This window comes from Phascolarctos cinereus, unplaced genomic scaffold (assembly GCF_003287225.1).
Source record: "Phascolarctos cinereus isolate Bilbo 61053 unplaced genomic scaffold, phaCin_HiC Scaffold_1;HRSCAF=81, whole genome shotgun sequence".
In the NCBI taxonomy this organism is placed as follows: Eukaryota; Metazoa; Chordata; class Mammalia; order Diprotodontia; family Phascolarctidae; genus Phascolarctos; species Phascolarctos cinereus.
Window position 1 is genome coordinate 101627738 of NW_027555514.1, and position 72089 is coordinate 101699826.

General features: G+C 39.3%; 2 protein-coding genes and 2 long non-coding RNA genes across 6 annotated transcripts; 3 read left to right on the forward strand and 1 right to left on the reverse strand.

The window, feature by feature from the left end:
* The first annotated feature begins 7836 nt into the window (after positions 1-7836).
* LOC110216119 (uncharacterized) lies at positions 7837-12747 on the forward strand. Of its 3 annotated transcripts, none has more exons than XR_013482929.1 (4): positions 7837-8304; positions 8935-9094; positions 9564-9809; positions 12354-12747. It is a non-coding gene; the product is annotated as an uncharacterized LOC110216119 (long non-coding RNA). The 3 variants fall into 3 exon arrangements; XR_002326700.2 differs by having other exon boundaries at positions 7838-8304; positions 8965-9094; XR_002326701.2 differs by having other exon boundaries at positions 7838-8304; positions 8965-9094; positions 12357-12747.
* A 3638-nt stretch (positions 12748-16385) lies between these two features.
* On the reverse strand, positions 16386-32970 carry LOC110216268 (uncharacterized). Its single transcript, XR_002326719.2, has 3 exons — positions 32847-32970; positions 31403-31530; positions 16386-16938 (listed from the first exon to the last, which is right to left on the reverse strand). It is a non-coding gene; the product is annotated as an uncharacterized LOC110216268 (long non-coding RNA).
* On the forward strand, positions 18249-27538 carry LOC144456764 (putative inactive serine protease 37). The gene is given in 7 exon segments (XM_078152294.1): positions 18249-18297; positions 23693-23834; positions 24461-24684; positions 25322-25392; positions 26098-26240; positions 27384-27431; positions 27433-27538. Coding segments are annotated over 7 exon segments (783 nt in total).
* Positions 32971-33056: 86 nt separating the features above from the next.
* LOC110216267 (serine protease 37) lies at positions 33057-39313 on the forward strand. Its single transcript, XM_020998082.2, has 5 exons — positions 33057-33373; positions 34277-34418; positions 34990-35243; positions 37773-37909; positions 39082-39313. The coding sequence occupies exons 1-5, from the start codon at positions 33340-33342 to the stop codon at positions 39220-39222; spliced, it is 708 nt and encodes a 235-aa protein (XP_020853741.1). The 5' UTR covers positions 33057-33339; the 3' UTR covers positions 39223-39313.
* The last annotated feature ends 32776 nt before the right edge of the window (positions 39314-72089 follow it).

A 72089-nucleotide genomic window follows, 5' to 3' on the forward strand; every position in this document is an offset into this window, starting at 1 on the left:
GAAGGACTTAAGAAGAAAAATGCTATCCACCTTCAGAGAAAGGACTGATATATGTAAATATGTATTGTATGGTTCCACATACATTTCTATATCAATTGTCTTTTTCTAATGCAAGGTGGGGAGGGAGGGAGAAACCTGGGACTTAAAATGTAACAAAAAATACATAAAAATGTAAAAACAAAATAAAATTAATAATTCAATAAAAAGATATTCTTCCCTACTGGCTTTCCAACTCCAATCTATCTTACACACTACTTCCCAATGTGTGGGGCTGGTGGCGTCATCCCACTGCTCAAAAACTTTCAACACTGTCTACTAATCTTCCAAATAATTACCTTAGCTTGATATTTAAGAGATTTCATAATCTGGCTACAACTGTACTATTTCGTTTCTATCTCATACTCTTCCCTCACTTGCTCGGTGCTCTAGTCAAATCAGATATTTGCCATCCTTGAATGTGGACTGTATTTTCTTGCTTCTATACCTTGGATTCACTATTCTGTAATCTGCTATCCTTTTCTCTCTCTTCTCTACCTATTGAAACCCTCCTACCTATTCTTTAAGATTTAGATCAAGTGGCTCAGTGAAATCTTCCCAAGCACCCCACTCCACCCCATGCAGGAAGCAACCTCCCTCTCCCACAATCAGCACTTTGTCTGGACTTCCTTGAACTTAGTTCCCTTTCTTCCTGTATCACAAATGCTTGCGCGTAAGTCTCTTCCCCTTTTTTTAGATTGCAAACTCTTTGAGGGCAGGGTCTGACTCTTATCATGTCTCTAATCCTAGCCCAAAATATTGAAGAGTCACAAGGTTTCAGAAATTAACCTTCCTACCAGATTCCCTTATCTGAAAAGATTCCTGAGTCTTTTCAGTTCTGCGGAGTGTAGGGAAATTCCAGACAGATTTTTTTTTTAATTTTCCTCCGGAATTCCTAGAGAAGAATGGCCCTGAGATATTCTCACTCACAGTAAGTAGCAATGAGCAGCTGTCACTACCCACTGTGGATGAATAAGAGTCCCAGTGCAAGGTTGGAAGCTGGATCTCAGGTAGACTAGGTAAGGTAACTCCATCTCACCCGTGTCATCATGGAACATTGGTAGGGCAACTAGAGAGCCAGAAAGAGACAGAGTGTTCAGGAGATGGAATACAACTGATTAAATCTATGATGGTAATGGAGGTTGAAGAGTAACATGTACTATCACATCCAGAAACAATTAAATTCTTTCTTCTTGCTTTAATCTTTCCTATTTCTATTACTGTCAGAGGTAGCATGAGCAAACTCTTTGTCTTTTCAATCGTTGTCTGAGTGTTCAGAGCTCTTTTGCATAGATTTAGAGCTAGGAGCAACCTGAGAGGTCATTTAACACAATGCCTTCATTTTACAAACAAGGAAATCAAGACCCAGAAATGTCTTTCCCCTTACTGCTTTATTCCCCAATAGAATCATCATCACACTCTCAGGCTAGTTATCTTAAGTTTAATAAAAACAACTTTACTGCAGGCATGAGGATACAGAGGTATGAGGACAGGCAATGAAGTGCATATGAATAGATAACATATATAATTTATATATATATATATTTATGTAAATACTCATAATAAATTTTATATTTATATTATATATATATATATATATATATATATATATATATATATATATATATATATATATATATATATATATATATATATAAAATTTAGGAGATGAGACAGTAGAGTGAAGTGGGGAGAACAATGGCCTGGGAGTGAAGAGATATTGGGTTCTAGTCTGTGCAATGGAATCTGTGCAAATAGCATCTTACTGTGCTGTCCTGGGCAAGTCTTTTTCCCTCTCAGTTTTCTCATGTATAATAATAAAATGAAGAGGTTGAACTAGTGGAAACTTAGAGTCCATGATAGCTCCAAATCACATATAAATGACCACTGGAGATTCCTTCCAACCCAAGGACTGTACTGTCCATCTATTCAAAATGATGGGACTCTATAAATAAAAATAATTTGATTTCATTTCTGGATTCCTCCACCCAAAGTATTCCTGACCTATATTTTCTCCATGACTCAAGACCCCCATTTCTCCTCTTTGTTATTTTGTTATGATTTTACTGTTGGGGCTAGGTTCAACTCCTGCTAAGCCCCACCAGCTAAATGGAAGAAAGCAACAGCTCTTGCCTGGTCATCAGATCCTATTTCTCACCAAGACTGAGTTATATGTTCTTGGCTAAATAATCCTGCTTATTAGAGAAGTGGGACCTTCTTGATCCAGGGCTTTTACCACATTCACTCATCTTTTGCGTTGATTGCTCTCCTACTTCTCATCCATCTGTCTCTTCAGGTCATGTTAACTCTTTTGAAAGAGCTAGCATCATACAGCCCCTGCTTTTCCATTACTAATCATTCCTTAACATTAAACAATAATAGTCTTTAACATATATATATATATATATATATATATATATATATGCATACATACACATATACCTACAAATATATAGTCATTTAATATAGCTTATACTCCAAATAATCCTCAAATCAATACATCTTGCCCATATCTCTTCCCTCAAGCCGGCAATTATGTTCTCTTTCTATCTTTTCTTCTTTTCACTGTGTATGCTGAGAACATTGTCAAATTCCAATTGGAATTGGACTTTTCGTAGACTTATAGAATAGACCTCTGAGGTCATCAAGTCCAACCCTCACCCAAATAAATTCTTTTGATGTCCATAGTAGAATTCCTGGAGATGCTTTTCTGAATATTTCTTCTCTTCTCTAAGTCTCTCCCTCCTTCACTGTCTTTCTTTGAGGTCAGGGGAAAATCTTTGGGATCTGACTATACTGAAGCTTATTTTATACACAGAAACTGTGAAATTGCAAATTGATACTCCCCTTTATTTTGTACCATTTTAAGGCTTAGTTGATTTATTATGTATTAGTGATCAACCCACCTTGTTTTGGTTGGCCCCTTCTTTATATAAGTTTGAGACCCTTAATCCTATACCTTTAGTTGCCTATTATGAAATTTGAAAATTGATATTCCAAAATTATTGGTTGAGAATTACATCTAATCAATGTATCTAATCAGAACCAATATTTGTGAATCAAATTCAGACTTGATTGTATAGGCCCTACTAGTAAAATTTGGAAGAGTTTAACTTCCCTATTCCAATGGGCTAAAGTCCAACCACAAAAATTCTAATCTGTGAGCTTTTGCTGACATGGAGAGGTGAGTCAATCTTGTAAATAAGATGTTTCCCTACCCTGAGACTTTCCAGAGGATGTTAGTAATAGGTTGGTGATCCACCTGGAGAGGAATTGATATAAGCAGCTACCAACCAATTGAAATACATCTGCATAGTCAATCCTATAAAAGAGTTGTAAATCCTATAAAAGAGCTGCTTTGCTTGTCAATTTTATCCTTGACTACTAAGGGGTCTTGGATCCAATTTATTAACATTTGCTGGCCATGCTAATAAATTTACCATGCTTAAAACCTTGTGCCTCAGTTTCTCATTGTCACAGATTTTTTATCATGACAAAGATGCTTGGTTATTGCTTGTACCACATTTATTCTTTTTTCTATTAAACTTGCCAATACTCCTTCTGCTCTACCCACACCCATAAGATGCCCATGGTCACTCACCAGCCACTGACAGGAGATTGAAGAAGAGAATATACATCATGATGATATTGATATCCTTCCCCAGTGAGACTGGGGAATTGAGTTCTCACACTGGCTTGGTCCCCTACATGGAGGTTCTGGGAAACAGGAAAGGAGAAGGATCTGTTGGATTCCTAAGAGATTTTAGAACTAGATCTTTTAGGCTCAGGCTCTGGTTCCAGAAGGGACATTTATCAGTGCCTCTTCCAGGGTCATCAGAGGAGAGGAAACCTAAGATGTAAGAGTCTACTTGACCTTTCTGCCTTGCAGGGCTAAAGATCTCCCCAGCCTGGAAGAAGCCTACCCTGATGAAGAAATGGACTCCAGAATTCAGTTTTCCTTTCTTTTTCCAGGGAAAGAGACTCCCCCAGATGAGGGTAGGTGGGTTTCCCTGAGTCCCTAGAAAGATAGTATCTCTATGACCTCCTCTGCGGTCTTTGGTCTTCTCCACAATCAGTTACCCTCCCTCTCTGTTTCATCCTAACCCACCATGTACACACCCACCATGTTCTTTATGTGAAACAGACCCTCCCAAATATGTGAAATTCACCCTGCCTGCCTGTGTGACATTGAACTCTCCTTTCTGTGTGCAACATTAAGACAGTGACCCCTCACCTCTTTGTGTGACACCAAGATACTGAGACCTCCCCACTGAGTGACCATGCATGTCCAAGAGCACCAGTCATGAGGAAGGTGAAGTTGCTCTCCTTTACAACTAGAGGGCAGAAGTAGGAGTAATGTGTGGAAGTCACAAAGATGCAATTGTATGCTCAATGTAATTTTTAAAAAACTTGTTAACAATTAGAGCTATCCAAAAATGCATTGGGCTTCCTGGGCAGGTTCCCCCTCCCTCAAGTCAAAGAAAAGCTGGATGACCCCTCACCAGGTATTTTGCAGAGAACATTCCCATATAGCACGGATGGGACCAGATGTTCTTACAACTCAGATTCTAGGATTCTTCCCTAGAACTGTTTTCCAAGGCGCACATTTTCAATAAGAATCTGTTATATGTGATAAGTCATGAATTTCTTTAGGTTCAAAGTCCATCATGATGACCAATCTAGGGCATTCCATCAAGGGCCCAAAGATTGAAGAAAAAGGAACAGGACCAATACATATAAAATACTTATAGCAGCTTTGCTTGTTTGTTTATTTTATTGTGGCAAAGAAATGGAAACTAAAGGGATTCCCAATCAGTTGATGAAGAGCTAAAAAAATTATGGTGTGTGAATGTAATGGAATATTATTATTTCTCTGTAAGTAATAATAAAGGAAGTGATTTCAGACAAACTAATTCAAAGATTTGAATGAACTCCTACAAAGTGAAGTGTACAGAACCAAGAAAAGAATTTAGAAAATAACAATTACTGTTTAAAAAAACACAGCAACTAAGGAAGACTTAAAAACTCTACTCAATTCTATGACAAAGCAGGATTCTAGAGTACCAATGATGAACATGCTACCTACCTTCTGACAGGGAGGTGACAAACTCAAGGTGTACAATGAGACATGTTTTTGAACATGGCCAATATGGGAATTTGTTTTGATTGACTATGCACATACTTGATACAAGGATTTGGTTTTTCTTTCACTGGGATTTGGAGTGGGGTTTTAGAAAGGGGAAAGGGGCTAGTAATAAGGAAAAGAAATTAAGGAAAGAGAGTCAGCTAAGCATTTTTAAACATAGAATAGAAGGTATATCAATAGCATGTTGAATTTACTTGTGGCCCTAAGCAATCTTTTTCTATGCTGCTTTGTGTGTAGAAATGATCATCTTATTTGGTGTTAAGTTCAGGATTTTTAAAATAATAAAAAATAAATTTATCCTCCCCCCCAAAAAAAACCTAAGGTATTGCAATAAGTGTACTTTCTAGTTCACCGAGTCTGTTGACTCTATGATTCTATGTTTCAAAGCTTCATTGTGAAGCCTCAGGAGTGTCTGACTCAAAGCCATAATTATTTCCTCAATATATTTATTTTCTAAAGTAGCAATATTTCTTTTATTTTTTCCATCTATTGCTTTTATCTGCTACCCCACTAATCAGCTCTGCTTTATCTATTTTCATGTAGAAGCATAATAAATAATCTTTTTAATTCAACTAGAAATTAAAAGATAAAAATTGGAGCTGTCAATAAGGTTTGTGTCCTGTTCATGTAGATTATATGTATGGCCATAAAGGTCTGGCCTCAGACACTTAGTAGCTGTGTGACCTTGGGCAAGTCACTTAACCCTGTTTGCCTCAGTTTCTTCATCTGTAAAATGAGCTGGAGAAGGAACTGGCAAAACACTCCTGTATCCTTGTCAAGAAAACCCCAAATGGGGTCACCAACAGTGGGACACAACTAAAACAACCAAACAACAAAGTCTCCCAAGAAATATTGCTAGGGAAAATAATTTTTAGGTTTCAGCCACTGTCCTGATTAATATTCCTTATCAAAAGAGTGCCTTAAGCTATATCTGAAGGCTTGACTCCCTTCCTGCCAAATACCAGTTCCACAAAAACCATCAACATAATGAATTGCACACAATCCCATTTATCTGAGCAGATGGCAAACAGAAATCAGAGAAGCTACACAGGTTAGAATATACCAGACAACATATAGAGCGTATGAGCTCCTCCCACTGGTAGCAAGATATTTCAGTTCAACTGACAGAGTTCTAATGCAAAGAGGAAATTACCAAAGTCTACTAGTGGGGCAAACTGAAAATAAGGAAATGCTCAAGGGAGTAAGTGCTCTACATACTGGCTTCTTCCAGAGTGTTTAAAATTTTTTTTAAATTCTTTCCAATTACACATAAAAACAATTTTTAACATTCATTTTTTAAAATTTTGAGTTGTAAATTGTCTCCTTCGTTCCCTCCCCTTCCCCTCAACGAGAAGGCAAGCAATTTGATATAGGTAGAGTATTTCTCTCCCTCCAAGGGCCTTCTGCTGAAGAAATCCTGGAACTTCAGGTAACCACATGTATCCTTTCTCAAACTCTGCATCTGGCAGAAGGAAACTCTCCTCTCTAAGCTTTCAACTCCACCCTTCAAATAGGCAGCAGAGCTTCAAGTAATCATTCCCTCCACTGAAGAAGGAAATCTTTTGCAAATAAATGTCTGGGCTTCAGCCTTGGATTGCAAAAACTGAGCCAAAAAGATATAATGACCTCAAAGATTAATACATAGGATCAAATCCAGTCCATTGAAGCTCAAAACCTTTGTGGGACCACGGACCAAAGTTTACATTTAAATATCTGTACCTATCAAAGAATGCTAAAATAAAAGGTATAGCCTTTTTAAATGTTTTGCTGGTCTATGTAAACTATAATACATATAGCATCCACCTGATTCCAATAATCTTGAAAGGAAACGAAGTTAATCTGCTATTACCTAATTTTGACAAAACATCCTGGCTCTTTGGAATATAGAAGGGAATTAGCAATTATTAAGCATCTACTATCCTCTGTCAGGAAAGTGCTAAGTGCTAAGGGTATATTCACAACAACCTTGGGAGAAAGATAATGTTATGATCCCCACTTTACAGTTGAGGAAACTGAGGCAGGCAGAGGTTAAGCGACTTGCTCAGAGTCACAACTAGAAAGTGTATGAGGCTGGATTTGAACTCAGGTCTTCCTGACTCCAGACCCAGTGTCCAATCTACTGGGCCACCTCACTTCCTCTAGACGTCACTGTCTCATTTTCTAGATGTTAAATAACACTTTAATAGAATATTCCATAAACAGTGTGATTATGTCAGCAGAAACAGCAAGGAAAGAGTGGCTTGACATCAATGATGAAGGTTTTTAAAATGGGGATGGCTAGGAGATCAATAAAATAGCTGACCATGAGTTTAAGACTATTCAGCCAACAGCTGAGGAAACAGAATAGGAATTAGACTAAACTTACTGATGCCAAACCAAATTTATAAAAAATAAAAACTGACATGTTTAGAGCCCTTAAAGGATTATTTTAAGCCAGATAACAGCCTTGTGAGGTATTATTATCACCATTTTACTGATAAGCAACTAAAGCTCGGAAAAATTAAGTGACCTGCCCTGTGGTTTAATTTAAGGCCCAGGTCTTTTCCATATTGAATGCATTGACCTATAAGAAGGAAGCATAAATGGCCACGACTTTGCCTAAACACCTTGCCAAAGGAGTGATGAGGTTCTGAGGTCACACAGAGGGGAGGAGTCAGTGTTATCCAGAAGTAAGGGATGTTACTCGGTGGGGAGGGTTGAGACATTAGCGGGAAGAGCAGGGATGAGGGAAGATGGCAACACAGGGAGATCCACGAGCTCTTTTTTGAGGACTTCTATTTTGGGGGGAAGGAGGAAAAAACTTCTCTCTGGCATTCATCTCCCTGATCAGAAAAGTTTTTCCGACCAGAAACATATCTCTCTGTTTCCGCTCCTCTGCCAGCGCTGCTAACATCACAGATAGATGCCCTAATTAGAATCAGCGTCATAAGTCTATAAAGAGTTACAGCAACCCGGGGCTTTTCCAGCCTCATTGTCCACCCATCTCCCTCCTGCTGCTGGAAGTCCCTAAGCACGCAGTTAAGTTCAAGCCTGCTAGCACACTCTTTTGGTCTCATCAGTGGGACACGATCTGGTTCTCACTATGTGGTACCTCCTTTATATCCATCTTCTGACAGTGCCTGGTGAGCGCCTTGCTGGGTTCCCGTATGTACCTTTCAGGAGGGATAAGGGTTAATTGGGCAGCTAAACAGCACAGGGGATAGAATGCTGGATTCGTTGGAATCAGGAGTATTTAGTTTGAATCTTGCCTCAGACGCCGAGTTGAACAACCCTGGGCAAATCACATTCTCTCTGAGCCACAATGTCTTCATTTATAAAATGAAAGTAATAATAACACCTCCTTCACAGAACCATTGTGAGGATCAAATGAGTATCTGATACATGCAGAATTTTTGCAAACCTGAAAGTGATATATAAAAATGAGCTCCTTGAGGGCAAGAGCTGTCTTTGTATCCTCAGATGTTTAGTACAGTGCCTGGCACATAGTAGGTGCTTATTAAGTATTTATTGACTGAGCAACTGGATATTATTATTATTATTATTATTTGGGGTAAGGGTAGTAGGTGGAGAGGCTAGGCCAGGGAAAAATAAAGAATTAAGAAATGAATTTCTCTAACTCTAAGGAGAGTGCAAAGAGCTCAGAAAAGGGGCATAATGGTGAGAAGGGTCCAGGAACAGGAGGAAAGTCAAAAGAGTATGGAATATGCTGGGGTTTTGAATGTCTATAACCATTATGAATAATTCTTTTCCAGCTGGGTTCTGAAATGTGTTTCTCCTTCTAGTTGTTCAGCTATCCTATACTGATAATACCACAGTGCCTTTTCCCATCTATCTGAGATCCAACTCCCAGTCCTGTGTGGGGACCCTCATTCACCTACAGTGGATGTTGACTGCTGCTCACTGCTTCTTACCGTGAGTCATTGGAACTCGAGACCAACCAGGTCTTGGGAGACACATACTTTGACTGGGTTCTCTCCAAATCTGAGCAACATCAAAGAGGCTTTCCGGGTTTGCTAAAGAGGAACAAAGAAAAAAATTACGGGTTTGGAGACAGAGGCCATTTCTGAGTTACTGTAACTTCTTAGAGGGTGGTAAAAGTGAAAAGATGGGGGCATGAGTGGATTTGTTTGTGGGATACATCATCGCTAGAAAATTCATTAGAAGGGGTGGGAAAGAAGTGGGACATCTCCCGTAGAGATGTCCCAGGAAGGATAATTTTCTCCTGCGATATTCAGGACTCAGAACTCCCAGAGGATGCAATTGTATAGAGGGGGCAGGGACATTGAGATGGATGCTCAAGAAGGCTCTAAATATAAGGTAATGAATGGAATATTGGGGTACTAGGGGTCAAGGATCCCCCATTACCTGTCTCTTCTTCCAGATACCAGCAAATGATCATAAGCAAGGATATCCAGTCCAGCTAAGAGGAACCTGAGGTGGTACCCTAGGAGAAAGTCAACCCTCACAAAAAAATTCACAGTCATCTCATCTGAACATGACATTGTATTGATCAAACTGGCTTTCTCCATCACGCTCCCAAGCTCTTTCATATATCTACCCCTTGATGGTCACAAGGCAGATGGCCTCTGCACTGCCTCCAGTTGGGACTAGAACATGAGCAAGCCTTGTAAGTCGTGGTGTGGTGGTAATAACATTTATATAGCACTTTACATATATTATCTCATTTCATCCTCACAAGACTCCTATAAGCTAGGTGACTCTTCATGACCCCATTTGGGGTTTTCTTGGCAAAGATACTGGAGTGGTTTGCCATTTCCTTTTCCAGTTCATTTTACAGATAAGGAAACCAAAGCAAACAGAATTAAATGACTTGCCCAGGGTCACACAGCTAGTAAGTATCTGAGGTCAGATTTGAACTCAGGAAGATGAGTCTACATGACTCCAGGCTCAGCACTCTATCTCACTGCATTACCTAAGTACTATTATTAGTTCTAATTTTTCAGATGAAGAAACTAAGGCAAACTAGATTAAGTGACTTGCCCAGGGTCACACAGCTAGTAAGTGTCTGAGGCCAGGTTTGAACTCAAGAAGATGAGTTTTCCTGACACTAGGCCTGGCGCTTTATCCACTGTGCCACCTAGCTGTCCTCTAGGTGATATTATTATCTTCATTTTTCAGATGAGGCAAAAAAGAGGTTGGTTTGCCCAGGGTCACACGACTAATAAGCAGATAAGGTAGGATTTGAACTCAGGTCTTCCTGACTCCAAGTAAGGCACTCCATTACAATATGCCTAATAGGCCAGGCAGTGAATGACAAGGCCACATACCTTGGCCCTGTTTCCCCACCCTATTAGCTCTACCCTTTTCTATCTCAACATATGTGCACATACACACACACACACACACACACACACACCATATGTAGATATATATATATGTATACATATATATATATGTATATATATGTATACATATATATATATATATGTGGGGGGATGTATGTATATATGGAGACAGAGAGAGAGAGAGAGAGAGAGAGGAGAGAGAGAGAGAGAGAGAGAGAGAGAGAGAAAGAGACTCAGTTTGCTTTTCCATGAGGTTATTGTTTCCCCACTCTAGGCTCCCTTCTGTCCTGGTTTTTCTCCCCAAAGTACAGTACTAGAAAAAAAGCTAAGGAGACATAAAGTAGCAAAGAGGAGGAATAGAATAATTGAAGGAGCAAATAAATACGCCTTCTTTTGTGCTCAGAAGACATTCTCCAGAATGTGAAACATTCTCCTGTTCCTCTTGGGCAGTGTCTCTATATCTTCCCCGGGAAGACCATGAAGAATGTATTCTGCATGGGACTGCAGGAAATCCATCATTCCCCTGTCAAATAATTCTCTCCTACCAGATCTCATTTGCAACTCTTCTGTCCCTGACCAGACGTGCAATGCTATTCTCATGTCTAATTCTGCCTCTGTCTCCCCCTCTTCATATGTTTGTCCTGTTGATTCAGCCCCTGACTTCTAACTGTAATCCTAACATTCCTCATCCCCCTCCCCACCCCAAATGCTAAATAAAGAGTTTGGGTATACTAAGTAGGTAGGAGAAAAGAATTATCTATAGATGTGTGAGGCTCAGAGATTCACCCAAATCTCTCTGCTGATTCTGAAATATTCCTGGCCATGGATGGAAAGAAATATAGCAAAAATAAGACAGAAAATTGGTCTGAGCAAAAATTGAAAGAATTACTTACTGTGCAGATTCAATTTAGGTTCGTATCTCAAGATATAATGACATGTACTCAGTATAATCTTAACAAATAATCACATTTGTTTTATAGTGATTAATAATGATTAAGGCAAAACACACACATAAAGATAAGAAAAACATTCAACATAATAAGTAATAATCAAAATAAAGAAAAGGGGGAATAAGAAAAGAAAGGATACACATTCACTGACCAGGCGAGCTCAAATACCTAATAGACTGAGAGACTGGAGAACAGCCAAGAAGTCTGGTCAGGGAGGCCAACAGAGCGACATCCCACTCCAACTCAACAGAGGTCATGCACGCGATCCGCTTCTGAACACAACAGAGATTCAGCGTCCCTATCTCTGACATCAAAGTCTCCAAAAATCCCTTTCCAAATGACCCCTTTTATATCTGTGTAAACCAGAGAAAGACAATCTTGATATTTTGTTTTGTGTATGTATCTTTGGTGAGCTCATGTCCAGGCCCACACACATCTCTAACAAAAGTTAGGCCTTGACCAGAGCCCCAAATACCTGTTTGTTGTGTAAGTCTGCAAGGAGTGATCAGTTCCTTGGACAGTGACACACCTTTCTCAAGAATAATGTTACTTGACATAAATTGCTTTCCCAGGTAACATAGCTTGGTTTGTTACTTAATGTTTCATCTCCATGGTCACCTCCAGCCATGCATGATCACTCCCATCTATCTTTATATCGGGTCATGAGGCAGTTACACTGTTAGGTCATGAGATGGTTACACAGGGGGCTAGGGAGGATCTATCCTCCTCAGTTTCCCTTACAGCAAGGCAGAAAACTAGCCAGGGAAGGAGCTCCCTAGATGCCTGATGCCCTGAGCACCCCTACTGAGGGGGGAGGGAGACAAAGCATGCCTACCATCTGGGGAACAGTTGGAGATGAGTGGAGGGGGTGGCACAGTGGAGCATAAGGAAGTTCTGACTCTGCTCTCTTCTTAGCAGGAAATCTCTGCAGCTGCAGCCATCCTTGGAAGGAAGCTCATTGAGATCCTATCTTGGGTTTGTGGGTATGTCCTGAATGGTGATGTGGGCATCTATACCAAGATTTACTACTGTGCCCCTTGGATCCAAGATGTTATCTATGAAAATTGAAGCCCATTGCCTCTGATCTCTGACCACCAGTCACAAACTGGCTCCCTCACCCTGTGGCATGCTGGACTTCTTCCCAACCCTGTCTTGGACCTCAGAACGGGAACCCAATAGAGACACCTCTGACTACATCTATATATGTGACTCTTCTTTACTTGGCTCTGTTCTTCTCTCTGTACATTCCCTTAAATAAGAGACTCATACCACAGGCCAATGGTTATGGTAGATGCCCTGGCACCTTCACCCTGGGGCAATTAAAAAAAATAAAAACAAATACATAGAAGAAGTTTCTTCTCACTGCCATTTCAAGATGAGGTGTTCCCTCCTATGACTATGACCTCAGGGAAGTAGCCTTCTTTAACTCACAAAATCACAGAATGTCAGGGTGAGAAAGACATCCATATGAGACAGTACCAAGAACACTGGATCTAGAGAATTTTTGTTGTTAAGTGATTCACCGAGAGTCACACAGCTAGTGTCTGAGGCTGGATTTGAACTCATGAAGATGAGTCTTCTTGACTTCAGGCCCAGTGCTTCATCCACTATGCCACCTAGCTGCCTAATCTGGAGTCACAGAACATGAGCTCAGATCTTAACTTTGATGCTTACTACATAAGCGATCTTGGACAAATCACCATAATCTGCCCTAGGTTTTGATTTATTCATCTGTAAAATGGGAGAGTTGGACTATGTACCACTGAGGTCCCTTCCAGTTCTACCTAGCTCTATGACTATGTGACCAGTGAAGAGCAGCCCAGTACTTACTAAAGCAGCCCATGCCATTTGTGGCTAACTGCTTGTTTTTCCTGACAGCAAACCTAAGTCTCTGCAGCTGCCACTGGCTGCTCCTAGTTCTGCCCTTTGGGGTCACACAGAAGTTATTAGATATTGTCTTAGGTTAGTTTATCGAATGCTTACAGACAGCGATAATGTGTGTCCATCCCCAGCCCACCCCTGCCTCCAAGTTTTGTTTTCTCCAAGCCAAACATCTCCAGCTCCTTCAGTTAATCATCATATGACATGAACAGAAGGCATCTTTCTCTTACCTTCATTTAAATAATAATCATAATTTAGCACTTTAAGGTTTGCAAAGAACTTCATAGATATTTTATCTTCATAACAATCTGGGGTGGGGGGGAGGTTAAGTGCAATTGTCCCCATTTTACAAATAAAACACGCAGAAACTAAATGACCTTGCCCCAGGGTGAACTGGGGCATTATATACATATATAAATACACACACATATATATATATACACACATATACATATACATACACATATATACATACTATATATATGCATTTTTTATATGTGTATATATATATATGGGGCGTGTGTGTCTGTGTGCGTGTGTCACAGGGCAGTAAATGTCTGAGGCTTCATTTGAACGCAGACTCCAGACCCAGAGCTCTATCCACTGCACCACCTACCTTATTGGTCTTTTCAGTGTCCTTCCTAAAATGGCATGCTGGAAAGTAAACATATACTCCAGATACGTGGTCTGACCAGGGAAGAGCACAGCTCCTTATGCCTTGATGCTGTAGACCTTGTACAAGCAATCTAAATTTGTGTTAGCTTTCTTGTGAGACATATCTCCCTACACTGAGATCACAGTCCACCTAAGACCCCAGATCTTCTTTAAACAAACTGCCATCTAACTAAGCAAGATCCCCCATCCTGAACTTGTGAAGTTAATTTTTTTAAATTGTGCTCCTGTCCACTCCCTTTATCTACCCTTCTAATAATGGTATACTCTTATTTTACATATGTAAAATAAGGTATATAATAAAGCATACTCTTCCAGAACCATATTTCAGTCATAGGTCTTACCCTACCAAATCTGAGTGATACCTTGGGGGTCAAATTCGTCTCCTTACATTAGGATCTCTAGTTTGCCTTGGTTTTTGCTCCCAGTTCCCATGAATCTCCGGTTCTCTTTAAACACATTCTTCCTGTGTTGTAGCTGCTTTTCTCTACAGTATTGGCTAGGCGAATAGATGTAGACAATTTTCTCCCTATTTAGTGTGAAGCCTTAACAGATTTTCAAGACCCTAAGTCAATATATTGGGAAGTTAGTGGATAGAGTGCTGGGCCTGGAATCAGGAAGACCTATCTTCATGAATTCAAATCTAGTCTCAGACACTTACAGCTGTGTGACCCTGGGCAAGTCACTTAATCCTGTTTTCCTGTTTCCTCATCTGTGAAATGAGCTGGAGAAGAAAATGGTAAACTACTCTAGCATCTTTGCCAAGAAAACCCCATTAGGGTCATGAAGAGTTGAACACAACTGAAACAATTGAACAACAAAGCTGATATATTATTACCATCTCTGGTTAAGTGACATAATTACAATCTATTTTCAGATACTATCCCCTAAATCCCCTAATATGCCTTTCTTATCTGAATCTCCTACCTTTAGCTGGCATCTGAGATTTAAAAAAGAAAAAGAAAAAACTCCACCATCATCCCTAAGGTTTCAGTTTCTTGCCCCTAATCTCTAGCTGTATGTTCTAGGTTTCTTCTCAAGTTATCTTTCACTTCCACATGAATCACCAGCAGTAAGGTGGTGGTTAAGTTCACAGTTCTTGGGAGAAAGTTCTCGTTAAATTCCAGATGCATGTGATGGGACATCTATGGTTAATGGCAGTTTGGGCCAGGCATTCCAAACAGGCAGTAATCATCTGAGTACCAACATTAAGCAAAGAGTAAAATAAGTCTATCAGGATGTATATGTTTATATTTCTATTTATTCACGTGTGTATATTATGCAACCACATATATGTACACATGCACAGACATGCCACATGTATGTGCATGTGTGTACTGTGTGTATTAAATAATGATGATAATAGCTAACACTTACATAGTGCTTACTATGTGTCAGGCAATATGCTAAGCACTTTACAATTGTTATCACCTTTGATCCTTACAACCACCCAGAGAGGTTGGTGTTATTATTATCCCCATCTTACAGATGAGGAAACTGAGGATAAGCGACTTGCCCAGTCATCTAGCCAGTAATGTCTGTGGCTGGATTTGAACTCAGGTCTTCCTGACTCCAGCTCCAGTGTTCTATCCACTACACTACCTGGCCGCACCATCTGTTTTGTTTTTCAGTTGTGTCTGACTTCTCCATGACTCCATGGGGGATTTTCTTGGCAAAGATACTGGAGTGGTTTATCATTTCCTTCTCCAGCTCATTTTACAGAAGAGGAACTAAGGCAAATAGGATTAAGTGACTTGCCCAGGGTCACGCAGCTAGTAGGTGTCTGAGGCCAGATTTCAATTCAAGATATGTTTTCGTAATTCTAAGCCCAGTATTCCACCCACTAGTGCCACCTAGCTGTCCTCTCTATATACAGTCCTGTTATCCACTGACAAATCAATAAATTCTTCATTTCATTCTCTTATTTCAAGACCATATCTTGAATACACACACACTGATAGACTTACTCAGTAAACTGTCCACCCATCTGCACATCATGGTCTGACAAGTGTCTTTCACTCACTTGGTGTTTCCTGTATGGATTATAAACCCTAACTCTTTTGAAAGGTAAGAAGTCTCATGGGTAGCAGGTTCTATCATCCTCTGAGACTTTATGTAATCAGTACAATGTTTTCTACAAACAAGAGCATCTGGACAACTTCATCACCTGTAGGAAGCTTCTCTTCCATTTTGAGTCCAAGCAGGATACGCACATTTATGTATATGCACATACATACATGAATGTATACCTACATCTATTCCTATGCATATGTGTGTATATGTAATGGGCAGACATACAACGCTGCAGATGGAAGACAAGCTTAGCTAGCTCCTAAAGAGAGTAGCTGGATTGCTTTGGAGAAATCGCCCAGCACTTCTTTTTTTTTTTAATTTGTGAACTTGCCTTTGTTTCATAATCCGACCCATCATAATACTTTTGACATGTATTACGGCAAGCCAGTCTTCAACATTAACTGTATTATTAATGCCAAACCTGCAAATCTCTCATTTATATGAAAATTTGGGGAAGGAGTAACATGACGTTAAAGATTTTCATACATTTCTTAAAATCCATCAAACCAGTCTCTCTTTTTTTTTTCATGACATCAGAGGTCTCACAAGTCTCTCAGAATTGACAAGTGGAATTTATAAATCTCATCTTCATCCTTGGTGGTTTTAATTAGCTTTTCTAAATGCTTCAGGCTTTTTGACAGACAGGACAGCCTTCTCCACAAAGGGGATGCCTGCATTTTGATCGGTGTAGAAAGCTGCATCACTGATACTATCAGCTGACACAAAGCGGGGAGGGGGAAGGAAGGGAAACAGCCAGGCACTGAGTGTTCACCCAACCAGCAGCATAGCTGGTCCTCAGATTCTTCCCTTCTTCCTTCTCCGTGTGGATCCTGGATGACAGATGCTTCAGGAGCCAGGCATTCAAGATGTGGTCCTGAAATAAGACAATGAAATGAAGAATTTATTGATTTGTCAGTGGATAACAGGCCTGTGTATAGAGAGGGCAGCTAGGTGGCACAGCAGATAGAACACTGGGCTTAGAATTAGGAAGACTTATCTTGAATTGAAATCTGGCCTCAGACACCTACTAGCTGTGTGACCCTGGGCAAGTCACTTAATCCTATTTGCTTTAGTTCCTCATCTGTAAAATAAGCTGGAGAAGGAAATGATAAACCAGTCTAGTATCTTTGCCAAGAAAATCCCCAATGGAGTCATGGAGAGTCAGACACAACTGAAAAACAAAATAACAGAGGTGCAGCTGGGTAGTGGATAGAACATTGGGCCTGGAGTCAGGAAGACCTGAGTTCAAATCCAGCCACAGACATTGCTAGCTGGATGACTGGGCAAGTCATTTATCCTCAGTTTCCTCATCTGTAAGATGGGGATAATAATAGCACCAACCTCTCTGGGTGGTTGTGAGGATCAAATGAGATAATTGTAAAGTGCTTAGTGTAGTGCCTGGCACATAGTAAATGCTGCATGCAGGGTGCAGCATTATTCCAGTCGTCAGCTGGTTGGGTCCTTGTTCTCTCTGCTGGGCAGATATGTGGCTACCACTCAAAGGTAGAGGCACCTGCAAAATATTTATCTTCCCAGGTGGAGAACATTCTTGGTCCGACCATTCAGGATTCTGCCTTTGAGTTTGAAATCTGCCTTGTTTCCATGACATTGGGCAAATACATTCATTTAAATGAGCCTTGCAAAACTGTGCATTAATCTGATCACCATTGCTCATGGTTTCTTTGTTCAGACATCTCCTCATTTCCTACTCAGCTGCACTCATTGTGGTTTTGAACTTCTTTAACTTCTCCAGCATGTCCCCAGTAAACTCATCATTGGGAAATAACATCAAGATCTGATCTTAAGATCTGATTGGGTTTGTTACATGTTATTATTACCTTTGACCTCTCAGATAGCCCAGTACTTTTAACAATCCCAATCTGTCACCTGAAACAAAATTCTAACACTAGTGATATTGTATAGCTAGGAATCATGGAAAACCACAGTCTCCAAAGAATCAGAATTGGCAGTGACCCAAAGGTCAATGGAAAGGTTCATGATGCTTATAAAATAAGCTATAGTATGTTACCAATGTGGTTTTATATGCAAGAAAAAGCAAAAATGAGATCATCCAGAAGAAATATGAATGAAAAAAGGGAAGTTCATAATACAGAGTAAGGAATAATAGCCTGGGTGCTACATTAGTACTCATGTGATATTAAAAGTCTCTTTGGAGGACTTAGCATGTTTCATGCTAACTCCTTCAACCTGTCCTTGTATGGCATGATCTTTGGTAAGTTCATCCTCCTAACTTCCTTCTTTTGGACACACTCCAGCTTGTCAACAGCATTGTGATGCCCAGAACTGAACACAGTACTGATGCTGTGGTCTGACAAGGATAATTTCACTCATTCTGTTCATTTGCTCTCTCAATGTCATACTAGGCTTGAAAACTGCTCCACCCTGCTGGGGTCTGCAGTGGTCATGAGACTGGACACATCTCAGGATGCTTCCCATTATATCCATGAGGATATAAAGTGAGCATCCAGAACACACTAGACCTTTCATACTGTTTATGTCACATTGACAAATAACCGTTTCAGTATCTTCAGCATTGAGTCACCATCTACCACTTCTTTTCTTTTGAAGGAGGTCTTTTCTTGTTCCTTTATATACTAATATCTTTCCCTCTCAGATTGGCTTCCATTTCCTATGCATATATCTTGTGCCTAACAGTTTCTTATAATAACATATCTTGTATATACCTTACAATTTAGATATTGTGTCTCCCATTGGAACAGATATCCCTTCAGGGCATTTTACCTTTCTGGGCATTCTCAGCACTTAGCACAGCATGACATATAGTAAGAGTTTATTTAATAAACACAAGTTGACTGACTTCCTTATCTGCTATAGGGGTTTCTTTTCTGGGTTCATTAAGTTCAAAGATCAGAATGACCACAACAATGAAAAAGGAAAGCTACAGACATAAAAAACTTAGATTAATTTAACAAATAATCTTGACTTCAAAGGACTAAAGATGAAATATAGTAGTGTAGACTACAGTTGTGAAAAGCTATATACATCATCTTAATATTATTCTGCTGGGTTTTTTTTCTTTTTTCTTTAATATTTTATTTTCCCCCTAATTACATGTAAAAACAATTTTAACATTCTTTTTTCAAATTTTGAGTTCCAGATTCTCTGTTTCTCTCCCCTTCTCCCCACATTGAGAAGGCAAGCAATTTGACATAGGTTATACATGTGTAATCAGGCAAAACACATTTCCATGTAAGTCATGCTAAGAAAGAAAACAGACTAAAAAAAACCCAATAAAAATAAAGAAAAAGTATCTTTGATCTGCATGGCTCCACCAGTTCTTTCCCTAGAGATGGACAGCACCTTTCATCATAAGTCCTTCAGAATTATCTTGGATTTTTGCATTGCTGAGAATAGCTAAGCAATTCACAGTAGATCATCATACAATGCTGCTGTTACTCTGTACAATATTCTCCTGGTTCTGCTCATTTCACTTTGTATTGGTTCATCTAAGTCTTTCCAGGTTTTTCTGAGAGCATCCTGCTAGTCATTTCTTATAGCACATGGTATTCCATCACAATCATATAGCACAACTTGTTCAGCCATTCCCCAATCAATGAATATCCCCTCAATTTCCAATTCTTTGCTACCACTAAAAGAGCTGCTATAAATATTTTTGTACATATAAGTCTTTTTTCCTTTTTTAAAAAAAAATATTTTTAGGATATAGATCTAGTATTGCTTGGTCAAAGGGTATATGCATGGTTTTACAGCCCTTTGGGTAAGGTTCCAAATTGCTCTCCAGAATGGTTGAATCAGTATACAACTTCACCAACAGTGCATTAGTGTTTTAATTTTCCCATATTCCCTCCAATATTTGTCATTTTCCTTTTCTGTCGTATTAACCAATTTGATTGGTGTGTGGTAGTGGCTCAGAGTTGTTTTAATTTGCATTTCTCCAATCAATAGTGATTTGGAACATTTTTTCATGTGACTATAGATAGCATTGATTCTTTTTCTAGAAACTACCTGTTCATATTCTTTGACCATTTATCTATTGAGGAATGGCTTTTATTTCTATAAATTTGACTCTGTTTTCTATATATTTGAAAAATGAGGTCCTTATCAGGGAAAGTTATTGTAAATTTTTTTCCCACAGTAGTGATTTCCAATTTTGTATTTCCCTCCATACTATTTTCCCTGTTCATCCTACTCTCTCTCTTTCCTTTCACCCTGTTCATTCTCAAAAGTGTTTTGCTTCTGACTTTTACCTCTCCCAATCTGCCTTCCTTTCTATCAGCCCCCTTTCCCCTTCTCTTATCCCTTTCTCCTCCTACTTTCCTGTATGGTAAGATAGATTTCTATACCCAGCTAAGCATGTATGTTATTTCCTTTTTGAGCCAATTCCAATGAGAGTAAAGTTCATACACTTCCCTCTCTCCTTTCCCCATCTTCTCTTCCACTGTAAAATCCCTTTCAGGCTTCTTTCATGTCAGATAATTTACCCTATTCTGCCTCTCCCTTTCCCCTTTTCCCAGTGCATTCTTCTTTCTCACACCTTAATTTCTTTTTTTTAGATAATCATCTCATCATATTGAATTCACACCTGTGCTTTTCTGTCTATGTATAATACTTCTAACTGCCCTAATAACAAGAAAGCTTTTAGGAGTTACAAGTATCATTTTCTTATGTAGGAACATAAACAGTTTAACCTTATTGAATCCCTTACGATTTCTCTTTCCTGTTTTTCTTTTTATATTTCTCTTGAGTCTTGTATTTGACAGTCAAATTTTGGGGCAGCTAGGTGGTGCAGTGGATAGAGCATCGGCCCTGGAGTTAGGAGGACCTGAGTTCAAATCCAGCCTCAGACACATAACACTAGCTGTGTGATTCTGGGCAAGTCATTTAACCCCAATTGCCTCACAAAAACAGAGAGAGAGAGAGAGACAAAGAGAGAGAGAGAGAGAAAGAGAGATGCAGAGAGAGTGAGGAGTAGAATAGCTAGGAAAAGGTGAGATAGTCAGAAAAGGATTATAGGAAAATTCCACTGGCTCCATGGAATTCATTCACTTGTTATAGGAATTCATTCTATCTGCTATAGGAATTCTTATGCCTCGAATCCATTTTTAAAGAAACAGAGAGGAACAGCTTGAATGATATGGGGGAAGATGAAATGACCAGGAGCCTAAAGATCTGGGTTCTAATGATGACTCTGCCATAAATTAGCTATTGCTCTTAGACAAGTCTCCTTCTTTCTGGGCCTTAGTTTCCTTATCTGTAACATAATGCAGTTAGAGTATATGATTTCTAAGGTTCCTTCTACTTCTAAATCTGTGGTCCTCAACTTCCTTCATAAAACCAAAGGTTAGATTACATAGCTTCCAAGGTTCCTTGTAGACCTAATAACATCTATGAGAAGAAATAATTAGATATATTTCAAGAAATAAATTACGAACAATCTCATAATAAAACATCTGCTATATTTTCTGGCCATGGAACCAAACTTTTGCCAAAATTTTGACAAAATAAGTCATTTTAGAATTGGAACTTAAACATCTGGACCCAATAGAATGATTGTAATCTAACAACATGTAGTCACTCCCAGTCTATGCCAGATTATGTGCACACTTCACACAGGTATGTGTGATGAATAAAGTAAAGTAAGACTAAGAATTAGATCTTCTATGCTCATAAATCTGACACATTAGCTGTAACTAGAAAGACCTATCATGGCTAGACAATAGCAACAATCTCTGAAGGCACTGACTAGAGCAGCTGGCACAATGTTGTTGTGGAAATAGTATCACATATTAATCTAAAAGAAAATAGAACCTTTAAATACTTTACAACATTTTGATGGGTGTTTTATAAGAGCTTTTATCAGGTATAGCCTGTACATTTTACTTCTTCTGGCTAATGTTTCGCATTTTAAAAAGACCATTTAAAATCTGCTTCTCTCCCAAAAAGAAATAAACAAATCATGGAAAACAGCAGAGACATGAAAAGCAATGCAATAATGTATTATTGGAAGTTCCTATGTAAAAAAACCATAAAATCATATAACTTTGGAGCTATATATCAGACTTTGAGATCCTATAGCTCAGACCTTAAATTTTACAGCTGAAAAAAATTGAGATCCAGCAAATCTAATCATTTTGTTGAAAATCATACTTTTTAGAAGGACTGGGGAAAGAGCCAAGATCTCCTGATTCCCAAATCCACGGCTATTCCAGCCACATTTACACTGCCTCTGACATACGCCATCTTCTTATTGTCACCCTACCACAACAAATCCTCTGTTGTCAAATGTGCATTTTACTTTTAGTGTCCAAAGTCACTATCTGACTTGACTTGGATGTATCCCAATTCCCACATGTACCCTAGCTGAATTGTTAAGAGATGCATTTCCTGCATGTCGCTATCAGACACGCCATTAGGAAACATAACTGTCTCATTGCTGAGGACAACAAGGTTAATGATGTGTATGGTGCAGTTATGTTAACAGGGATGGGAGGGTCCAGTGTCATAAAGGGGGAGGGTCCAATGTATGATACAAATAATCCGTATGGTTAGGAGGAAGGGTAGTGGGGAGAGAAGAGGGACCACAGTTCCCTAGGGGCAAGGTGTAGACAAATTGCCTCTGGAACAGTCTACTCTGAGCCCTGGATATACAGCTCAGGCTCTTATTCCACTAAAAAGTTCTTCCCAATACCACCCAACTTCTTTGACCCACTACCACTGAAAGGGACATGGAGAGACTAGGATCCATGCTCTCCTGAACTCCCCAGTCTCATCTGTAGGGCAGAATCTTAACACGACCATGAAGTTCATTCTTCCCTTTGCTCTCCTTGTGGGTCAGTGTCTTGAGTGTCTAAAGGTTCCCATCTTGTCAAAAACTATTTGGGTTTAGAGGAGCAAGGGTATATATAGTAAAAGGTGGAGAAGTACAAAGAGAGTATAGAGACAGTTATGAGCAGAGATGGGTATCTACCATTTTCTTCCCCCTACATTCTCCTTTTTGCTCTCTTTTCAGGTAAGTATCTGTGGGTTCCCACCTTTATCACGAAATATCTGGGTTAGGAGGAGTAGAAGTGTACATGGTAAGATATGGAAGAGGTATAAGGAGAATCTGAGATAGTTACGGGTCATGATGGATGCCTCCCACCTTTTTGTTAACTTCCACACAAACCACTATCCATGTCCTTTTGAAGCTTATTCCTATCCTGGAAAAAATGCTTCTCCCCAACGTTCAGGTTATTAACATGGAACCCATTATTATCTGCAGAAATCCTATTCTTATTCACAGCAAAATGAAACTCAAGACCTCTGCTTTTTTTCCAGTCCTAGAAGCCAGTAGTCCGTCTCTCCCAGTTCCCTAGCCCCTACATTTCTGAAAATGTGTGAACACACAAACACACATACATTTTATACACACACACACACACACACACACACACACACATGTGGGGGGGGGATGTAAGGGACTATTTTCTGCTTCTTTTGGATTGATAACCAGTGAAGGGCAACAATAAGGCAGAGAAACCAAGATGACTAGAATGCCAGTAACCAAAATGTATGGGAAAAACTAAGAGTAGAGAATGTGCTTCTTCTGATCCCATAATCTGACTTTCTTTCCCTTCTTTCTCCAGGTACATTTTCCTGTGATCATAATTCAGAAAAGGAGGAAGACTTGGCCCCTTCTCTGGTATATATCAAAAACCACTTCCACCCCTGCATAGCTACTCTCTTGCACCAACAATCTCTGCTGGCTGCTGCTCAGTGCTACTTACCGTGAGTAATGTAGGCCTCCAACCCTCTAACCCCTGCACTTCCATGCCCTAGTCTCCCCACTCCAAATTTCTACAAATAACTAGAAAAGATAGATAGATAGTCAGACTTCCAATCTATACCCTTAATATTCACTAAGACTCATAGATTGTAAATACACATATATATGAATATAGGTATATGTGTGTATATATGTGTGTGTGTGCATAAATTTATATAGGTATGCACACCCATGTATACATATATATAGAGTCATGGGTCACTTGGAAATGTGAGGACATACAATGTAGCTTCCATGCTAAAAGGTGACCACAAAGGGTTTTTATTGTATCATAAGGAAGCAAAAAAGGCTTTTAAAAGTCCTAGTTGAGAGAGAGAGAGAATGAGACACACAGAGAAGGAGAGAAGGAAATTAAGGTATTTTCAGTGAAATTGTGAGGATAAAAAGGAAGAAAAGCCCCCAGGGTGGACTGAACAAAAGGAGAAATTTAGGTTTGTTGGGTCTGGTTTTTTGGCATTGAACATTAAAGATATGCTGATAATTTTTAAAAGAAGAGAATATTATCAAGCTTTAAAAAATCATTTTCCCTCATGCTCATTCTGTATATATTACCCCCTCATTCCCACAGAAGCCTCAAAGTGATGGTGGAAAATTTCTCAAAGAAACTTAAGGACAGAACAGAGCAAATAATTTATTCCATCCAGATCATTCACTACTGGAATTTAACTACAGATTCTTCCAAGCACCTTAACAAGGCATCCTTGACCTGGACCTCTAAAAGTATCAGTGTCATCCCTGGAGTCACCAAGTGTCCTGTCTCTGGCTTGGATTGGAGCACACAGAATAGTGGTAGTAAGTAGTGTGGTCCATCTGGCAGCAGACTAGTGGTCATTTAGAGAGGGGAGAAGCCTGGATATAGGTGAAGAAATGGGTGAAAAACTCATCACTATAGGCTTTTCTTGTAGTTATTTTATGCCTCTTGATAAGACTCCAACCTGGGTCTCTCCTCTCTTTCAAAGTCCATTTTCTCTTCTTCTTCTTCTTCTTCTTCTTCTTCTTCTTCTTCTTCTTCTTCTTCTTCTTCTTCTTCTTCTTCTTCTTCTTCTTCTTCTTCTTCTTCTTCTCCTCCTCGAAATTGTGGTTAAGTGACTTGCCCAGGGTCACACAGCTAGTTAAGTATCTGAGGCTGGATTTGAAATCAGGTTCTCCTGACTCCAAGGCCATTTTCTCTATAAAAGTACTGAATGTTCTTTTCCAAGAAAGGGCCTCTTAAAAAACAACCACAATGGTAATATTCATATTTCCTTACAAAATAATCCATAGCGAATAGAGTAAACTTTCCTGCTAAAGAGGAGAGGAAGACAAAAATATACGTTGCATTGTGTGTACATAGTGAAGAGAGTGTCCTGGTCTCTCCAGATTCTAGTAAGCCTAGCACATTGGTTTTGTGAGACACCCAGTGGACATTCCATAAACTGTCCATGGGCAGATTACTTTCATTTTTTGTGTAATGGGATGGAACCCCAGGGAAAAGGACATGTGAAGAGGAACCAATTGTCAGTGAGCTTTATGTATCCACCTTGCTTTCAAGTTCACAGCAGGCTGAGTGTGTCTCCTCTCAGCTTCCTTAGGGCCCTGAAGAAGTAAGCTCCTTTTCTACCTGGGCCCCCTTTCTTGGAAGAAACTTGGAACTATCTTCCTTGGGAAAACATGATCCATTAAACTCGGCAGGGATTACCTCAGAAATGAAATGTGCTGTCTGGATCCTTCTGCCTGAATTATTGAGCTACTTAATATTCAGTCCCTCATAATCCTTATATGTCTCAGAGTGGTAGTACTTAAGGGACTCCTGGGCTTTCAGCATTAAATATAAATATTTTCCATTAGATTTTTTAAAATAAGTTGTTCTGTCTCCCAAGTCTACCTCCTTTCAAAACCCCATCAACTCAAGTAACAAAATTAATGTTGACATTATTAGATCACTTCACTTTCTTGTTCAAAATACTGGCAAAATATAGCTTTCAAATATGACTCTTGAGGGGGAAGAGAAGTGATGATTGCAAAGTGATTTAAAATATATAAAGTAAGAAAAGATCTTTTCTCACATTGCCACAATACATTCTCTTTTCTATATGTCTAAACACAAAAAGGGTGACCAAGGTAGAAATAATCATAGCAATTTAGGGGGGAAGGGAGAAAGGGGGTAAGGAGGCACTGGGTGCTGCAGGGTACTAGTTGGAAAAATCTTTCTTTTCTGCAGGAAAGCAGTTTGACCTTAAGAAAAAATTTAAGACTTCTCCAATCACAGAGAAAGAGTGTCAGAAAAAAGAACTTGGGAAAGTCTGCAGCAAAAACAAGCAATATGTGAAATTCTTAAAATCATTCAAGAGACTTTGTGTGGAAACTTGGTAACTATCTCACATTCTATCGTCTTCTCAACTTGAAATATTTGTATATGTTTATAATACAAAACTAGAGGAGAGTCTTATTATTTTAGACTCCACTAACTTCAAATTTGTTGTTGCTATTGTTTGTCCTTCATTCTTGAAGAGGACCATGACATCCAGGAGGTGATGCCATATGAAGATTCAAACCTTTGTACTCTATTTGTACTGTATAAAAGAGCTTAACTAGCTTCTCTCCTCCATTCCTCTTATTATGTGACTTGGAAGAGGACTATAGTTCTGTAATGTGGTTTTCATTCTATCATTGTGTTAAGTTTTGCATTGTCCGTTTGTTTTATAGGATCCACCTATGACATAAATGGTATATGACTATTGACGAAGGGGATGAGGTATTATTATTAATTCTCTAAAGACTGTACTGGGTTATTGGAGATGGGGGAGATAGGGAAGGTAAAATGAGATTCAGAGTTTGAGACAGTGAAATCTCTGGCTTTTTCTAAATTTTGGGGGAGATGATGGTGTTTGGAAGTCAATTAAAGTGAATTAAAGGGCTGGTGTGAGTTGAGTTATGAACAGTCTCCTACTTCAAAATAAAGATTCCATTAAGCCTTCTTTTCTAGGATACCATAAAATATGTGTGCATCATAAAATGTATGATACCCTTATGGTCTAGAGTATCATAAAATCAAAGTTACCATGTGTAGCTAATTAAATTAAAATTTAATTTTAGGCATTTTTCTCCTTAGGAATGAATGAGAAAATTGTCCCTGAGAAGATCCTCAAGCCCAGAACCCATGACAGAGCTCAGATTCATACTCTTATAAGCTCCCTAGAGTATCATAAATTCATAGTTTCATATTTTTAAACAAAACTTCAGACATTTTCTTGTTTAAAGAAACTGTTCTCATGAAGTTTCTCAAGCCCAGAGACCAAAATGCTAGTTAATATTAGAGCTCAGATTTAAACTCAAGTCTTCTCCCGATTTTTTCGGTATAGTATTTTTCTATTACATCATGCTACCTCTGGCGGGGTGGGGAGGTAAGAAGAGATGGATTTTGGGAGGCTTTTTCCATTCTTGGAGATGGAGAATCCTCTCACATAGAAGAACTTACTCTGATCACTGGTTTTTTTTCCCTCTTTCTTTAGGAAGTGGTATTGGCTGCTCTCATCTGCAGTGACAAGATTTAGGAAAGGGTAGGCATTTCCTGGGAGATAATATCAGTCTCTATACTGATATTTTCCAGTATACCCTCTGCATCCAGAAAATTGTCTACAAGATGAGTCGTTTCTATTCCCTCTGACTTACACTGTTGTCAGAAAAAAAAGTCACGGGTTATATATTAAAAGTAATATCACATTGAAGAATAGCTGCAGGACCTCATTTTTATTCTCCCTTCATTTCATAAAGGATTCAAACATACCTTTAAGGAGGATTCTCACATAAGCTTACACATTGAATTCTCCCACACACTGAATGAAGTGTTTAATGGGTTGCTTTCCACAGGCATTTAGGGGAAAGGAACATATTGATATTGATGTGAGATCGCATTTGACTCTCAAAGATTTTGTATTGCATTAAAAATATTATTATTGGAGTGAGAGGCATTAATGTGTTACATACATATTGAGATGGCAAGATAGCTGTTCTTGGAGTGAAGAAAATCTGGAAAGTCCTGAACCAAGCCTAATTGTTTGAATCCTTCAGGTTACTTAACAGCATACCCCAGGCAACTCTCTAAGGCTATGGTGTTGGAGCTGAATGCAAACTGCCTGGATATTAGTAGAGGCAGTTTACTAATAGGAGCTTTCTACAATAAACAATTCACAAGGAGAAGGAGGAGGAAAAAGAAGAAGGAAGAAAAAAAGTACTACTAGTAGTAATAGTAGTAGTAGTAGTAGTAGTAGCAGCAGCAGTAGTAGCAGTAGTAGTAGTAGTAGTAGTAGTAGTAGTAGTAGTAGTAGTAGTAGTAGTATTGAAGAAATATTATTGGGAGGCACTGGTATCAGACTGTGAGAATAAGGAAGAAGGGAAAATTGTGAAATAAGATTCAAAGGAGACAATAAACACAGCCAAATTCTAGAATCTGAATTCCAGCCATAAATGTGGAATTAAGTAGAACACAAACAGTGCTGAATAGATGCTCAGATAAGATGCTCTATACAACTCTTTGATACAAATTAGGATTGAGGGAGGGGAGTTCTATCTCAAGACCCTCAGCTGTGGGGGCAGCTAGGTTGTGCAGTGGATAGAGCATTGACCCTTGAGTCAGGAGGACCTGAGTTCAAATCCGGTCTCAGACCAGACACATAATACTCACTAGCTGTGTGATCCTGGGCAAATCACTTAACCCGAATTGCCTTGCAAAAAAAAAAAAAAGACCCTCAGCTGTTTACAAGATTGTCTTCAGTCCCTTATAAGATGAATGACAAATGCCACTTTATATTTATATATGTATTTCCTTACATCAATACTGTCAAACAATAACAAATTGTAAAAGTCATTCTGTTCGTGTATGTGGACCACTTTGCAGAAAAAAAATTTGTTTCAAGGCCATCTCACTGCATCTTGTGCAATGTCAGTTGTCAGTAGGATGAGACAGCTGGAGTATTACTGTAGTAACCTTTCCATTGATCTGTCTCCCTGCACCCGATATCACTTTCCCCTCTCCATACATTCCCCACATACAGTTCCCTAAAACACAGGTTTGATCATGTTTCATCTCGCAGAGAAGTCTCTATGACTTCTGTCTGAAAAAAAGGAAAAAAAAGCTTCAGTGGATGTCTGATCCTCTTAGCCTCTAGAATAAAATAATAAAGACTGTTGCACATTTGAAGCCATTTACAATTAGGATCCAAACTGCCTTTTCATCCTTCTATTATTCCCTCTATACCAAAACCATTCCCTGGCACATAGTGACATTCCACATTTTGTCTCTGTGTCTTTGCACAATGTCCAAAGATGCATGGAAAATTCTTGCTCCTCACCTTCACCTGTTGGAGGAAACTCCTAGGTTCCATCTTGTATTTACTTATATATGTATGTTGCTTCTTCCAAGTACAATATAAGTTCCAATAGAGTATGGAGATAGTTATCATTTTTGTCTCTGTCCAGTGTCTAGAGCCTGGCACAATAGTGGGTAATAGTAGGTGCTTTAAATTGAATTAATGTAAATAGTTTTCTTTCCTGCAGACTAGCAGAGGCAAGCAAAAGACTATAAAGGATGCCTTAGGAGTCCAAATAGCACTAGTATATTATTTCTTTCTTAGTTCGTCAAATAAATAATTTGATAAAAAGCATGCCACCCAAAATGCAATGGAGAGAGAAGCCTTGATAGGCATGAATAAGCTACAAAAACATTACCAACCAAGAACTGAGCAAGAGAGGCAGCATAAAGGATGTCAGAAAATATGATGGTAAAGCAAACGCTGGAGCAAATCAGATAACCAACAGCCAGCCCGCATGGTACACTGTTATCCTACACGACATTAAAGAAACCTTTGTATCCCCTGAGCTTAAAAGGCACAGTGCCTGATGCAGAGCACACACTTAATTCAATTCAATTCCATAAACATTAAGATCCAACTATGTGCAAGAGGCAGTGCTAAGCACTGAGGATATAAATAAGAAAACAGTCCTGTCCTCAAGGGCCTTACAATCTAATGGAGGACAAAAACACACAGAAATAGATGTCTATGTGAGGAGCACCAGAAAATATCCAATGCGGAAGTATGTTATTCTGTGGAGTTGAGACCAAACTGAATTGCTGAAGGAAAAAGTTACCATTAATTAATTAATAATATTTAACAAATGCATCTTTTTGTTGCTAAGAAAGGTCCTCAGAATGTTGACATAAGACAAACCCCCTTAAGGAGGATTGAGAGCAAGAGAGTGGATAAAAGTCACATAGAGGCATATGACGTGAATGAGGAAGCAATTTGCATAATTGGAAGGGAATACCCTCATGTGGAAATGTCAAAGTCAATAAAGTCTTGAAATCGTACAAAAAAAAAATCTTACTACAACCTTTTTTATTTCTTTCTCCCTTTATTTTACAATGAAATTCATTACTTATTTTCATTGAATGAGTCCTGTAGAAAACAAAACAAAACAAAGAACCACCCATTTGGCTGCAGCCTCTGGTCCATATTCATTCATATCTCATATTCAGTGAAAACTTCTTGTTGAAATTAACTATGCAATTAATATGCTTTAAAATATGTGTAATTAAGGAATATGAAAGATCAATTGGGATCATTAAAGGATTTTTATATGAGTTACGTGAAAGAATTAAATGTGTAGCCTTAATTTCTCTATAAGGATAAAATTTTACCAGCTGACTCTTCCTCTAAAGTTGTAAATAGACTGTCAATTATCCACTTGGTTCTGCTTCTTTGCATAGTTTCCTGCACTTTTCACATCACCTCCAAATTTTTTACTGTGGTCTCTATCAGTAAAAAATGTTTGGGAACACACTATTAGCATAGCATATTTATTAATATAAGAAGGGAGTTCAACTAAGAATATCTCTCCCATTTCTCACTGAGCTGCATTACTTTGGGACTTCTCTGACTTCTCCAGCCTGCACTGGGTACCTTGTGTTGTCTTCCCCCATTACATTGTAAATTCCTTGAGATCAGGCACTATCTTTCTATTTTCATATTTATATTGCCATTGCTTAGCACTGTGCCTGGCACATAATAGGTCCTTAATAGATGTTTATTGCCTGACTGACTGAAGTAGAAAGAATTGACCTGTCATCTCCTGAAAGAAACTCCAAAATGAAAACTCCCAGGAACATCATACCAACAGCTAAAGTTTCCATGTCAAAGAAAAAATAACACAAGCAGCCAGAAAGAAAGAAGTACTAAGTAAGGATCACATGTGATTTAAGCCACCATTATAAAGGAGCAGAGAACTTTGAATGAGACATGCCTTAAGGCAAAGGATATGGGCTTACAACCTAGAATGACTTACCCAGCAAAACTTAATATAATACCACAAGGTGAAAATAGATCTTTAATAAAATAGAGGACTTCCAAGCATTCCTAATGAAAAGATCCTAGCTACAGAGAAATTTTGAAACTCAAACACAAGAGTGGAGAAACATAAAAAGGTAAATATAAATGAATAGTGATAAAGGACTAAACAATGATAAACCACTTACATTCAAATATGGGGAGATGATACACGTGTCCCCTGTGAACACTATCATTATTAGGATTCATAAGAGGGTGTCCAATTAGACAAGGTCTGGGAGTGGTTCTGTTATGTCTTGATGATCTTAGGAAAAAACTAGAAAGAGAATGGGAGCAAGAATATATTGGGGTAGGGGGGAAGGTTAGGGGAAATTATCTCATAATTTTAACAACAACAACGGCTAAACAAGAGGTTAAATGTTATGTCCAGAGTCACACAGCTAGAAAGTATCTGAGGTAGGATTTGAACTCAGGTGTTTTTTACCCCAGATTCAGCACTCTATTCACTATTACCACCTAGCTGCTTGGATCTTCAAGCATTTATTAAATAGGGGGAAATTCTTTTTTTGGGGGAGAGGGGTGTATGTATTGAACTAGATAATCCTTTCCACCTTTGAGATTTTGTGATTCAATTCAATTTGACTCAATTGAATGACGATGTTTAAAGAATCTATGATGAACAATACAAAGTGCTAGTGCTAGTGATATAAAGATGAAAATGACACAATTTTAGCCCTCAAATGGCTTAAAATACGATGGAAAAGGCAAATGAATAGAGGCAGTTTGGACAACAAACCAAGAAAAAATATGGACTAAACAATGATAAACCTTTTACATTCAAATGGGGAGATGATCCATGTGGGGAGGCTGGAAAGGCATGAAGCCAAGAAGCTAGGCAACAATCCACTGATTTTTCTCTAGAGAGCTGGGTGATGAGGTAAGACTTCTGTGTGAAATCCTAGCCTTTTAAAGGAGTGCCTCAAGGCTTTTGAAACAGCCCCACCCTTGCCTTAAATGGGCCCAGCTTCCCAAGAGAGCTAGTCATTACTGAGAGCTGTATCTTCACCTTCCTTATAATACTCTGAGTCAAATGTGTGAGACAATGCTATATCCTCTACACAGACAGGAAGCTCTGATGGGGGCCTGCAGATGCTGTCTTTTCCAAGTCCTCAGGTCATAGATCTGGCGAGTCTCAGTCTAGAGATCACTGGACAGTGATGAGTACCTCCCAAGATACTGAAAGAATTGTAACTGTGATCCTAGGAATCACTATTGGAAATCCTTGACAAATCATAGAGAATGAGAGGTACCAAGGGCAACACAAAAATACCTGACAATAGAAATCTCATGGAGGTAAGACATTTCTAGAGGGTGAGAGAAATTACAGAAGCATAACATCTTGGTGTTACAAGAGACTTTGAAATAAAATTATCCAGCCTCTACATTTGTCATATGAGAAAACTGTGGCCCCAGAAAGGCTAAATTTCTGGCCCATAGTGATACAGCTACTTCTTAAACAGGTTGAGATGAGACAAGAACCAAGATGCCTGAAGTATTTGTAGGATTCCCAAGCATAGAATTCTTTCATTCATATTATATTGTCTCTGGTATTACCCTCTGAATGATACCCACCATGACAGAGCCTCTGGTTTGTAAAAATATCCATGAAACCACTTCTAATTAAGCAAATGAATAATTGCTTTGACTTTATCCATTTCACTTCCCACACGTAGCTTTGGGCACTGTTTGAGGTACATTTGGAATGTCTGATCTGTTGCTCAGGACAACAGCAGTGATGTTGATAATGGGTGTGGTGATGAGACAGAGAAGGGAAAGGTGAGTGTCATAAACAGAAAGGTATAAATAACTTTATTACTTCTTAAAAAAGGAAAAGGTGGGGATAACCTGCCTCTGTCATGCTCTGTTTTGAGGAAGAAGGAAATACCTCCAAGCCTTAGAATTCCCAGCTCAGGCTCAGAGTCTGATCCCACTGAATACTCCTTTCCAAGATCATCCACATCTATTCAATACCACTAGGGAACAGGAGTGGAAAGAAAACTGGACTCCATGTTTTCCTATACTCCCCAGCTTCATCACTAGGATAGATAAATATCCTGGCATAATCATGAAGTATATTTTTCTTTTTGTTCTCTTTGCTGGTGAGTGTCCATGGGTTTCTAACCTTTCATTGTTGTTTAAGTTGTTTCAGTAGCATCTGACTCTTTATGACCTCGTTTGGGGGTTTTATTATCAAAGATACTACAGTGGTTTGCCATTTCCTTCTCTGGCTCATTTTACAGATGAAGAAACTGAGGCAGAGTTAAATGATTTGCCCAGGGTCACACAGCTAGTAAGTATCTGAGGCCAGATTTGAACTCAAAGATTCCAAGACTAGTGCTCTACCCACTGTGCCACTTAGCTTCCTTTACGTTACAGGAAAATCTGGGTTGTTTTTGTTTGGGAGGGATTAGAGGTGGGTGATATAAGGAGAGTATGGAGAACAATTATGGGGAGCAGATGTATGCTTCCTACTCTTTGACTCTCCCCCACCTTAGAGAAGTGTCAGCTCATCTTCATGTTCCCAAGCCAAGGATGAGCAAATAGTATAAGAGTTTAGGATCATCGATTCAGAGTTGGAGGGATCTTAGAGGTCTTTGAGTACAATTTTTTTCCCTATCCTACTCAGGTTATTAGAAAGCACAGACCCCATTACTCTTTAGGGGATCCTATTTTAATAACAGTAGACTAAAATTCAGAACATTTGTCCCATCTATAACCATAGAAGCTGAAAAGACTGTATTGAATTCTCTCCCTTCCCCCATCCTAGGTCCTCGCTTTGTGGTAGTGTCTGAGAATAAAGTTTGGTGTGGTAATGGGAATCAACCTCATTCTACCATTTCCATTATCTCCCTTGCTGCTTCTGTTTGATAGGTAGTAGAGTATGGAAGCAACAAAGTAGTGAGACCAGGACTAGTATCAACTGAGGCAACTGAGTGAGTACAAGAATGCTCTGTTTTTCTGATCCTATAACCTGGCTTCCTTCTCCATCTTTCCCCCTCAAGGTGAATTTTTCTTTGGTTATACTGATGAGCAGAATGATGATCCTGCACCCTACCTTGTATATATCAAAAATCAATTTAGCCCCTGTGTAGGTGTTCTGATCCATCAACAGTGGGTCCTGGCAGCTGCTCACTGCTACTTACCGTAAGTGAAAAAGGCTTCCATGCCCAAAATATAACTCCCTCTCAAACTGTATTTTCTGGAATTCTGTAGCTGCAAAACATTTTTTTTAAAGTTATCACATTTGCTTCCCCCAGGAAGAATAGTACCAGAATCAAAAGGAAGGGTTAGCTGTGTCTTATTAAACTTTCTGTAGACATCATAGAAGGAGAGAGAGGAAGGTGGGGAAAGCTTTGAGTTGCTGAGCAAAAAAAAAAAAAAGGTTTAATAAACATAAAGAAGGTTAAGATGGGAGGTAATAAGAATTGAGGAGGTCATGGAACTTTTAAGGTCAAGGCATGGGGACATATAGTCTCTGTGCTAAGAGACAGTGCTGTAGAAGAAATAAGGAAGATTTTTGATTTTTTAAATAAAAGGACTTTCTGGAACTTTAGAAGAATTGTGAGTTTAGAAAAGGAAGACAGCCTAAGCAGGGCCAAGTCAGAGAAGAACTGGCTAAAGCATGTCTTAAAAAAGCCTCAAATAAAGATGTGGTTATGAGTGGATTCATAAATTCATTCTCTCCTTACTCTCACTCTCTCCATCATCACTGCAGAAGCCTCAAAGTGAAGTTGGGAAATTTCAAGAAAAGAGTTAGAGATGGAACAGAGCAGACCATTAATTCTGTCCAAATCATTCGTTACTGGAATTTGAGCACAGATTCTTCTGAGCACAGCCTCATGCTAATCAAGCTATCCAAACCAGCAGTTGTCAACGAAAAGGTCCAGCCCGTTGCCCTGCCCACTAAAAACTTCCCTGCAGGCACAAAGTGTGTTATCTCTGGCTTAGACTGGAGCATAAAAAATAGTGGTGAGTACTCATATGATTGCATAAATTTTCATGAAGAAGACTAGGGAAATGAATGGATGAAAAAACAAATTGTTATGAGTTTACTAAGCTCTGGGCTTAAGAAAAGAAAAGTGATAATGATACTGACATCACTGAGCTCACCTTGTAATGGGGAGAAAACAGATACAAGAATTTTCAGCTTAGAGTTAAATGGAAAGGCCCCAGTGAGAAGGGGATCCTTAATGTGTAGAAGCAAAGTAGATGGTAATGCATTTTTTTAGTTTCATTTCCATTGATAAAAACCATATCTGTTAATCTATTTGAAGAATTTGGTGGTGAGAACTTTCTTTTCTGGGTCTTCAGTAACTCCAGCTGCTCAGGAGGCAGGGGTTCAAGAAGGAGGTTGCTAGGTAGCTTCTTTACAATTGCCTGTTGATGCTGTAGATGATGGTTCTCTGGAGCCAGGCTAGAAGCCAGGCCAGTGGTCTGGAGAGCACTGCTATCGCTTGGGCTCTGGGGTTCAGAGACTTGAGCTGGTAACCACCATCAGGGTCTGAAGGAAGGTGGAGACAGTGATTTGACTCACATGGCACTACTTTGTTTCTCCTCAGGATGGCTTGCTGCTGTTACTTAACTTCACTGAATTTAGACTATCTTTTTAACCAGTATACCCTGGACTTCTACAATTCTCTGTCTTTTCCTTTATGGTTTTGTTTTTAATTCTTTCTCTCTACTTTTGCTCATTCATCCTATGTTATCTTCCCTGTTTAAATCTAAAACTTCTCTCTCAAAATCCATATATTATTTTCTAACAATGCCAGCCCTTGACCCATTACCCCTGAGTACTAGTGTTAGTTCTTCATTACTATTTTGGCTTCATTTGCCTGTGGTGTCCTGCTAGAGGCACATGTTGGTATTTAGGGACATCACTAAGAATGGGGAGGGGAAGGGAAGAAGATGGGGTGACAATCCTTGGGATGGTGAAGGGACAGTCCCCACAGAGAAAAGGAGGAGGAAAACCAAATTAAAAATACATGAAAGCTTAAAATAAAGGACAGATTGGTTGGTGTTAGGGTTTTCTCCCCAGAAACAAAATCCAAGGGTTGAAATAGAAACAGGAAAAAAATTATAGAAGCTGAGAAGAGCGGGTCACCAAATTTCCAACTGCCTCCTTTCACCACCTGAATATCCCACAGACACCTCAAGTCCAATGTGTCCAAAACTCAATCTCATCAACTTTCTTTCCGAACCAGTTCCTCCTCCTAATCCTTCTATTCTGTTCATGGCAATATTTACTCTCCTAGTCACTCATGCTCCAAACCTTGATGTTAGCTTTGATTCCTTCTCGCTCATAGCTCCCTGTCAATCAGTTTTGTCTTATTGATTGGTTTTTTTTTCTGCTTTTAGGCAATTGGGGTTAAGTGACTTGCCCAGGGTCACACAGCTAGTAAGTGTCAAGTATTTGGTCTGAGGCTGGATTTGAACTCAGGTCCACCTGACTTCAGGGCCTGTGTTCTATCCACTGCGCCACCTAGCTGCCCCTCTTTTTTTTTCAATAATCTCCCAAACCTTGCCTCCTTCCCATCTTCAGGGACATAGTCCCAGTTCCGTCCCTCAACTAGTTTGCTTCTTAGCTGGACTTTGGTCATTATTTCTGAATTGGTTTTTGACTAGCCTCTACTCTCTCTCTCTCTCTCTCTCTCTCTCTCTCTCTCTCTCTCTCTGTCTCTCTCTCTCTCTCTCTCTCTCTCTCTCATTCTCTCTTTCTCTTTCTCTCAATCTCTCTCTCCCCTCCTCTCTCCTCCCTCTGTTTCTTAATCTCTCTCTCTCCATTCATTTGTCTCTCCTTTTGCCCCCACAAATCCTTGCCTGCACCACTGCAAAATGAATATGTGATCTCATCTTTACAGTTCAAAAATTGTCATTAGATTTCAAATAGTCAATCAATTAATAAACACGTATTAAGTGCCTACTATATGCCAATGACTGTGCTAAGCACTGAGAATACAAAAAGAGGCAAAAGATAGTTGCTGCCCTCCAGGAGCTCATAATCTAATAGAGGAGACAATATGAAAACAAATATGTACAAATAAGCTAGGATAGGATAAATAGGAAGGGATAGGAAATATAACTTTTGAGGGGTGGTGGGTGATGACTACCAAACATATAGTGGAAACAAGGGCCTGCTATGATCATTTATGTACAAGATCTTTGCTGTTCCATTTGAGTACAGTGTCTTGTACGTGTTAAGAAATCAATCCACAAATGCATTAACTGTCTGCCATGCTACAGGCCTATGCTCGGCATTGGTAATATAAATACAATGAATGAAACAACCCCCTGCTACAAATAGCTTACATTCTAATGGGGGAGGACAAGTATATATAAGAATATATAAAATAAATATAAAGAGAATAAATACAAGTAAAATGCAAATGATGAAAAAGGGGGTAGTTTGAGAGGAGGGAGGGCACTAAAAAAAACAGTTGAAAAGAATCATGTTAAGTTAGTTACTAGCAATAGGACATTTTCTCTGCCTCTTTCTCTCAGGCAAGCACCCTGACCTTCGGCAAACCTTCACGGCCCCTCTGCTATCAGACAAAGAGTGCCAGCAAACAAAACAAGGAAAAGTCAGCAAAAACAGGATATGTGTGAAATTCTTAAAGTCATTCGAGAGAATTTTTATGGTAACTTTTCTATTCTCAATTTATGAAGATCGCCTACCCCTCTAAAGATCTAACCTAGGCTCTTCCCACTGTGCCACATTTTCTCTGTCAAAAGAGACACTGTAGTATTTTGGAAAGAATACTGGCCCTGGAATCTGAGGGGCCTAGGTTCAAAGCTCTCCTTGGCATTTACTACTTGTATAGTCTTAGACAGGACTCCCAACCTTCCAAGGCCTTGTCTCCTCCACCTATACAATGAAGGGGTTCAACTAAATGGTCTCTGAGGTCCCATCCAGTTCTACATCTATGACCCTCTGAGTACACAATAAATAATGGCATTCTTGTCTTTTGACTCTGTGTCTCTGGAACTTTGTGTGAGCGTAGGCAGAAATCTCAGACAGTGAAGACCATTAAGGTGAAGCTACCTTCTCCTATTTTGTGATGAAACAAGCCATGGTTTCCTACTGATAACCATCACCCAAGAAAATAAAAGTCCCAGCCACATCTCTCCCTCCTTTACTTTTGCAATACTGATTTTGGTTGCCCAAACTATATGTCCTGTTTTATAACATCGTCCTGGTGAAACTACATGTCCCATTATCCATTAAATCTGTCCTATTGTTTCATCTAACATTGAATTTTCATGAAGGTAATTAGTTACATTAAGGTAGCATATGACTATATGAGAATGTTGCAGTCCTCTCATCTTTGGATTGAGGACTGATGTTCACTGGTGGGTGATAGGGCAAGTCTCAGGGTAAATAGACCTATAGGATTACATGCTTTTCCTCAAGATATTCCCAGTAGGAAGGTCACTAGGATTGACTAAAAAGCTGGTCTCAGTGTGAGCTTGATACCATCAGCCTCTATAGGGACAGTAAGTCCTGATCCTTGGCCCCTATTGCTTAGGGTTCCACAAAGTCATACAAGTTTCTGATCTTTGAAAGACCTCAGAGATGTCTTTGCAGCTTGGGAAATCTAACCCCTTTACCTGACACTTGGTTTAACTGGTCCTGGGAGAATAAACACTTTAGTAGTGGCAGAGTTAGGAGTCTAACTCATCTCCTCATTTTTATTATAATACTCTATCTACTACACTACATTGCCTCCATGGAAGGTGTGGAAGTTCCATGCCCAATCTTGGTGACTGAGAGAGAAGCTCTAATTCCTTTATCTTTTTTCTTTCTTCTCAGGAAGCTGCACTGGCTGCTGTCATCTGCAAAGACAAGATTCAAGGGATAGAGGTTGGGAATTTCCTAGGAGGTAACATTGGCGTCTACACTAACATCTTCCACTATATCCCTTGGATCCAGAAAATTATATCTACAAGATGAATTTCTTCTGTTTCCCCTTGAGTTATGCTGTTGCAAGGGAAAAGTTAATGTGATATTTCATTTTATTAAAAGGAATATGACAGTCAAGTGTCTGGAAAAAAGTTCTTCTACTGTACTTCTAAATACATCCACCTTAATCTATTGTCTAATTTTGGAATATCTTTTTTTTTTTCAAAAGAATGAAGAATGTAGAGGGGTCCTAGAGGACATGGGGAAGATATATAAAAGGGATAAGGAAAAGGTCCAGAAAGGAAAAATTAGAAGACTATCTCTATTAACTAGCTTGAAGAAGAGACAGCTAATGGATGACTTCCATACCATGTTCAAGTAAAATCAAAGGATTGTATGAAGAGAAGTAGATTTCCTTTTTTGTCTCTGAAGGACTGAAAATAAGAGGAAGATGATTTAAGTTAAAGTAGAAGAGAGGTGGTTGGAAATAAGGGAGAGTTTCTTGACCAGTGTTAATGCTTCATTCTCTTTTTTTTTAGGTTAGATGCAAATGCGTTACCTTCTGGGTTTCCACTTTTTGCTACTGCAAAAACAAAATAAGATAAAATAAAAAACCTACTATAATACTTTGGTACATACAAGACCTTTCCTCTTTGGGGTTTTAGCCTGTAAAGACTTCAGTAGCCTCCCTACCCCCTTAACAACCAAAAACATTTTTCCTCCAGCAAGGTTGTTTGAATATCAACTAACCCACAGTCCAACAATCCAATTCCGTGCAATCCGACATGAATGAGATCCAGGCCTTCACTCTTCTCCCCCCAATAACCAGTCTTATTTGACTCAGATAACAACTCTACAAAAACCCAACAAACTACTGCTTTCTTCCCGTAGGGCCAAGGGATCTGACTTTCTTCTATTGTCCCTCACTGTCCCTTCTCTGTTGTTTCTCCTCAATACAGCTGGCTTGATTTACTTTCTCTCTGCTGACTCTTCCTTATTGTGTGCTCCCTATTTCCTTATACTGTACCTTGGGATTCCAAATCTTACTTTATCTGCATTAAGACAAAGCCTAGTAATAGTATAGATGAGTTAAAGAGTATGCATAGTTCAACAGCTTTTTAGGCATAGCTCCAAATTACTTCCCAGAATTGGCTAGCCCAATTCAGAGTTACACCAGTATCATTTTACTGTTCCTGTTTTCCTATTACCTCTCCAACATTCGTCATTTTCCTCTTTTGTCATCTTTGTCAATCTAATGGGCATGAAGTGTAACCTCAGAATTGCTTTAATTTTCATTTCTCTAATTATTAGTGATTTGAAACATTTTTTTTGTATAGTTGATAGCTTGGATTTCTTCCTTTGAAAACTGCCTGTTCATATCTTTTGAACATTTGTCTGTTTGGAAATGGATCTTAATCTTATAAATTTGGTCTCATATCTTTTATATGAGATTTTATCAGAGAAATTTGGTTAGCTCTAATTTTTAATCAATTTCTGCCTCTGCTGATAATTTTTTTTCTTATCTGTTCGGTCCTAGTCATATCATTAAAAAAAATGGAAAGACATAACCTTTCAGATCTATGGTTTGTGGAAAAACTCACAACTAAAGAAGAAAGATCACAAAAGGTTAAACAAACAATTTTGATTATATAAAACTAAAAAACTTGTCATGAACAAAATCTGCAAAGCTAGACTTAGAAACAAATATATAGGAGTGGCCAGTAAGACAGAGGACTAGATATTTCTCTCTGATCCTCAAAACCTCTCAAGCCTCTCTAAAACATGAATTATGTACCAAAGATGAAGCAACTTCAGCTGCCTCCATGTTTTCAGACATCAAGAATCCAAAAAAAGGTAAAAACTCCATGAACTAATGCTAACTCTCTTTTACTCAGCACTCCTTCCCTTGCTACTCATCACTCTTCCATCAGCAAAACTGCACTAATCAATCCAACATACACAGGCTTACAACAAAACATAACTCTATGTCTTGAAACTCCCTCCCTAACCCTTCGCCGTGCCATGGAGATCCAAACTCCATACTCGAGAAATTTATGGAGACCACAGTAGTGCCACGGCAGTGTTCTGTGCTACAACAGAACTCTACATGCCAATGGATGAAAAGAAGGAATGGTCTAGGCATATGAACTTGTAAACAGAGATTAACTCTACATTCTTACCCCCACATCCTCCCATTAGCTCAGAGAGCCAGACTCTAAATGGGCAGAATTTTGCCCACTATGCAATAACCCCAGTGTGGCCACATTCTGTGCTAATGGGCTAGAGAACTGAGGAACAGAGAAAATAAGGCAGGATATCATATATGGGGGGCCTCTGCTAAGCCAGAAGGAAGTGCTCCCTATCCAGATTGGACCAGTTTTGTCTCCTCAAAAGTAACTAGAGGCAGAAACCTAGGCTTGGCGAACAATGAATTTTCCAGCATGGGACAAGGCTGAAATGCTTTGAGATCCAGCCCACAGAGAAATGACCAACAAAGGAGAAGAAGCAAAAAAGTGAGCAATGGGGAGAAATATAGGGGAAAAACTGAAATTACCACAAATCTTAGGAAAAATAAAACTCAAAGATCTTAAACATAAACAGGAAACAGGGAAACATTAACAACATAATAAAATATGGCCTTCAGATCTGGCAAACAAATTCAGGCATCTATGAATAAATACTACAAAACAAAGGGAAATGACTCAACATCTGCTGAGGAAAGAGCTCTGTGGACTTTGAGGAGAGTGTGGAACCACAATACACTTCCTAAGTGGTTTAAAATAGAAATGAGAATTGTGAAAGCAGAATCTATGGCCTTCCCAGCAGAAACAATTGGTAGAATAGGAAAATTTGAATCTGTGATGATATCTCACTAAAGAAATAAAAGAGAGAACAACTGATTGGGAATGCAAATACATAGAAGTAGAGGCCACAGGCTGGAAGAAGGGAAGCAAAAAGCAATATTATGAGAAACAAATATGTTGTCTCTTGACAAGAGCAAGAGACATTCCTGAATGATACATGGTCTATGAGTATAAAGTTTCCAGAAGAAATGCAAATGATCAATAAACACATAAGAAAAATGCTCCAAATCACTAATAATGAAAAAAAATACAAATTAAAACAACTCTACATTTCACTTCATGCCCAGGCAATTGGTAAAGATGATAAAATGTGAAGAGGATAAATGTTGAAAGAGCTGTGGGGAAAATAGGCACATTAATACTATTAGTGAAAATGTGAATGGATCCAAACTTTGTAGAAAACAATTTCAAACCATATTAGGAAAGTGACTAAAGTGTTCATACCCTTTGGCATGAAGGATACAAATCACTACCAGGCATTTACCCCTAAGGAGGTTAAAGACAGAAGGAAAGTTTCCTTAGATGCCAAAATATTTATAGCGGCAGAGTTAGTGGTAGAATGAAACTGAAAACAGTGGGTGCTCATTGATTGAGAACAAACTGTGGTGTGTTAATGTAGTTATTATGCAGTCATAAGCAATGAAGGTGATGAATTCAGACTTGGGAAGACTTGTATGAACTGATACAGAACAAAGCAAGCTTGAACTAAGTGAATAATCTAAATGAAAATAGTCATAAAAGAAAACAAAAGATATCAGAACTATCAATCCAATGACTAATTCTGAATTCAGAGGACTGTTAAAATATTCCTCCTCAGAATACTGATGCGGAATGAGGGATAAATACTGTCAGATAAGATCAACTTGTTGGTTTGTTTTGCTTAAATGCACTTCTTTGTTTCAAGGGAGACTTCAACTGGTATGATATTGGCAAATAACAGCAATTTTTTAAACCATCAATAAATGTTTTTAAGAAACTAAATTGTTAGCAAAAAAAAAAAGCTATAGAGAAGCATATTCTTTTTAAAGTATCCATTTTGACCAGAGTGGATTTATTCAGGAATTCAAAATGAAAATTATCAATATAATAAATCATAACAAAATAACATGTAACCCATGGTTTGGGGTCAACCAGAGACCTTGCACTCACATGGACCAGGTCTAATCTATCTCACACCACAAAAATTTAATCTCTAACCTAGAGATTCCCATCTTAGTCTTGCTGTGCTATTGATGTGTGTGAGATAAACACCTACTCAGAAAATGATGAACTCACATCCTAGAATGGAGTTGTGAGGTTTTCCTGTCTTAAAGACATAGTCATGTTTAGCCTTAAGTTGCATTCTTTCTCCTTATGTACTGTCACTTCAAGAAAAATTCTTTTTATTTTTAACTGGGCATTCTCCCTATAGAAGCCCTTCTCCAGTGAAAGCTGGTTTTTATTTTCCAACTAAGTTTGCATTTTGCTTCTCTTGTAAAACTGTAGGCCCATCCAGACACACACACATTTAGGTTAAGAAAATAAATGACTTAAGTACTGCAGGAGGACCCCTGCTTTGATAATAATTCACATGAAAAAGACACAGTAGGGGAGAGAGGGTAGGGGAGACCCGAAATTCAAGATGAGTCAAGAATGGAAGACAGCTGTGAGAAAAGCTACCATGGACAGCCTGTAGTGATGGAAGAGGTACCTATGCGGATCATGGAAATGGATGGTAGAGCATCAGGTCTGCAGTGCATAAGTAAGGATGGCTAGACTGCAAGAGTGTGTGGGGGGAGCAATGTGAAGGAAGACTGGAAAGGACAAGGTTATTCTAAAATCTAAATGTCAAACAGTCTGTATTTGACTCTAGAGGCAATTGGGAGCCACTAGGTTTTATTGAGAGGACTTCATCAGAATTGTACTGTAGAAAGATCACCTTGGGGAGAATAATGACAATAGCATTGTAAAGTTTGCAAAATGCCTTATGTTGAATTGCTTATTTAAGCTTTGCAAAAACTTCTGAAGCAAGGCACGACCAGTAATATTACCTCCATTTTATAGAAACTGAGGCTCAGAGGGTAAGGGATTTTCTCATGGTCAAAGGTGGGATTCAGATCTAGGTCTTTCTGATTCCAATCTAATCTAATACTCTTTCCACTATAGCACACTGCATCTCTTGAATACCTCTTACCTATTTGGCAGAAGTGTGTGCATGGGCGGGGAGGAGACTTTGGATAGAGAGATAGGGACTGGACTTGTAATTTCATTGGTACAAGAAACTACTGGATGAGAAAATTCATTTCCACCATTGTAGAACAGCACTTTCTCTGCAATTTACAGTTTTAGAGTTTTAGAAGAGGTCTCAAACACACCACAGAGTAGCCTGCAACGTTCCTGAGCGTGGCCAGAACCAGATTAAAATGGAACTGGGAAATATTTAACAAAATACAGAAACACAATATAACATAGATAGAATTATATTTTAAAACTATGTTAATCTGAAGCTCCCCAGAGATCCTGATGTACAGTGTAGTGGCCCCTGTCTCTTTGAGTTGGACACCACTGGTCTAGAACATAGAGGTTAAGTGACTTGCCCAGGTTCATATTATGAGTAGGTGCCAGAAGTGACATGATGTCAGATCTTTCTGGGCACACAGCCAGCTCTCTCTACCCACTATGCCATGCTGCTTATGAGAATGGAATGAGGCAATAGCTATTACTATGTTTTCAGAAGCATGTAAACTATTATGAGATACAAATTAATCTTTTGTTATTTATAATTCAAAACTGGTATGCACTCATCATAATACAGCTCCAGTGATTTATTACTGCAATAGGACTCAGCTAGTCATAACACAAATAACTTAATGGTACCTAGAAATGTCATCTTCCATATCGCCACCCAGAGAGAAGAGGTCCCTAGTTCTAGAAAAGGTTTGACTTATGTACAAGAGAGCTGGTATGACTTCACTGCAGGCCATTTTCAATATCCCTTAGCAATTCTTTTAGGGGCCATACTAATTTTAACCTAATCTCTTTGTCTAGGGTCACAATGATAAGGATGATAATGGGACTGGTGGTGGAGGAAATGATGGTGGTGATGATGATAACAAGGGATCATTGTCACAAAGAGGAAAGGGGTCAGGGTAAGGTATAAATAACTCTTATAGGAATCAGAGCGGATTAGCAAGCAGGAGGCTAACATGACCCTGTCATCCTGGGAATGGTGGAGGTTTCCTGGCTCTGGAACTCTCTTCTCTGGAGGAGGAAAAAGCTTTGAGTCCTGGAGTCTCCTATTCTAAGCCTCATTTTCCCATTCAGAGCTCCCTGTCCAACTCCATCCACCGCTTCCATCAGTATCAGTGAGGGGAAAAAGACTAAGCCAAGACTTTGCTGCTTCCTTCCCTCTCTCCCTCCCTAGCATCAGCAGTTAGACAGGATCCTGACGTGGCTATGAAGTTTATCCTTCTCTTTGTTCTCTTTATCGGTGAGCGATCCATTGGTAATTCTATCTATGATTCAGGAAAAATAAGACTGCTCTCTTTGGCATTGACTGGGGCATGGGACGGTGAGGGGGGCAGTTTGGGGCAAGAGGAGTCTAACAATATAGTGCCACTTGGCAGCAAATGCTGGATTTGGGATCAAAGAACCTGGATTCAAAAACTGCTTCCTCCCTCCCAAATTCCGGAGATTGCCTGCAGGGATAGAGTCTGGCACAGAAGAGAAGGGAGATGGGAAATCATTCCATTCCACTACCCCATTTCTTTCCCTTACTTTTTTTTTTGGCTAGGCAATGGGGTTAAGTGACTTGCCCAGGGTCACATAGCTAGTAAGTGTTATGTGTTGAGGTCAGATTTGAACTCAGGTCCTCCTGAATCCAGAGCCAGTGATCAATCCACTGCACCACCTAGCTGCCCCTTCCCTTACTTCTTAGACTGAAGGCTCCAGTGACACAGACTGGGACAAGGTAAGAGGAATCACAGAGTTGCAGAACATCAGAGCCTATCTAGCCTAGCCCATACCTGAACAGAAATTTCTTTTAGGACAAGTCATACATCTAGCCTCCATTTGAAGACCTCTTATGATGGAAACATTTCCACAATTTCAGTGGAAGTTTTCCTAGGGTATATTTTATTTTTGTTGCTATAAACTGCTGCCTTCTCTCTTCTTTCCCCAGGTGCATTTTCTTCTAATAACAAAGTTGAACAGAAAGAAGATCCTGCCCCCTACCTAGTATACTTCAGGTCCCATATGAACCCCTGTGTGGGAGCTCTCATTCATCAACAATGGGTGTTGGCAGCCACTCACTGCCATTCATCGTAAGTGACAATTATTCAGATCCTTAATAATGAGGCAGCTAATAAAACTGTACACACCCTTTGATCCAGCAATATGACTTCTAGGTATGTATCCCAAAGAGACAAAAAAAAAAAGAGAGTCTGTTCATACAAAATATTTATAGCAGCTCTTTTGTGGAACCTAAGAACTGGAAATCAAGGGAATGCCTGAACAAGCTGTGGTATATGACTATAATGGAATAATATTGCTCTATAAAAAGTGACAAGCAGGATGCTTTCAGAAAAACCTGGAAAGACTTACATGAACCGATGCAAAGTAAAATGAACGGAACCAGGAGAACATTGTACAAAGTAAGTGCAATATTGCATGATGAAGAATAGTTAATGACTTGGCTATTCTCAGCAATACAATGATCCAAGACAATCCCAAAGGACTTATGGTGAAAAATGTTATCCACCTCCAGAGAAAGAATTAGTATTGTCTGAATACAGACTGAAGCATACTATTTTTCACTTTCTCCCTTCCTTTATTCCTTCCTTTTTTCTTTCTTTCCTTCTTTTCCTTTCCCTTCCTTTCCTTTCCTTTCCTTCTTTTTTGTTCAAGTTTCTTTGAACAAAATAACTAATATGAAAATGTTTCTCACGTTTGCACATGTATAATCTCTATCAGATTGCTTTACCATCTCAGGAAACAGAGAAGGAAGGGGGAGAGGGATAGAATTTGGAACTCAAAAGTTTAAAAAAATTAATGTTAAAAATTGTTTTTACACATAATTGGGGAGAAAATAGAATATTTTTTTAAAAAGGGGAATGGTCAATGATATTTTGTAACAGGTTGCATCTTTGTAGTCATGTAATTTAAAAGTTTTAGTCATAAAACTTTATAGTCATGTAATTTAAAAGTTATACAGTTACACAGAAAGTTATAGAGAATACAAAATTCTCAGAGTGATTATCATTTATTGATTATTTTGAAGTGTTTTATTTAGTAAAGCCAAAGCACTGTCTTAAAGGTTAAAAAAATAATAAGGTAACTAGATGATATAATAAAATAAAACATTAGATATTGTTTCAGGAAGAACTGAGTTCAAATCCAGCCTCAATACTTGCTAGCTGTGTGATCCCAGAAGCTTGTTAGCTGTGTGACCTGGGCAAGTCATTGCCTCAGTTTTTGCTGTCTGTGAAGCAGAGATAACATAATAGCACCTACCTCCAAAAATTGCTGTGAGGATCAAATGAGAGACTATTTTTAAAGGGCTTTGAAAACCTTAAAGCACTATATAAATGTTAGCTATTAATAATCACCCCTAAACCCCTTTGGTCTCCACTTCCATGCCCAGACATAATGCTGCCTCAGTCACCAACCTACTTTTTTTTTCCCCTAGGGTTTTATAGCTGAAACAGATATTTTGAGGTTATCGTATTTCTACCCTCTGGGTAGGAATTTCTACCCTCTGGCCCAATTAGATTAACTATTCTCTCTCACACCACCCCAGAGGAGCCTCTTTGGGTACACATGTGTGTCTACACATACTCACACACATTGTTCTGTGTGTATGTGGTAGATGGAGAACAATGGAATTAAGGAAGCTTTAAAATGTGTTGATGGGAGAATAGAATGACCTTGTGATTCTTCCTCCTAGCGCCCTCACCTGCCACCCCTAATTCCTTGCAGAAACCTCATACTGGTGCTAGGGAATTCCAAGGTTGGGACGAAGGATAGAACTGAGCAGATCTTTAAGCCAACGGAAGTTATTCGCTATTGGAACAAAAGCGATGAATATCAAGAACATGACATCATGCTGCTCAAGCTGCCCAGGCCTGTAACCCTCAACCACAAGGTCCAGCCATAGCCCTGCCCACTCGAAACTTCTCCGCCGGTACCGAGTGCATCGTCTCCGGCTTGGACTGGAGCATGGACAATCTCAGTGAGTGCCTGGGCATTTAACACAACACAGAGAAATGCAAACAAAACACTTCAAAGGAAAGTCACCGAGAGCGCCAATCCCACCTAGAGCCAACACTGCTCTGCCTCAAAGAGATTTCCCACAGTTCCCTTGCTGTCCTGAATTCTTTCATGGGCTGCAACTGTAATATGATGGGGTCGTCCTGAACATCAGGACTTTTGTGTGCAGACGTGTCTTTATGCAGCCAGAAAGTCTCTTTATATACTTCTTACGGATAGTCTCAGCGTAGGGAAGGCACTGATGTCCTCTTTGGAAACTTTGGCAGCAGGTGCTGCCTCCTTGTCCCCATAGATCTACTTAGTCTTGGGCCTTTCTGATCATGGTAATACGATGATATAAATTTATATTTTCTACACAGAAAGAGAACATTTTAAAAGAATTATGGTAAATTAAAGGGGAGAGGAAAGTTGGTCCAAAGAGTAGCAACAAAACTGAAGATGTCTTTTTCCTTTATTCCCTTCAGGTAACCACCCGGACCTGCGGCAGAACATAAAAGCACCCCTGATCTCTGAAAAGCAGTGCAAGAAAACCAGGCAAGGGAGAATCATCAAGCGTGGAATATGTGTCGAGTTTTTGAAGTCATTCCACAGACTCTTTGTGGTAATTTTCGCTTTTCCTTTCAACTTAAATTTTATCTGTTTCTGCCACATAAATATATGGGAGGGAAGGAAGGAAGGAAGGAAGGAAGGAAGGAAGGAAGGAAGGAAGGAAGGAAGGAAGGAAGGGAGGAGGGAGGGAGGGAGGGAGGGAGAGAGAGAGAGAGAGAGAGAGAGAGAGAGAGAGAGAGAGAGAGAAAGAGAGAGAGAGAGAGAAAGAAAGAAAGAAAGAAAGAAAGAAAGAAAGAAAGAAAGAAAGAAAGAAAGAAAGAAAGAAAGAAAGAAAGAAAGAAAGAAAGAAAGGAAACATTTATTAAGCACTTACTATGTGTCCTGGCACTGTGCTATGCACTTTACAAATATTATCTCAACCATCCTGGGAAGTGGTTGTTATTATTATCACCATTTTCTAATTGGGGAAACTGTGGCAGACAGAGAACTTAAGTAACTTGCCCAAAGAAATAGTTAATAAGTATCCGAGGTTGAATTTGAACTCAGGTCTTCCAAACTCTAGGCCAGCACTCTTATCCCTATGTTACCTAGGCATTTTATTAACCAGTTCCCATAATTTTCAGTTTTGTGAGAATGTAGCCCTGGAAGGTCTGAAATTTAAAACCATACACCTTCTGTGAAGAAAGGATTTGCTAAGCAAATTAGCTGTGTGAAAACCAATTGCTAAGGAAATTTTTAACCTATTTAAGAGAGCAGCAATTGTGCACCAAGCAGCACTCATTTGTATATCATCAATAAATGTACTTCTTACAAGCTATTTTTGTCCATTAAAAATGCACCTTATAAAAAGAATCTCTGGTAAAAGAAAAAAAAGCTTCTTATCCATTTCTTTTCATATCAGCATGTAGTATGAAACAATAAATAATCTTTACTATATCATGCAGAGTTTTCACTAACTGAGCTGACACTGTCTTCTCTCCCATCTAGCCTAAATTAATAAGGTCTGACTGACTATATTTCAATAAGTTTTCCCTTCTGAATCTATGAATTGCTATCTGGCAAAAAAAAAAAGGGAAGTCACTATGCTAAACACATTAAAAAAACAGTTTTCCCACAACACATTACCTTGTGTGATCTCCCAGAAGTCTGGGCCTTAATTTCCTTATCTATAAAGTGAAGGAGTTAGACGCTAAATGCTCTCAATTCTCTTCTAATTCTAAATGTAGGAACCTAATGAACTGAGGATGTTTTAGCCTAGGAAAGGGAAGACTCAGTTGTCTGGGCAAATGATAGTTGTGTTACAGTATTGGAATAGCAAGCATGTGGAAGACAGATGAGAATTGTCCTATACAGCCCCTCAAAGGCACGATTAGGAACTATGGGTGGGAGTTGGAGAGAGGCAAGTTTAGGCTTAATATAAGAAAATATTTCCTAACAGTTATAGCTGTCATACGTTTGGAATGAGCTGCCTCTGGAAGTAGGTTGAAAATGAAAGATCTTCAAGAAAAAGCCAAGATAATCACATGTTGGAAAATGTCATAGGAGGGATTGTTAGTCTGGTACAGGTTGGAAGAGGTAGCTTCTCAGGTCTCTTCCAACTTCAGCTATCAGTGTGTGCCCAAGATGCTGTCTTCCATTGAACATCTTGGAACCAACTCTCAATTAAATTGCATGCTCAAATTCAGACTTGACATCATTTAGACTTGTAACAATAACAGCAGCAGTGGCAACAAAAATAACATTAATTGCATTTATATACTGTTCTAAGGTTTGCAAAGTTCTTTACAAATATTTTCTCATTTTAAACTTATAACAACCCTGGGAGGTAGGTATGATTATTATCATCACCCTTAGTCCACAAATAAGGAAAGTGAGTCAGACAGTGGTTTAAGTGATTTGCCCAGGGGAATGGAGCTAGTAAGCACTGAGGCTGAATTTTGAACTTGACTCCAAGTTCATCACATAGCTTAGCTGCCTATCATCCCCAAATTGGCATCGTAGATCCATTAAATGGCATTGGGTTATAAACTTCTGTAAATGTTTCCATCACAGCCTTACCTTGCCCCAGATTTTAGGTACAAAAAACAATAGAATCCCTACAGGTCACCATGACAAAACAGTAAAATACATCACAGGCTTTCTTGAGTATACTGCTTCCACAATGCCTGCAATTCTTTTTCATTAAGGACCTCAATCTTCCCTTCGTGAAGGTATTAGAGGTTTGGGGAAGAAGGTTTCCAAGGAGCACTGCAATTAGAGACAATCAAAAGTTCAGTGTGGTATGAGAGGCGCTTCATCCCTCCTTGTTGAACACATGTGTCCTTAAATGTTCTATTGGCACAGTCAATCTGCTGTGATACCAGCACGGAAGGATAATTACATAAACGGCGGCCATCTTTGCCACTCTCGTGGCATTTAGCATCTCTCCCCTTCTCTATTTATTCATACAACTATCAGCCTAGTTCAGGCCCTCATGACCTCTCACAAAATCTCAACAATTGATAATCCCTGCCTCGAGTCTTTCCCTAATACCCTCCACTCAGCTGCCAAAGTGATTTCCCTCACGAATCACAGGCCTGACATGTTACTCCCTCTGCTCAGTAAATTTCAGCGGCTCCCTTCACAACCTGGTCCCAACCTACCTTTCCAGCCTCATTCTGTATCATTCTTCTCCATGTATACTACTACTTTGATCTCATCAAACTTCCTTCTTATATTTCCTCACATAGCACTTGATCTCCTTTTCCCACACTCTTTTCTGCTGGTTTTCCCTCATGCCTGGAATGATGTCCTTCCTTTATCTCTTAGAAACTTTGGTTTCCTTCAGAGCTCAGCTCAAGTGTCAGATTGTACATAAAGTCTTTCCTGATGCCCACAGCTATACTTAATGCTTCCTCCCTCCCTCCCAATTATAGACTTGTGTCTTGTGTGTGTGTGTGTGTGTGTGTGTGTGTGTGTGTGTGTGTAGATGCACAGATACATATATCTCTCCCTTTAATAGAAGGATTTGTTCTGTGAAGTTTGGATTTAGTCAAAGCGCAACATTTGAGGACCTAGAGGTCTGCATGTGGCTTCAAGGCTGCAGGTTCTCCACTTCTGGATATAACTCCCCTAACTAGACTGTAAGCTCATCAAGGACAGGGATTGTTTTTGCTTTTTTTCTTTGGATCATTAGATCCTAGCACATGCTGCTGGGAACACAGATGCTTAATAATTTCGTTGACTGATCATTGATGACCTGTCACCTAATAACCTTTTAAGACTAAAGAGATGAGCTGTCAGTCAATGTTGTCAGTGGGGTAAGATCTTCCATGCCAGGAATTCACTACACTAATAGAATCCCAGATCCAAGCATACATGCGTGTATATACACTTACATATGTATACATATGTGTGCATGTATATGCAAATGCATATGTAAATACAAATGTATGTGTAAGCAATATGTGTATACCGATGTAAATGTATGGTATATGTAAACATACGTGACCATATAATATGTGTATAAATGTATATATGGATATTATGGATACATATATTGTTATGCCATATATATTATGTGTATATATTTCTATCCTCAATATCTTGGGTAGAGGTAGAATTTGGGGATTGGAGTGCCCTAGTTGGGGGCAGGGGAGATTCAATATATTGTTCTCGGTACTTCTGGCTACATTCCAGACTGAGCCCAATTGAAGATGAATGGCGGTAACTAATGTCAGTCTGTGACTCCCTCGCATCACCAGGTTCCTTTCCAGGAACAATGTGGCATCAATCCCTGGATCTCTTGCTGGAATATTTTACTGTGGACAAGAAACCTCAAAAGATCATCTCACACAATCACACATTGGGCTGATAAGGAAAACAAGGTCTAGAATGGCAAAACATAACAAAAGTTAATTAATGGTAATTCCCATAACTATCAGTCTACTACTCTTGCTATACCACTCTATATTTCCACTGGAGGTTGGGAGTGGTAGAGAGAAGCTTGTCTCTCTTCTATTCCAGGGTCTGCATAACTCTCCATTTGAGAATTGACTATCACAACCTCTCTATTTTTTCTCCCTTTAGGAGCTTGCCATTGCTACAGTCATATGCCAAGACACAATTCAAGGGATAAAAGTAGGGCATTTCCTAGGAGATAATATTGGCATCTACACTAATATTTACTACTATGTCCCTTGGATACAGAACATCACGTCTACAAGATGAATTCTGTCTCTCTGCTCCCTCTGACATATATAATGTGAGGGAAATTTTTTAAAAAGCCACCTCAAAGACAGGATTGTATTAAAAGGACTACTACTAGATCCAAAGACTTGGTGCTCTTGGCATTAATGTATCGATTATAGTATAGCAGATCTAATTTTTTCATCATATTTTCAAAAGAATGTGACCAGATGGGAAGAGACCCAGAGAAGAGTGAGAAGGAAAAACCTAGGGGTATGTTGCAGCGTCATTATTAAATTTTCAGTGTTGAGCATTTACACCTCAGAAATCAGCAATCAGCTACAAATCAGGGCTTGATTTATTGTTTTGTTGATTTCCAGATTTAAGATAGTGTTTATGTAAATTAAACTGAAAAACATGTGTGTATAAATTTTTTTCCCAGAGCCCATACTCCTGTAATTGCTGTATAAACGTGGCTTTGAGCTCAGCAGGAGTGCAGTTGAAGGCTCAGAGAATAAAGTCATTACCAGATAGGAGGCACAACTGGCATTTGCATAATACTTTAAGGTTTTGCAAATTTTACATCTATTATCTCATCTGAGCCTTCACAACAACCCTGGAGAAAAATCAAAGGAATGGAAAGTCTTAATAATGCAGATTAAACTGTAAGCATGTGTACGGGTATTTTTTCCTAAAGATTCAGCTAAACATTTACCAGCACCTTCTTCTATTGCTCTATACAGATGAGCTGTATAATGAGCTGGAGAAGGAAATGGCAAACCACTCCAGTATCTTTGCCAGGAAAACCTAAATGGGGTCATGAAGAGTTGAACAACAACACAGCAACAATAAAAGCTTGCCATTCTGGAAATTAATTTTGAATTATGCCCCAAAAGTTTCCACCCTAGGGGGGTGGAAAATCTCTTATCTAGAATTTTTTTTTCTTTCTCACTGGCAGCTATAAAAATAGTAGAGAATAATTTTCTGTGACCAAGTCTTCCTCCCCAGATCACATTTTCTGGGGTCTCCAAGGGCACCCTGTCTTCCACAGAGTTCTCTGGAATTGTTGTTTCATCTTGGGATTCCCCATACTCAAGACAGCAGACTGAAAGAAAGGAGGTATAAGCAGTCACAAACCTCAGAGATCAGCACCTTGGTGAGGTTAACAGAGGGTCTTCTTTTCCCAGTTTTGACCAGGTGGTCAGAAGAAGTGAAACAAGGAGACTCTTAAGGTCTCTCTGAAGAACTTTGGAACTGATTCCACAACGAGAGACGCCGAATAAAGGACCACCCAGCATGGTGCGCCCACATCAGAGAAGGTGCTGTGCTCTGTGAACAAAGCAGAATTGAAGTAGCTCAAAAGAAACAGGAGACGCACAAATTTAGAAAATCCACTCCAAATGTTCACATGGACTATTTGTGCCTGACCTATAGTAAAGCATTCCAAGCTCCTATTGGTCTGATCAGCCACAGTCAGACACATCGTGATTTGACTCTGACATAGTGACTCCATTTTGGTAGTCTTCGAGAGTGAAGGACAGCTAACAACCAATCTTTGTGATGGTAAATTGGGCCATCATTTGTCTCAATTCTTACCTAGCCATCAGTCATTGAATGGACTTGGCGTCAGGAAAGGCCTTAATTTAGAAAGACCAAGGACATCCACTACATCCTGGGCCACCAACCAGTCATCTTGACCTTTGTCTTGCCACTGAACTCCAATGACTCTGGAGGAGAGAGCGAGGATGACGAAGTTGCCCAGCTCTGCTTCACTCAAATCCAATTCACATGCAAGTCAGAACATCATCCTCATGATGTCATTGGTCCTCTTTGTGAACGAAGAACAAAAAACAACAATAAGAGGTTAACAGGACAAAACCTGAAGATGATGGGAAAAGGATAGCTAGGGAGCTGATAACATAAAGGAGTAGAAAAGAGATGAGAGACTTCATTTGCTTTTAGGTAATTGGGGTTAAGTGACTTGCCCAGGATCACACAGCTAGTAAGTGTCAAGTGTTTGGTCTGAGGCCAGATTTGAACTCAGGTCCTCCTGCTGCCCTCAAGATGATAGACTTTAAAGTAGCAGTATGAGCCTCTGTCCAGGCATCCCTCCTACCCTGTACATGGTATCACATCTTCTTGTGCTTTCCCTTCAAAGAGATAATCAGCATGCAAGAGAAAAGAAGAAATAGTAAAAGGGACCGAGCTTCCTGTGTTAAACCAAAATATGGACAAATAATGCTGGCCTCTGGAGAAGAATAAGGTATTGATATTCCCTGGGACTTGGTGAAAAGACTTTGAACTCATTCATCAGTGTAATGAGCAGGGTGGCCAGGACGGACCCCAGAAAGAAAAAAAGCCTGAATCCCATGACCCTCTGCTTCAGCCGCATGAAGGCAAGATGAGCAAACTTCTTGAGCTTTATGCAAAAGAAGACACCAAGACAGGTGGCAAACCAGAGGCTGACCTCATCTATAAAGTGCCAGATAATTCTGACACAGCATAACTAGAAGCCTTCCCAGAAGAAGGAGTGTACACTTCAATCTATCATGAGCAGTCACTGGGGAAGAAATGTGCAAATGGCCAACCCCAGAACAATGAAACCATAAAAGGATGTTCTGAAGCTCTTAAACCAGGCATGTAAACTCCAAACCTCAAGGAATCCATTCCCCACAATCCCAATGAGAAATTCAGCTCTTCTCACTGTCATCAGTAAGTCTTATGGTACAGGCAGCATGGCTGGCCGGGGGAGGGGAGGGAGGGAGGCAGGTGTGAGTGGTGAATACAAGTTTCACACCCATCCCCATGAGCCAGTCACCTTAAAGGATGAAGTTCCGGAAGCAGGAATGTGAAAAGCTCTGAACTAAGATTCTAGGTCCCCATGGGATAACATCAGTCCACCAAAGTGCAATTTTACATCTCACAAGGCTAGTTTTTCTTGATGTTGTCCTCTAACAGAGAATACAATACTATGTTTGGGAAATGTGCCCTTGGAAATAACAGTCCCTCCCTGAATTGCATCGTAGACTCTAGCCTTCATTCTGGGAATAGGAAACAAGACCACAGTCTCTTTCAAGGGGCTGGGATTCAGTTCAATAGATCTCATCACACAGACCTACATTATCCTAGCAAAGACACATTCACACAAGCTGAACTATTCTGAACTGTAAAATAGAAGAGAATGTATGCCACCAAAATAAAGATTTTCACAGAAAGACCCTTGACTATATAAACATAGAAGTTAGAAATTTGCATATATACAAAGGCACATTGCACTGTGTGGGGGACATGGAGTGAGAGGCTGAAAGTTAAAAGTCAACAATGTTTATGTACCTACTACAGAGCCAGTTTTGTTCTGGGTGCTGAGGAAAACACAAAAGATGTATTTTATACACTCTCTGATACCGGACCTTCCAATTTAGAAGGGGAGACAAGATACATAAAACCATTTCAGAACAAAACGATACATATGTCAACCATGCACCAGCTAGCGCTAACCTTCACAGACTTGGATTCATATTGGGAGAATGGGGGCTTCTTGAAGGTTATGTTACATGGCTTGAGCCTTTGTAGACAAGGAGAGATTGAAGATAAGAGAGAGTGAGGATGATAAAGGGACAATCCACTGGAGAAGGAAGGATGGAATTGGATGTCTTATACATCTAGATTGTCTTTCTTTGGCAAGGAAAAGGACCATTCACCACATTAGAGAGAGGTAAATGTGGGGATAGTGGCAAAAGGTATATGGGATATGTCAGTTGAGGAGAAGGAGAAGGAGAAAAGAAACTCTCCATGAATGGCCTCGTTTTTTTCAGTGAAATATGAAGCAAGGTTCTCAGGCAATGGGAGGGAAAGAAAAAGGGAAATTTGAGGAGGGGTGAAAATGCTTGGAAAACCTGTGCTAAGTCAGAGAGTAAATAAATTAAGGAGGTATAAAGGGATTGCCTTGTTGCAGGGAAGGCCCAATTGAGATTATGTAAAATATATTTGTAGTGGATCCAGTCAGTATAGTTTCAGGATTTTCTCCAGCTCCTCTCAGTAGTACGTGAATAGGAGCAAAAGCAGCAAATTGTGGCAGTAATCCAAGGCTGAAGCTTGGCAGGAGAAGATTGGTAATAGTAGAACAAGGCTTGAGAGAAGAAAACAGTATAGAGTTGAACCAGTTCGCCAAAAGCTCAAAATGGGGAAAGAATTCAGGGATTCTCTGTAACAAAGGTAAGGAAGGAGATCATATACAAAGGCACAGAGATGGAAAATGAAACTTTGTGTTTGGGGGAAAGAAATTAGGACAGTTTGGCTGAAATGTAGAACATTAATAGCAAATCAATAAACAACTTTTGACATCCTGGGTCTTTTCCTATCACTAACAAACAACTCCCTAAGTGCTCAGAATTGTTCTCCTCCTACTTCTACTCCCCTTCCCCTTGAGGTTCTACAGAGCCCTTTAGGATTCTCTAGGTGGAACACTGAATATACAGTGAAAATCTCACAGGTATGAGAGTCAGAGACATGTCTACTCACGATGCCATCGATTACCTGTGTGATCTCTCTGAGCCTAGGTTTCCTCATCTACAAAATGAAATTGGACGCACAATTTTTAAGGTCCTTCCAAGTTCTAGAATGTTGTGTGGTGATGTTATTGTTGTTTTTGTCCTTTAGAAGTATAATTTGTTTATTTAACAAACATTCAGTGAGAATCTAAGCTATGAATAAGGCTACACTTGATATTCTATGCCAGGGTGCAGGAAAAGGGTTAGTGAAGTTGACAGAAAAATAAAAGCATTCCAGGGAAAGGTGGCCTAGTAATTTCGGATCTTAAATTGTATTATAAAGCAGCAATCATCAAAACTGCTTGGTACTGGCTAAGAAATAGGGAGGTGGATCAGTGGAATAGGTTAAATATGCAAGACACCAGTAGTCAATGACTATAGTAATCTATTATTTGATAAACCCAAAGACCCCAGCTTCTGGGTTAAGAACCCACTCTTCGAAAAAAACTGCTGGGAAAACTGGAAGACAGTATGGCAGAAACTAGGCATAGACCCAAATCTCACACCATACACCAAAATAAAGTCAAAATGGGTTCAGGACTTAGATATAAAGGCTGATACCATGAGTAAACTGGGAGAACAAGGAATAGTTTACCTATTAGATCTATGGAGAACGGGAAGAATTCATGACCAAACAGGAGATAGAGAACATTATGAAAAGCAAAATGGATCATTTTGATTACATTAAATTGAAAACTTTTTAAACAAACAAAGCCAATGCAACTAAGATTAGAAGGAAGGTAGAAAACTGGGAAAGAATTTTTACAACCAGTCTCTCTGATAAAGGCTTCATTTCTAAAATATATAGAGAATTAAGACAAATTTAGAAGAACACAAGCTATTCCCCAATTGATAAGTGGTCAAAGGATATGAACAGACAGTTCTCAGATGAAGAAATTAAAGCCATCTATAGTCATATGAAAAAATGCTCTAAATCATTATTGATTAGAGAAATGCAAATCAAAACAACTCTGAGGTACCACATCACACCTATCAGATTGGCCAACATGACAAAACAGGAAAATGATAAATGTTGGAGAGGATGTGGGAAAATTGGAACACTAATACATTGTTGGTGGAGTTGTGAAATGATCCAACCATTTTGGAGAACAATTTGGAACTATGCCCAAAGGGCTACAAAAATGTGCATACCCTTTCATCCAGCAATAGCACTTCTAGGGCTATATCCCAAAGAGATCAAACAAATGGGAAAAGGACCCACATGTACAAATTATATTCACAGCAGTTCTTTTTGTGGTGGCAAAGAATTGGAAATGGAGAGGATGCCCATCCATTGGAGAATGGCTGAGCAAGTTGTGGTATATGAATGTAATGGAATACTATTGTGCTATAAGAAATGATGAACATGCTGACTTCAGGAAAACCTGGAAAGACTTATATGGTCTGATGCTGAGTGAAGTGAGCAGATCCAAGAGGACTTTGTACACAATAACAGCCACGTTATGCAATGACTAAGATTGTTAAACTGAACCCTTCTCAGCATTATGAGGATCTAAGACATCTCCAGAGGCCTCGGGATGGAAAATGCTGTCCACATCCAAAGAAAGAACTATGGAAGTCGAATCACTATCACTTATTTTTACCTTCTGTTGAGTTTCGTTTCATCTTTCTAATGGTTCCTCCTATTGGTTTTAATTTGTACTTACAACTTCACTGATGTGAAAATATGTTTAATGGGTATGTAAATGTAAAGCCTGTATCAGATTGTGTGCCGTCTTGGGGAGGGTGGGGGGGAGGAAAAGGGAGAAAAATTTTCAACTCAAAAGCATATGGAAAAAATAAAAAATAAAAAAAAAATTTTAATTTTAAAAAAGTTTTAAAAAAAGAAAAATAAAAGCATTCCTGGAAGCCAACTCTGTATTGCTACTAGGTAAGCTTCCTTCTTTACCTATTTCCTCTTCTCTACTCTTATTGACATCTGAGTGTCTTGGTTGTGCTAAATTATATCTGATTGTGTCAGCTTTATGTAGTCAATGAGGTTGGAAACTCTCTAAGCACATATACCATGTTTTATGCTTATTTTATTTCCCTGTGCAGTGCTTGGCATAGCAATAATATAAGTAGACAGTGAATAAATTGTTGTTGAAATGAACTAAATGTGTAGGTCTCACTTTTCAAATCTGTAAAACAAGGGAGTTGGATGGGATGATCTCTAAGGTTCTTTTCAGCTTTAAACCTTATAATGCACATCAATGGAATTAACACGCAGGGTCATTCTGGAGTTGTGGGTAAAGCTCTGGATTCCGAGTCAGAGGACCTAGGTTTAGATTCTGGATCAGCCACTTGCTACCTGTACCCACTGACAAGTCATCTAGAATGTAAGCTTCTTACAAAATAGATGTCCATCAACCGGAGAATAGCTAAACAAATTGTGGTATATGGATGCAATGGAATATTACAGTGTTACGATAAATGATAAATGTGACAAATACAGAGAAGCATGGAAAGACTTACACGAACTGATGCAGAAACAAAAAAAGACATAGGAACAATCACTATGACAATGTAAGTGGAAAGAACAATAATCATAAAACAATTGAAAGTGAATGGTATAGGATTACAAAGAATAAGCATGCCCCTCCAGATGACATATGAGAAGATACCTCTCCCCACTCTTTTTCAGAGGTAGGAAGTACATGGGTGTGGAACACTGCATATATTTTCACGTTTTTTGATATAGTGTTTGGTTTTGCTGATTTTTTCCCTGTTTCTATTTTTCTTTTTATTCTTTAAAAGTATTGTTTATTATATAAGATGGGAGAGGAGAGATATTCAGAGAAATTTAGACAATAAAAATATCAGTAAAGTTTATTTTTTTTAAAAAAATTAATGTAGGGTCCATGAGAGCAAGGACTCTTTTTGCTTTTTGTTGTGTCCCTAATTCATACTATAACAGTATAGTAGGTGCTTAATAAATTCCTATTGATTAATTGACTTTATCCCTTGGGGTCTCAGTTCTTCCCTAGGGCCCCAGAAATCAGAGTTGAGAAGACAAGATTATTTTTCTTCCTTGCTGGTTTTTTGTCATTTACACAGTCAATCATCCTCATCAACATTGTTGGTCCTTTGTTTTCCGAGAAGACCAATGACATCATGGGGTGATGATTTGCATGTGAATTGGATTTAAGTGAGGCAGAATTATGCAAAGTCATCAGTAACAGAGTTGACTCCAATAAGCAGTCTCAGAGTACCCAGAGATCCAGGTCTGGACACCATCCCTGAAGCAGCAGCTATTCTTCAGCAAGGGTTAAATGATCCTTGAGATGATTTTCCTTTAGAGGAACTGAAGGCATTAAATGACATGTAAATTGGGTAGGGATTCTTTTTCTCTCTTTCTTTAATGAGTACAGGTTTGCATATACACACAGGTAAGTATACAAATCATTTGTTTCTCAAATGTCAAGTTTGTTTCCCTTAGAGAGTCCAGTTAATTGCATAAGAAATCAGGAATTATTTTTCAGAGAGCATGAGAGGGCCCATAGCCTGCCTCCCCAGTCTGGCTAGATGTGGATAAGGCAGTGAGTCTTTCGAAAGCATTTAAGATTTGAAGATAAAAATTGTGAAACTATCACACATGAACATAATATGTACGTTCCTCATGTGTATGAATATCACATGAATATTATATATACATTCCCCATCACTGGAAGTCTTCAGATGCAACCTGGAGGCCCCGCTCATTGGGGATGCTCTAAGGGAATGTCTGTTCAGGTGGCTGTTGGATTAGACCTCTGAAGTCTATTCCAACTCTGAGATTCTGTGACCCTGTGAACTGATACCTAAAAGGCCTTACCGCAAGCAAATAGGTCTCCCTTTGACATGAGTGCAACAATGTCAACATGTTGGATATATCTCAGGATGACAAGCTATTGGGCATTGTCCAGTGACTCAAAAGCTGCTGCCTCATTCTTCTCCTCAAAAAAGGATAAGCATTATAGGTTATCTGAAGGAAAATACTTCATTGTATCCAACAGGATCACTCATACTCACCTTCATAGACCCCAGGGAGTAATGGTTTGAACAATATAGCTCCCTGATAAAAGAAGCATCTCGGTGGCACAGTGGGTAGAATACTAGACTTAAAGTCAGTAAGACCTGAGCTCCAATCAAGCATCAGCGTATATTAACTGTAGCATCCTTGGCAAGTTGCCTTTGAGTGCCCAGCCTTCTCAGCCTCAGTTTCCCATCTGTAAATGGGGATGACAATAGCACCTATCTCATAGGATCGTTGTAAGGATCCAATGAGATAGCATATTATCATAATGGAAAACTAAACTGGAGGGATGTCAGGGAAGGAAGCTTGGTAAGACACAGTTCCAGTAAAGTGGGATAAGATCATTCTGATCACGGCATGTGAAGATCAGTGAAAGGAACTGAGTATGTCTAGCCTGGAGAAGAGAAGATTCAGGAAGAATATGATCGCTGTTTTCTAGAATCTGAAAGGTCATCATTTATTTGGAAGAGGGATAGTAATTGTTTGGCATAGCCCCAGAAGGCAGAACCACCCACAATGGGTGGAAGTAAGAGACAAATTTTGACTTAATGTCAGGAAAAACTCCATCTAAAAGTATAAAGGGCTACCTCAAGAAGTGATGGGTTCCCCCTCCTCTGAGATCTTCAAGTAAAAGCCGAATGACCACTTGTCCTGTTTATTATAATGGGGATTTCTTCAGCTATGGGTTAGACTAGATCAGGGGTTGGTAAATTATGGTCCTGGCTTTAGCCCACCCATTTTGTTCAATCTGTCAGGTAAAAATAGTTTTATTTTTTAATATTTTGAAATAAAATCATACTTCATTTTAAAAACCATTCTTAACTCAAGTAAGCATAAAACAGGTGGTTGGCTAGATTTGGTCCTCAGGTCATTATTTGCCAACTCTTGAACTAGATGACTTATTGAGGCTCTTTCAACTCTCAAATTCATTGATTCTTGGCTCTCCCAAAGGGACCCAGGTTTTTTACTCTAGTGGATGCAAACCAGTGCAGATCTGGTTACCAATATTCCTTTCAGAAATACAGATTTGCCTACTGCATGCCTAACAGACAACAATGATATCACTCCCCTGTGTTAAAAACAAACAGTGTCTCGCACCAACTTACACCAACCTAAACTGTGGTCAGGCAGAGAATGAAATCAGTTCCCTAAAGAAGGATTGGGAGAGTCCCAAGACCAAAGAAATAGCAAGCTGCAGTTCTTTTCCTCGTCGGGTCACACTTCCAACAATACTTGTTAGCTCAGCAGGTTACACCCTGGATCCTGGCTAGCCTCTTGGTGGCTAACTCTTCAAGACGAGGATTGTACAATACAATTTAGAACTCACATGCTACTAATAGTGGACCAATAGCATTCTCTTTGTATATAAAGTACTCAGAATTAAAAGTCATCAAGTCTAACCGTAACTGACCGGGAATCTCCTCACTAACATCTCCAAACAGTCTTCACTTGAAGAACCGTAGTGATGCGGAACTCACTATCTTGAAATGCAGCCCTTTCTGCCTAAACAGCTCTCACTAATAATTAAGTCATCTTTTCTTACATGTAGCCTAGATATCACCAATCTGCATGCTCTACTCGTGGACCCCCTGGTTCTGCCCTCTGGGGGCAGGCAGAATCAGTCTAATCTCTCTTCCATATGACAGACTTTCAAATACTACAGGAAGCTCTCATTCCCCAGCCCCAAGCCTTTTCTACTCTCTACAAAGTAGGGCCAAAGAGAAAGTGAAATACTATACCCACTCATACTCAGATAATGTCTTCAGTGGAATGAAATTTTGCTGTACAGCTAATCATTCAATCTTATCTGTAGCGTCTCTCACCTCAGTGGTTATATTAGAGAGAGAATCCCAAGAGAAAGGAATATCTGAGTGCCTAGAGATGGGAAGATTATTCCAGATATCCGAAAAAGAAGTGCCTCATTTTTGTGCTTTGGATACAGAGCTCAGTGTAATGGAAAGAAAATGGAATCCATAGTCAAATTCCTGGGAAACTAACTTTCATTCTGCTCCTACTATGCTACATGAGTGACCTTGGCAAGTGGCTTAAGGCCTCTAGTCCATAGGTTTTTCATTTGTAAAATAAAGACTTTAGACTAGGCCCTAGTCTAAAGATCCATCGAGCTGCAAATCCTATGATTCTATTTTTACCACGAGGGAGTGCTACTAGCCAAGATCCTGACCCCATAGGAAGCTAGCCACTTCTCCAAGGCTATTACACTCAAGTGGAACCTTCCAAGCAGCTGGAAGAGACTTAGGACCTGGTTATTGTCTTTCCTTCCTTAAGCCTCTTAGCACCAGGCCTCTTCCCTCTTGGGACACCAAGGACTGGATACTGACCCTGTATTCAGACCACAGCAGTACCTTGTTTTGTCTCCTATAGAACATATTTGTGACCCAAAGTAACAGCCTCGACCACATCTACCTATACCCAATATTGCCCAACATTTCCCTAGTCTGTCCCCTCCGCCCACTGCTGTGCAAGCTCCCCACCTTGCCCCTCCTTCAACTATCTTTCAACACCAATAACCAACCCTGACCAATGGCTCCCATTGCAACATCCTTGCAAATGGTGCTGAGAGAATTCCCCTCTACCACCAGCATCACCCTCACCCACAAGATAAACTGATGGCTTCACAAGTGCAGGGGGCGGTGAATAAGAGCCCCATTCTTCTCTTTCATTTTTTGCAAGACAGAGTAAACAGCCATGAATAAGTTGGGATCTGAATCACAGATCTTACTACATTATCTACATTACATGTTATATTTAAGAGGCAGTATGGTATAGTAGATAGAATACTGGATTTAAGAGTCAGAAAACACCAAAGGCAAATTTCACTTCAGGTGATTACTAGTTGTGTGACCCTGAGTAAGTCACAAGTCTCTGCAGGCCTTGGTTTCCTCATTAGTGAAAATGATGGGGTTGGATTCATTGAATTCTACAGTGCTTTTTAGTCTGTGATCCTATACAGCAGTAAAGAAGGAATTAGGCCACCAGACCATAGGAGTGTGTTGGAGCCAGCTTTAATTAGCTTCTGAAAGTTGATTGTTAAATTTTCAGTGTGCACATTAACACCTCAAAAACTGGCAAATGTTACAAATTAGTACTTGGTTATTGTTTCATTGGTTTCTAGACATAAGAAAGTGATGAAGAAAAAGTTGACAAAATACAAACTAAAAAGTGTGTTGTGTACATGCTTTTTCAGAGAGCCAGTTGTTAAAAATTTGCCAACACACCCCTTGCCACCATACTATTGACACAGAAAGATTAAGGCAACAGTTACACAGACAGAGTAGATAAATTATATTAAAATGAGCAAAATTCAGATTTTTTTTTAGCTTTTATAAAACAATATTTATTTCAAGGGTAAACAAATATACAAACATATTACATAGCACAAGAGAAGAAAAGTCTTTCCTCTCTCCCTGCCCACCACCTGTTATTTTTTTTTGAGGGGGAAGGAGAAGCAGGGGAAGGAGTGAGGAGATTAGGTTTATAGCTTAGCTCCATTCACATACAGCACAGTACCTGCTCCAAATCCAAAACCTTCCTTGGGTTTGGATTTGGATTTTGGGTTTGAGTCTCAGACATGTTGGTTTCTCACGGCTTCCCATCTGGGTTGGCTGACTGCAACATTCCACCAGGAATCCTGGCTCCAAGGTCCCCATGGCTTGAACTTCCAGTTTTAATGGGGTTACCATCAGCACCTGAAACTCTTCATGTTCCACTGGAGTCCTGTATTTGAAAGTCAAATTTTCTATTTAGCTCTGGTCTTTTCATCAGGAATGCTTGAAAGTCCTCTATTTCACTGAATGACCATTTTTTCCCCTGAAGGATTATACTCAGTTTTGCTGGGTAGGTGATTCTTGGTTGTAATCCTATCTCCTTTGCCCTCCGGAATATTATATTCCATGCCCTGCGGTCTTTTAATGTAGAAGCTGCTAAATCTTGTGTTATCCTGATTGTGTTTCCGCAGTACTTGAATTGTTTCCTTCTGGCAGCTTGTAATATTTTCTCCTTGACCTGGGAACTCTGGAATTTGGCTATAATATTCCTAGGAGTTTTCCTTTGGGGATCTCCTTCAGGAGGAGATCTGTGGATTCTTTCAATTTCTATTTTGCCCTCTGGTTCTAAATATCAGGGCAGTTTTCCTTGATAATTTCTTGAAAGATGATGTCTAGGCTCTTTTTTTGATCATGGCTTTCAGATAGTCCAATAATTTTTAAATTCTCTCTCCTGGATCTATTTTCCAGGTCAGTTGTTTTTCCAATGAGATATTTCACATTGTTTTCTAATTTTTCATTCTTTTGGATTTGTTTTACAGTGTCTTGATTTCTCATAAAGTCACTGCTTCCAATTGCTCTATTCTAATTTTTAAGGAAGTATTTTCTTCAGTAATCTTTTGGACTTCCTTTTCCATTTGGCCAATTTTTCTTTTTAGGGCATTTTTCTCCTCATTGGCTTTTTGGACCTCTTTTGCCATTTGGGTTAGGCTTTTTTAAGGTGTTATTTTCTTCAGTATTTTTTTGGGTCTCCTTTAGCAAGCTGTTGACTTGTTTTTCATGATTTTCTTGCATCACTCTCATTTCTCTTCCCAGTTTTTCCTCTACTTCCCTTACTTGCTTCTCAAAATCCCTTTTGAGCTCTTCCAAGGCCTGGGACTGATTCATATTTTTCTTGGAGGCTTTGGATGTAGGAGCTTTGACTTTGTTGTCTTCTTCTGGTTGTATATTTTGATCTTCTTTTTCACCAAAGTAAGATAATATAGTCTGACTCTTTTTGCCTGCTTGCTCATGATCCCAGCCAATTACTTGAGTTTTAAACTCTTTGTTAAGGTAAGAGTCTGCTTCCAATGTGGAGAGTGTACTGTCCCAAGCTTCAGGGGTTTGTAGCTGTTTTCAGAGATACTTGTAGGGACCTGTAAATTTTCAGTTCTTCCAAGGTGGTATGATAAGGGGTGAGGTGTTTACTCCTTTCCTGGCCTGTGACCACAAGTATTCCTTTCTGTCCTGTAACTGTGAGGAGGGTTCCTCTCCACAGCCACTACAAGCTCCACCACCAGCGCTCCTCCTCACCCCAGCACTGCGCCCAGAACTGTGACCCAGATCCACACACGGGCAAAGCAAGAGATTCCTGCCTGAGCACTGGCAAAGAGATTCCTGCAACACCTCTCTGATCAGTCACTGGATTCCCCCTCAGTCTGTGGGCTGGAAGCTCGGGAAGCAGCTGCCCTCCCCCCAGGGCCAGGCTCTTGGGGAATGGAGCTGAGACCCCGCCTTCCTCTCTGACCACCACAGAAACAGACTTTTCCTGACCTTCTAAGTTGTCTTTGGCATTCGTTGAGGAGTCTGGAAACAGCTGCCCGAGATTCAGTCCTCTGAGGCCTGCTCCAAGTTTGCTGCTGCCTGCACGCCCACGCCGCGCTGCGCTGCGCTCCCCGCCCGGCGCGATACACCTTTCTGATCAATCAACCAGGTGGCCTTGGGCTGGAAATTTGTTTCACTCTGTCTTTTTGTGGGTTCTGCTGCTTCAGAATTTGTTTAGAGCCATTTTTTATGAATATTTGGAGGGGTTTGGGGGAGAGCTCAAGCAAGTCACTGTTTTCACGCCACCATCTTGGCTCCACCCCCCAAAATTCAGATTAAACGTGCTTGCTTACAACGTCTGAAATTGATGAGAGTGTAGCTTGATTTTTTAAAAAATTGGTGTCTCTTTAATTGGCCCAATTTCTCACTTTTCTTCACATGAGGAGATAGAACCTATGTCTAATGTAGAAAAGATAGGAATATTTATTATCTGTAGTAATTCAAGAACATGGAGTGCTTTCCATTCAGGATCTTGATCCAGCCATGATCTCCAAAATCAATTACAACAATGCACTTTGCATTGATTTCTAGCCTTCCTTCCAATTTTGCCCCATAATTCATACAGGGTCAAACAAGAGAATGGAGAATTATTGTATTTAAAATTTACTTTACTGCTGACAGCTATTCAAAATGGTGAAGTGGATGATCTGCTTTAAACAAGTCTTTCTTCCCAAATCACATTTGCTAGAATCTCCAAAAACACACTGTCTTCCACAGAATTCTTTGAAATTGCTGTTTTATCTTGGGATTCCCAGCAATCAAGATGATAGTGTGAAAGGAGGGGTAAGAAGGCATGAATATCCCAGAGATCAGCACTTCAGAGAGATTAGCAGGAGGAAATTTGGAAATAATGGAGAAAGGAGTAGCCAGGAAGTAGATAACATAAAGGAGAAGAGAGGAGATGAGAGACTTTGGGCAGCAACATGAGCTTTGTCTGAGCATCCTTTCTACCTTCCATGTGGTGCGACATTCTTCTGTGGTGTCTGCTCAAACTGATCAGCATGCTGGAGGAAGGGAGAAACACAGTGAAAGGCACCAAGCTTCCCATGTTGAGCCACAGTATTTGGAAGTAATGCTGGCCAATGAAGAGGGATAGGATACTATTGTTTCTTGGAATGCTATTATATCCCAAAATGGGTATAAGGAGCAGGGTGGCCAGGAGTGACCCCAGAAGGAAAGAGAATCCAAACTTCATGGTCCTCTGTTTCAGCCACATAAAAGCAGGATGAGCAAAGTTTGTGATCTTTATGCAATAGAAGACACTGAGGCAAATAGCCAAGCAAAGGTTTGCCTGGCTTAAAAAGACCCAGCAGATATTGAGATAGCATAGCCAGAACCCTCCTGACCAGTAAGAGTAGGAAATTACATCTATGAGGATCAGTCACTGGAGGTGAAATCTGCAGATGGCCAGCCCCAGAACAATGAGGCTGTAAGGGGAGGTTGTACAGTACTTGAACCGATTACGTAAACTCCAAGCCACAAGGATCCCATTCCTCATAACTCCAATGAGAAATTCAGCCATAGCCACTGCCAACAGCAAACTCTGCAATGCAGTCAGCATAGTTTGGGTGGAAGGAAAACCACTTTCTTAACTATTCCCAGTCAAGAGCTGTCCTTCAGAAATGATGCTCTGGAAATAGGAATGTAGAAGGCACCAACTAAGGTGCCAGGGCCCCTTGGAATGACATTGGTCCATTGAGGTAGAATTTTCCCTTTCATCAAGGATGGATGAGGCTATAAGTAAATCCAGATGCTGCTATCTAAGAGAGCTCGCAAGGCTGTACCCAGGGAAAGCATTCTCTGAGCTAACAATCTCTCCTTGATCTGTATCCACACAATCTATAGACTTCCTTGGGGCTTTCTATGAAACACAGCCACAATCTTAGTCCCAAAGATACCAACAAATAGAAGCCAGGTACTCCAGAAAGGTCACATTAATACATGACAAGACCCTGAACTGTCATGGGTAAGAGAACTCATGATATAAAAAAAGAAATTACAATTTTCAGAGAAAAAATGCTAAATCTATAAACAGGAAAGCTTCATAGTAGCATTGTACATTTACTTTTTTTTAATTTATTATGAAATTGACAAACAAAACAAACATGAATAGTTCCATTTACAAAGAAGAATAGAAAGGGTTGTATGTAAAACTGGGGCGCTCTATTACATACAATTTTGTTTTTTTAAAACATATATCAAATTTAACACAGCAATAACCACACTATCTTGTTTGCTGTATCCCCTTCTGAACTTCATTCTGCTCTCTTCTGTAATTTTTTTTCCTATGTTTCGTTGGCATGGACACTCTTTTCTTTCTTTTCCTTCTTATTTTTGGAATCATTATCACTTTCACCCTCAACTGTCCTGGTTCCCCTCCACCCTCCAAGAAAAAAATGAAAGCTTTTGCATGTAATAGAGTCTAGCAAAAAATAATAATAATAATTCACACATCAGTTGTGTCTGAAAATTTAAGTCTCACTCTGCTCTTGCAATATATCACCTCTTTCAGGAGAGGGGAAGCCATGATTAGTCACTGTATTGATCAGAGTTCTTAAGTCTTTAGTTTACTATATTGTAATCATTGTATAAAGTCTTGCCCTAGTTCTGCTCACTTCAATCTACAACAATTCATATAAGTCTTTCTTGCTTTCTTTGAATCTGTCCCTTTCATCATTTCTTAAAGCACAATAATTTTTTATTTTAACTTTTTTTTACTCTGAATTTAACAAATACCACCAAACACAAAAGTTTCCATAATACAAGAACAGAAAAAGAATGCATATGAAACAATTTATCTTATTACATACAAGTTGGAATTTTTTAAAAAAGAATACACTCAGTTCTGTATTAGTTCTAAAACTGTCTCACTTGTTTATGTTGCCTTCTGAATTGTCTTCCAATCTCTTTTGCGCAGTTTCATTACATTAATACTCTTTTCTTTCTTCCTTTATTTGGCATCAATTTCTCTCTCTTCCGCCTCCAAATCCTTCCCCCTCAAAAAAAAATACTCTCTCTTTTAACAAGTTTGCAGAGTCAAGCAAAACAAATACAGACATCCAAAGATGTATATTTCATTTTAGTCTATCACTTTTTTGTCAGGCAGTGAGTAATCTGCTTCATCCCCGGCTTTTTGGAATTGTGACTAGACATTGCATTTATCTGAGGTTCCAAGTCTTTCAAAACTGTTTTTCTTTACAATGTTGTAGTTATTATAAAATTTGTTCCCAATTCTGTTCATTTCTCTGTATCCATTAGTTCCCACAAGTCTTCCCAGGTTTCTGTGAATCCATCCCTTTCATTATTTCTTATGGAAATAATAAAATTCCATTATAATACATGGGTTCTGAACTGGCTTGCTATTTCACAGAAAACTCTGTTTCTTCAGGAAATCTCAATATACCTACTGTAAAGCATTGCTTCATCTCATCAAATGTCTTTCAAGGACTTCTCACATTTAGTCTATAGCCTTTGATTGATTGACTCAATAAATGTCTTGTTATGTAGTTAAAGTATTTACTTTTAAGTGGGGTGGGGTAGTTTACTGGCTGACTCAATCATACCTACCCTCACCCTTATACACAATTTGTTCAGCCATTCTCCAGTTGATGGACATCTATTTTGTTTCTAGTTCTTTTCTATAGTGAGAAAGTGCTGGTATAAATATTCGTTGTACACATGGGTCGTTTCTCTCTCTTCCTTGGTGTTCATGCCTAATAGTGGTATCACTGGATCAAAGAACATGTACTGTCTAGTGGTTTGGGGGCATAGTTATAAATTGTTTTCCAGCCTCGTTGAGCCAACTCACAGCTCCACCAACAGTGCATTAGTGTGCTTCCTGTAACACAACCCCTAAGTTTTTTGCAGCTGTGTGAGGAATGAATTTGAGAAGTTGAAAAGCTAGAGGCAGAGAGACCAAATAGGAGCCTATTGTAATAGTCCAAACTAAAAGCTTAGAAGGCCTGAACTAGGATAATGACTGTGTGAGCAGAGAGGAGATAGATATGAGAGATGTCATGGGGGGAAAATCAACAAGACTTTCATTCCCCACCTCATCTCCACCCCCAGTTAATAACAACTTTCCTTCTTAGCCTTCACATAGCACTTAAGTGACAAAGTGAATAAAGTCTTGTACATGGAGCCAAGAAGACCTGAATTCAAAACCTATCTCAGGCACTTATTGTTTATATAACCCTGGGCAAGTCATTTAACTTCTCTCAGCCACAGTTAACTCATCTGTAAAATGGGAATAATAATGGCACCTACCCTGCAGAGTTGTGAGGATCGAACAAGGTGACCTATGGAAACCACTTAGAAAAACTTAAAACACTATATAAATGCTATATATTGTTATAAATAATGCACTTTACATTTAATGTTGCATATTACAGCTACCTGTTTTGGTGTTCTATCCCTCTACTGAACTGTAAGCTCCTTGAAGGAAAGGTTCGTGTCTAATGCAAACTTTCCATCCTCCCCAGTAACTTGCACATGGTTCTGCACACAGGAGGCACTTAACAAATGTTTATGGTGTCACGTTGTATTTTATTCTAAAGCAGTGACTGAAGCAACCGGTTTTAGAATAAGAAGGGAGGGGGGGAGAAGAAGAAAACAAGCATTTATTAAGAACCTATTACGTGCCAGGCACCATGTTAAAGCATTTTACAAATATTATCTCATTTGATACTCACAGCAAGCCTGGGAGGTAGGTGCTGAATATTGTAGGGAATATTATTATTCCCATTTTATAGTTATGTAAACTGAGGGAGAAGTTTAGTGACTTGCCCAGTCACAAAGCTACTAGGTGTCTGAGCTGTATTTGAACTCATGTCTTTCTGACTCCAGAAGCTGCCTAGCTAGAATGGTGACAATGGAGAGGGAATGGGGAGAGAAATTGTTAAGGAATGGGCTGGATTAGGGCAGGAAATGATCTTGTGCCCAAAAGAACCTCATATGACAGGATCCTTGTCCTTCTCATACCTGCTCCTCACCTACCAAACACAGGGACTACATGTCCATGTCCTAAGTGTCCGCTCTCTCCATCCCACCTGCCCTTGGATATAATACAACTTCTAGAGTGGTCCCTCATTCAATGGTTTTCACTCAACAGCCTTTCCTTTGCTGTCCCAAATGCACCTTTTTAGGCAGGGTGCATCTTGCC

Coding starts and splice junctions, on each gene's coding strand:
- LOC110216267 (XM_020998082.2), top strand. CDS start 33,340: ATGAAGTATATTTTTCTTTTTGTTCTCTTTGCTG. Junction 33,374..34,276: donor TCTTTTTGTTCTCTTTGCTG/GTGAGTGTCCAT, acceptor TTCCCCCTCAAG/GTGAATTTTTCTTTGGTTAT. Junction 37,910..39,081: donor CATTCGAGAGAATTTTTATG/GTAACTTTTCTA, acceptor CTTTCTTCTCAG/GAAGCTGCACTGGCTGCTGT.